We start from the raw sequence: 71,307 nt of genomic DNA, 5'->3' as shown, positions 1-71,307 counted from the left end.
CTGGGTGGCGCAGTCGGTTAAGCGTCTGACTTCAGCCAGGTCACGATCTCGCGGTCCGTGAGTTCGAGCCCCGCGTTGGGCTCTGTGCTGACAGCTCAGAGCCTGGAGCCTGTTTCAGATTCTGTGTCTCCCTCTCTCTCTGCCCCTCCCCTGTTCATGCTCTGTCTCTCTCTGTCTCAAAAATAAACGATAAAAAAAAATTTTTTTTTAAATATTTGTTACTGAAAGGGACCTCTGGGTTTCATTTAGAACCTCTGTACATAGTAATTGGTGTAAGTGTCTATTAATAAAAACAATAGTTCATCAAACTTGACATTTATTGGGTGCTTACTATGTGCCAGGCACTGAACGTAAAGATCTGTCAGTGAACATAGTAACAAAGGCCCCTGCCCCCGTGGAGGTTACATTCTAGCCAGTGCCAGGGGGTTAGAGACTGTGGTCCCAGTTTTCAGTTTTCGGCCTGTATCTGCCCCCCAGGTGGCCCACCACCCAACCCACAACCCATGCCATTCAGTGGGTGCCTAGTTCATGGTGAAAGCCTCTCTTCTTGCTCCATCCAGGCTGCCTGCATGTAACAGATTCTTGTCCTTGGGCTTCATCTCTCAGTCAGGTTCTCATTACTAACCATAGAAACTGCCTATGGCTACTTTAAACAGAAAAGGCATGTGTTAGGGGCACCTGGGTGGCTCAGTCAGTTAAGTGTCCGACTTCTGCTCAGGTCATGATCTCGTGGGTTCGAGCCCTGCGTCGGGCCCTGTGCTGACAGCTCCGAGCCTGGAGCCTGCTTCGGATTCTGTGTCTCCCTCTCTCTCTGCCCCTCCCCTTCCCACGCTCTGTCTCTCTTTCTCTCAAAAACAAATAAGCATTTTTTAAAAATTAATAAAATTTTAAAAAGAAAAGGTATGTATTACAGGATACTGAGTAGCTCACAGATCCTCTAGGACAGCAAGAGGGCCACCTAGTAATGTGCAACAGTGCTGACCCAGCCCCTGATTGATTGCACCCTAGATACCGAACAAAGTAGGAACATTTCTTCATGAAAGATGCCATCTGAAGCCTCTTAGTCTTCCCTACACACTGTTCAGCATAAAGTAATCATCAGGCATAGAGAGAGTGCCTCCCCCACAAAGTGACTGACATGGGGGAAAAGTAGACAAATAGAAGTAGACCCACAGATGATCCCAACATCATTCAAGGACTTTAGAACAACTGTGATCACTATGTGGAGGAAAATATGGAAAAAGTAGATGAGAAGGCCCTTTTCAACAGCAGAAAGAATGTATCACCAGCCAGGTTGCACCACAAGAAATATTAAAAGAAGTTCTCATACTACAGGACAATGACTGCGGATGGAAGCACAGAGCTGCAGGGAGCAAATGAGATCATTAGATAGAATAAACATGGAAACCACCAAAATGAAAATGAGTAACTAAAAAAAAGCTGGTAAAGGAGAAATAAGTGGGATAATAAATCTGTCCAAGTTTTAAAAGGCTCAGAGAAGAGAAATCAGTTAAAACTGTTGAGGAGATTCTCCAGAAAGCCAGGACTGTGGCCCGCAACGTGACTGGTCAGAACGTGTAGGTTGTTTCATTGGGGGAGGGGAGGATGGACCTGGTGGCCTGTGAGAGATTTTCTTATCCGCCAAGTGTTCTCTGCCCTCCCTACGGCGTCAACCCCATGGAGCCCCAGGTTGCCAAGCTCGGCCAGGCCAGGCCAGGCCATGGACGTGTTTCTTGTCACTGGGGTGGAAATGGAGTGTATGCATTCTGAGGTAAAAATCTCCAGGATTTTTACCTTTGTCCTGTTTCCCGCCCCCCTCCTCTGCAATGAATCTGGTACATCCAAGACAGGGGAGGCTTCTTCAGCCTGGGGCCCAGAATGAAGGACAGAAAATAAACTTTGTTTCTGTAACGCTAAGGCCGGTGGCTCAAGGAGAGGGTGTGTCAACCTCAGCTCCCATGGAAAACTTCTCCCAGGGTTCTGCTCTGACGCTGGAGAGTTTTCATTATTTCTTGCCCAACCTTTCATTCACTCATTCATTTATTTGTTAAATTCTTACTAAGTGCCGGAACCGAAAGGTGTGAAAAACAAAAATGACTAATTCAGTCCCTGCCCCTTTGTACTAGCTGTCCCCACAAGAGGTAAACAGCTCTGAGAGAGGTCCCTACTCACAGCTGGGGGAGGGGTTGTTGAGTCAACGCAAACAATTTGACAAGAAAACAATAGTAATAAGATAAAAACCATTAAATCGCCCCAAATCTCTTCCTCTTCTGTCAGTGTCCTGACAGACATGTTATTTAGCTGTCCCCAGCATTCTAGAACCATCTGGGGACATCTCTCACTGCTTTGGCAAAGTGTAGACACAGGTCAGGATGCATTCAGGCTGCAGTTTGAGCCCTGTGTTTACTGAAATGCTTGAGGGGCTGGGCCAGGAAAGGGGGGTGCTCAGACCCTCACAGTGGTTGTCAAGTGCTAGTGGGGGGTCACATCGGGCAATGGGGCACGACTGCGGGGCAGGATGACTGTCATGTCAATGATTTTGGGAGGATAGAGGATAGTGAAACTGGGGTACCTGTTGCTCAGTGAGTCATAGGCCACCTTGTGGGGGTCTCCAAACCCACTCTAGGCCTCTTTCCCTCTGCAGCTTTCCCTCCACTAGATCCACCCAGACCCTCACTGACTGATTTCTGGGAGAGACATGCCCAGACTGGAGCCCAGGCAAGGAGCTAAAGGGAGGGTCTAGAGCCAGAGGCCTTTCCACAGCAACCCTTGCTACTGCTGGCCTCTCCTTGGGGCAATCCCTAATTTTTCCCTGAGTCCGGGTCCTCAAGTCTTAGTCTCAGTCCCCAAGCACCCCAAGGACAACCAGATAAGGGCCCAGATGGGAGAACAGAGCAGTCATCTGTGCAAATGAACGTGCACACGCCTTCCTGCATTTTTCTGAGCGTCTAGGAATTTGGGTTTCCACCCGGGCTCCTCCATAGACCATTTGGATTGTCAGGAACCATCAACCTCAGGTAACTTTTAACTCACTAATAAACACAATTATTACGATGGGTCTGTTTCTATAGTGTTTGATTTCCTTTGAATACAAAATTGTGCACACACATGTACGCACACACACACATGATTTAGAGTGCTGGTAAGCTGGATCGCCTGGGTGGCTCAGTCGGTTGAGCATCTGATTCTTGATTTCGGCTCAGGTCATGATCTCAGGGTCATGGGAGCAAGCCCCACATTGGGCTCTGCACTGAGCATAGAACCTACTTGGAATTCTCTCTCTCTCTCTCTCTCTCTCTCTCTCTCCCCCACTCATGCTCTCTCTCTATCTCTCTCAAAATAAATAAATAAACTTAAAAAAAAGAAAGTTGAAAAACTAAAAATATACATATTTTAAGAAGAACTAAAGGTTACCCACAATGTCGCCACCCACAGTCGGGCATTGCTAACTCAGGATGAATCACTTGCTGGGTTCTTTCTCTGCGGTTACAATGGAGCTACCATCAACAGCTATTACAGTCACGACTGCAGTCTTATTAAGACCCTAGTGTTTGTTCAGGGAACCTGTGTTTAAGCAACATTACTGCTCACTAATTAGGGCTCCACTGCAGCAGTGACCCCCCTCCCAAGATCCTCTTCTGCCTCCTTATTCTCCAGCTTCTCTAACCTGAAGTTTGTGCCAAGTGTTTTACATTCTTTATTTCATCGAATCCTTACAACCACCACAAAATATGTCTTCTTATGTCCATTTTATGGATGAAGATACTAAGACTCAAGGAAACCAAACAGTTTAGCCAGAGGCAGCAAGTGGAGAGCCTAGGTCTGGGCTCATGCCCTTTCCATAACAGTTTGCAGCCTGCCGGAAGCCCTCTGGGGATTGCCCAGGCTGGAGAAGAAGAGGCTGAGGGAAGATTCAGGAAACACCTTCTGGTTCATGCAGAGGTTTAACTGGAGGGGCTAGTGCCTATTCTTTCCTGAGAACAAGGCTGAGCATATGGCCAGAAGCACGGCTAAGCGTCCCCCAATGGTAGGGCAACTCTGTTATAACCTATGGTCTATACTGGGATGCTTTTGAGAGTGAAAAGGGTTGCTATTAGCAATACTTAGGAGCAATGGACATAAATGGGAATGTGCCAGAGAAACTGGTATGGATGGTCACCCTGATCAGTAGGGGCAGAGGGCAACAAAAGGACTCTCTTAAGGGATTGCCCAGGCCAGAATGCACCATCTCATCCCCTCAGGTGTGCTCTGGGCACTAGGAGAGGTTCCAAGAAGTCACGTGGTTTCTTCAGCTGTCCTCTGACACTTCATGACTGGCTTCCCAGGATCCACTTTGGTGGCCATGCTGGGTGCTTATGCAGCAGGCAGCTATGTGGGTGCTAGTGTAACCCAGATCTGAATTTAGATTCTAATACCATCTCTTTCCGTGGCTTTGGAAAAAGTCACCTAACCTTTCTGAGTCTCAGTTTTCTTGTCTGTAAAATGGGACCAATAAAATCTAATTTTTGAGAAAATCTAATTTTTGAGACTATTGTATTATATGAGATAAGGCAAGTGCCTCCTGTTTAGTAAATGCTCCGTAAAGATAGTGTTAGCCTCTGAGATGCAGTTTGTGGCTGGGTAGGACTGGGGTCATCAGGTTGATGTTAATTAAGTGACAGGGCCAATGTAAGTTTTCTAGACCAGGATCAATCCTTGATTGGCCTGTGGCTTTCTCCTACTTGTACACCCTCAGGAGTGCTAACCTGGAGGAAGATCCCTGGTCTGGTCTGAGGCCTGCTACTTGAGACTCGCAAAAGTAAAGGATGGCAGGTGGGCTGGGGAAGGAAAGCACCAGCAGCGGCAGCAACAGCTGAATAGGCAACTAAAGCTCCAAGGGAGGGGACTCTTCTCTCTGACCAGACGCTCGGTCCCAGAAGGATGGGAGAAATCCCCATCGCTTTCCCCTCTCTCTCCATTCTCTCTTTGCTTGGTCAGAGGCAGCCGCAGTCATGGGAAGTGCATGGTAGAGCAGGCAAACTCAAGTGTTGGCTGTCACGCCAGAGAACCGGAAAGGGGGGTCCGTGAGAACCAAAAAGTGCCAAGTGGATTGTGAAGAGGAGGAGGCTCAAGAAATCAACCCCATAAAGGTGTAGTTGAATTCCTGGGCCCATCCCCAAGCTGCCCAGGCATGGATCCAACCCTAACCAACACTCCAAAGGCATTGGGCACTGAACTATGGGATAGACGGCCACCCAGGTCCCAAACTGGCCACCAGGTGATGTGTACGTGGGATGATCAGGATAGCGCTACGAAGCACTAGCAAAGACTTGAAAATCAGATGACACTGGAACCACACAGCTTACAGAAGGCGAGGAAACTTGTGGCCTGAACCTACCTAAATCAAGGACATGCTAAAACAAACAAAACAACATTCTCCACAGATTTTAAACAAGACTGGAGTCTTAGAACATAATTTTCACAATGTCTACACATGATCAAAAACTACTCAATATACAAAGAACCAAAAAAATTTAACATCTCCCAGAGAAAAAGGTAATGAGATGCCAATCCCAAGATGAGGCAGATGTTGGAATTATCTAGGAGGCTTTAAAGCAGCTATTATAACCATGCTCCAAGAAATAACAACAAACAGAGGCGCCTGGGTGGCTCAGTTGGTTAAGCATCTGACTTTAGCTCAGGTCATGATCTCACAGATCATGAATTCAAGCTCTACATCGGGCTCTGTGCTGACAGCTCAGAGCCTGGAGCCTGCTTCGGATTCTGTGTCTCCTTCTCTCTCTGCACCTCCCCAACTCTCTCTCTCTCAAACATGAATAAACATTTTTTAAAAATTTGTTTTAAGAAATAACAACAAACACTCTTGACCTGAATAAAAAGATAATTTCAGGAGAGAAATAAAAAAGGAAAAGAGCCAAATGGAAATTATAGAAGTGAAAAATACAATAACCTAAATAAAAAATTCACTGGAGGGGCGTAACATCAGAATGGGCCACAAACCGTGGAGTTCCACAGGCAGCGCCTCATGCTCCTCAGATTTGGCAGACTAGGGTAGAGGCACTAAGGCCAGCACCGTACCAAGTGGCTTTGATCCCGGAACCGTTAGTGCGACTGCATATGTGTGCATATGTGCATATCGTGTGGCCTACATATGTGTGAGTCTTCCCAGAACTTCCTGGCCTATCCACACCAGCTCCTGTCTCAGAACTCGGCTGTGCCTTCCAGCCTAGCGTTACGTGTTTGCTTACCCACCTCCTCTGTGAGTCGGCCTCCCCACCCACGTGTAAGCTCCCTACCAGGAAAGGACTGTGGTTCTTCTTTCTCTTCATAATGCCCTGCACACAGCGGGAGGCACAAAAGGGGATCTGGGAAGCTAAGGACTCACCTCCAGCTTGGGCTGTGGGGGAGAAGCAAAAGGTAACGGGTAATAAAACCTCACTGCCACGCCAGAAGCCCTGACACATGTACAGCTTCAAAACTGCTCACTCCCATTTCAAGATGAGGAAACCGATGCTCCCGAGAGATTAAAAGATCGGAATGAGGTTGCACAGGAATGGCAGCCTGAGGCCTCACCAGGGCTTCCGTCTGTGACCCCGGCCCCTTAGGGAAGACGAGAGAGACAAGGGTGAGGAGTGCAGTGGGCAGAGCGAAAGCATCAGCTTCTCCTCCCTGGGACAGAACACTGGATCTTGGGCCTGGCAGGCTGGTGAGGGCCCTCCTCCAACCCGCTCCCTTATGGCCCATGAATTTCGGACCCAGGGAAGGACAGGGACTTGGCTAAGATCATACAACCAGGGGCAGAAATACCCACTTTGCTGAGGTGTCTATATCTAAGGGGAATTAAGTACAATAAGGCTTCCTGAAGTTTCAGTAAGGGTTTCATTTTTGCCAAAATGTGTACCATTCAAGGAAAAAAAGTTCTTAGGTGTAGATGTGCTTAATAAATACTTAGCTAGAATAGCATGATGAGGGGTGCCTGGTGGCTCAGTCTGTTAAGCGTCTGACTCTTGATTTCGGCTCAGGTCATGACAGGTAATTATTTTGTAAGTGTATTTTGGAATACACCAGATGAAATGCTAAGCACCGAGTGAAGTGGATTAAATAGTAATAGATTTAACAGTTAGCTTTGGCAATAAGAACTATAGAGGGAAAATGGGAAGTACTTGTATGCCCAAAGGGGAATGACTAAGAAGGACATTCTGGCACATGTACTCAGTGGATTGTGCTTATGAATGTGCCACGACGTGAACGCAGTGGGGGGAGAAAATGACAAAACCAAGATGTTACATGGTGGTTGTATATTCAAGTGTCAGACTACACTTGAGCTAAAGACTTTATTTATTTTTTTATTATTTTTTATTCTGGTGTTCCAGAAATTCTAAAATGAGAATGTCCTTTTGGCAAAGAAGGAAATGTTTTATTGGGGAAGAAAAAAAGAAAACCACTCCTTTTCTTTGGTAGGGGACGTAGCTGGAACAATAGCTTGTCTGGCGTTAAGCGAATGCCGAGCCCGGGAGCCTATCCCCGTTTTGCTTCTGACTGTACCTCCGGCAGGAATGCAAGCAAATGTTGTTTGAATAAGTCGGTTGGATGACATATGTGGAAATAGCTGATCCTTGAAATTTCCAAATACCTAGTAGAGACATAAAGGAGTTGAAAATGAGAATTGTTCCAAACGGGAGCTGTGCAACTGAGACAAAAATAAGTGAGGATTGGAGAAAACTGTCAGCCTTCTCACCTGTGGGTTGGGCTATAGGGAAAACAGGGTGACCATCAGACATGACATAGCGCTCAGAACGCCAGGGCTTTCGGCAGCCAAACCGTTCCTCCAAAACATGGGCCAGATGTGGATTTTCTGCAGCTCGGCCATCCTTCTCTGACCAGCTCTCCCTTACCTCCATGGCCAGAACCTTCCTGAGGTTCTAAGGGGAAGCAGGTAAGTGAGAGAGGTGGGCAGCCAACAGGCCAACAAGGCCTGCCCTTGACAGGACACAGGGGTGCTCACTGCCCCACGTGGCCACCTAGTAGTGCTGGCAGGGGAGAAAGGGACCGGGAGCCAGCAATTTGCCACCATCAGACCTCATGTCATACAATTAATGTATCCTAGGTACACAAAGGAAGCCACTCACTCAGTTCCAACGGGGAGTGAGGAAGGAGGGAGGGAAGAAAGGAAGAGAGGAAGGGAAGAAGGAGTGAGGCAGGGAAATGAAATAGAAATGCTAACCTGGAAAACAATGAAAGCAAGTAATTGACACACTTTCCTAGAGCACATAAGGAGGAACAAGATACAAGTCTGCTCTCTGGAGCTTAAAACCTAATCATAGAGACAAAACCATCCTCTGAGGCCACCTTTCCAACTCTTCTCTGGGCTCTCCCCTGCCTCCCTGAACCCAGGTCCAGGCACCATTTTCTACCACACGAGTGCTTCTGTGATTTTTGATCTTTGCTCCTTCTAACTTGGCCCTGCCCCTCGCTCACTGTGAGCCCACAGAACCTAGTTACTGCTCCAGAGGGCAGCTCGCAGCTAGGCAGGACCGCCGTGAACAACCACTGGGCAGCTGCTGGCCACGCACGCGTGCACAAGAGCAGCCGACCTTGGAGGGGCTGGGACAGACAGCCGTGAGGACGGTGGGGCAGCCGTGGGGGCGGTGGCATTTCACAAGGGCTGGAGACCATCAGCAGGACTGCGAGCTGTCTCTGGACAGGTGTAGATCCAGGCTAGATATGGGGACTCCGAGAGACACATGCATGGTGCTGCTCCTCCAAGAACAGGCTAATTTCCTCAAAAAAAGGAACAGCCACGACAGAAGGTGCTTGTGCGTATGGAGGGAGAACCAAGCCCACGTCACGTGCTTGCAGAGAGGAGAAAGGCAGAAAGCAGTATTCCCAAGGCCAGTGAGACCAGATGGTGAGAGATGGGGCACAGGTCATGGCGTCTGGCAAAAGGGCAATTAGGACAAAATCCAAACAACCCAATTAAAAAATGGAAGAGAGACAAATAAGCAACAAGCACAGGAAAAGATGTCCACATCACTAATCATTAGGGAAATACAAATCAAAACCACGAGATACCACTTCATGCTCATTAGGATGAGCTAGTTAAAAAAAAAAAAAAAGTGTAAGTTTTATGGTATGTGTATTTTACCACCAAAATAACTGAAAAAAAAAAAAAACTGTAATAGGAAGCCATTTTGCAGAACATAATGTAGAAGTTAAAAAAAAGCCACAATCTCATATCTCAAAATAATTGATTTTAATATTATTAATCAAATGGTCTTTTTAAGGATTCTTTGATTTGTGGTGCTATTTCCCATTCTGTGGATGAAACAGTTATATTTAACCAATCCCCTATGATGGTACATTTTGATGGTTTCCAATTATTTACGATAATACTTGGCAACTAAATTCCTTGCATATAGTTTTAAGTGAATTATTTATTCAAAAAAGGGCTGGTAGGCTGGGTGATGGGTCATGGGAGGGGGCACAGGTAGCACAGCCCTGCCTACGGGGACCAGGGGCTCCTGGCAGCCAGGCGGGGCCTCCCAAGGCCCACCAGCTCTTTGGGATTAGAGCAGGGCTGCCTTAGTTGAAGGCTTCACACACTTGACCGTTTCTGTGCCCCTCCTGGGAATCTTGGTAGAACAAAGATTCTAGTTCAGTAGGTCCAGGATAGGGCTCAGGTTCTGCATTTCCAACAGGTTCCCAGGTGATGCTGATGTGGATGGACCTCGTGCAGCCCTTTTAGTAGCAAGGCCTCAGGATAAAGGGTGAACACACGGGATGGGGTCTGTGACAAGGCTGGTGACAGGACTGGAGATATTTCCCTCAGGATTTGGCTCTGTGGTTTGTAAAACTCCACCTTGTCTCTACCTTGCAAAAGCTGGCAAGAGAAGGAGGTTCTGAACACTCTGTGCCAGAGCCACAAAGGTGGAAGTTACGCATCCCTGAGGTCTGCCTTGTGTCAACGGAAACAAAGAAACCTCCAAGGGGCGACTTCGGAGAAGACGGCTGGACCAGTGGGAATGTCCCTAGCTGGAGAACGCGTGCATTTTTGCTGAGCTTTTTATTGTGGAAAGGAACATCCTTCATCTTGAGGACTACAATAAGCCCTCCTACTCCATCATCAGCTTCAACAATTATCAACCCGTGTCCCATTTCCTCCAACCATCCATTTCCTCAACAGATGACTTCATTCAGAAATATTTTAAAACGTTATCTCCAGGGGCGCCTGGGTGGCTCAGTCGGTTAAGCGTCCGACTTCAGCCAGGTCACGATCTCACGGTCCGTGAGTTCGAGCCCCGCGTCAGGCTCTGGGCTGATGGCTCAGAGCCTGGAGCCTGTTTCCGATTCTGTGTCTCCCTCTCTCTCTCTGCCCCTCCCCCGTTCATGCTCTGTCTCTCTCTGTCCCAAAAATAAATAAATGTTGAAAAAAAAAAAAAATTTAAAACGTTATCTCCAAAATACAAGTCCTCTCTTTAATAACACATATACTTTGTTTTAATAAAAGAGACAAATCTTTCTGAAAAGTCATTTAGCAGTATTTGTTAAAATAATTTGTTGCAAAATAAAAATGTTAACAAGGTGTTAAATAACAATGTCTGCATTTCTATAGAATGAAAACTATGCTGTGTTTTAATGTCCCTTGAGAAAATGAGTTTCAAGATATAGAAAACTGCCTGTGGTATAAAATATTAAGTAAAAAGGGGTTACAAAACAGTATAAGCAGGATGGCCTTTATGAAACTGTAATACACACAACATACACGCACAGGAAAGAAACTCGAAGAAAATATAACAAAATTCCAAGTGCCTTTCTGGGTAATTTTAATTTTCTCACAGTGCTTTTCTGAATGTTCCATGAACAATGAGCATGTGTGGCAATCATAAAAACATTAAAAAAAAAAAAAAAATATATATATATATATATATATATATATATAGTAGTGGCTGGGGCTTCCCAAAGGCACTTGTGTCATCCCAGGACTTTTCATTGGTGAATGACTGCATGCACTTCCTCAGCCCACAGCATCCCCTCAGGGAGCCCCTCGGTTTCTTTCCCAGGCTTCTTCCTAGGAAGAACCTAGGTTTCTTTCCTAGGTTTAGGGGCGGTCTTCAGAGCCAGTCCCTTTTCCCGCCATTAAATCCTAGCTGGCCTCCATTTGGCTCCAGATGGTGGGAGAACCAGTTACCTCCCCTCCCAGCTTCCCTGGGACGAGTCCCTTTTAGCACCCATGGACCTGGGCCAGCAGCTTTTGGATTTAATGTATTTATTGGGCAATGACTTTCACACAATCTTCTCTCTCTGTCATCTGAAATTTAGCCTGACTGCAATGTCTTCTCTGGCCAATAGGTGGTGCTGAGTAACACAAAAGCACTTTCGTCCCGCGGTTCTGAGGCTAGATTTCAGGGATCCTTACAATAATTGCTGGAGAGTGTGTGCTGATATAGCATCACCACATAAGGGCAGGGGGACAAATCTGTCACCTGCCAGTATCACTATCATCACCAGACAAAAATAGCCATTTCAATACCAAAAATGCAGGAAGACAAAAATCTCAGAACAAAGGCAGACTTTGAACTTGAATACCTTTTAAGAAAAACTGTTATATGGTTCATATTCTTACCATTTCAACTCAGACCAAAACTTGACCCGAGACCACCACTGGCTCTGGCTTGGCCTTTGGGAACCCCTGCTCTAGTCAAGGATTCCAGAGTTGGAGGTCGTTCCATTCCCCAAGGTCAAATTTCTGTAAAATTTATTTGCTTCAAATTAAGAACACATTTGTGTTCCCAGTGTGCAGTGAGACACATCTACTAGATCTTTCCTCCACCCATGGTTAAAGTGGAGCAGTGAGCCACTTTTAAGCAGAGCTCTCTTCTTAAAAACATAGACTTACATTGCTCTGCTTATTCTCTACTGTCTCCCCTCATCTACATGGTCAAAAGGCTTCCAGGTATCACACCAGCGGCTGCATGATCCAGGACTGCCTCCACCAGAATCAGGATCACATAAAAGCTACCTCCAACTCATCCCAAATACACAACCAAAGGATGGCCTCCAGCCTTACCAAACTTGAGCATTTACACAAGTCCCTCCATCTGCAATATTTGCACGCCCCCTCACCTTCCTGACATATGCCTATTCTTCCCCATCAAGTCAGCACAAGGTCACCTACTCCAGGGAGCCACCTCCTTTGCTCCCAAGGCATGGGGCACATTATGATCTTAGAGCACTTATCACCTTGCTATAATGTCACAGTCCTGTGGATAGACTGTTCAGCTTGTATTCCCTCTTCAGGGCTTGACTCAGTAAGATACCCAGGGAATTTGTGCTGATTTATTGATTCTCCTTGTTGGCAAACGAACCTGGGCCAGCTTTTTCAACATCCTCCTTTAAGATCTTTTCAACAAACCCAGGAGATGCTCGTAAGAACTGGCAGGCTGGTTAGAAGTGAGAAAAACAGGAAGCCCCTAGGATTTAGGGGCTATGTATCTGGCAAGAAAAGTACATGGGGTTTCCCAATCCTCTGAGGAGCCCCCAGATCCTTTGGTGTCACCCTTGCAAAATATCTAAAATGTACTAGCTCTGCCATCATTTACCAAAAAACAGCATTTAAAAAAAATGGGAGTTGAAAATGTCCATGATCAGGGCATCTGGGTGGCTTGGTCGGTTAAGCGTCCGACTTCGGCTCAGGTCATGATCTCACGGTCCATGAGTTCGAGCCCTGCGTCGGGCACTGTGCTGACAGCTCAGAGCCTGGAGCCTGTTTCAGATTCTGTGTCTCCCTCTCTCTCTGCCCCTCCTCTGTTCATTCTCTGTCTCTCTCTGTCTCAAAAATAAATAAACGTTAAAAAAAAAATTAAAAAAAAATGTCCATGATCTATAAAAAAGGAATGACTTTATAGCAAAAGAAAATTATTTCAAAAAAATAAAGTGAAATTAAGGGGAAATGGGAAGAGAAAACAATTGCACGCAAAGAGATGTGGTCAGTGTGTAATGTAAGCTATTGATTGATAGTAGCAACATGAAGAAATAAAACGTAGAATGATTATAGTTTATTGGGTACGTATCATGGCCCATGCACTAGGCAAAATACTTTACCTGTGCAATCTCATTTAATCCACACCACCATTCTAAAAAGCAAGGATTACTGTCCCCCAGATTATAGGCTGAGAAAGGTTAAGTAACTTCTCCAAGATCAAACAGAACTGAGAATGGAATCCAGGTCTAACAGCAAAGTCCAAAGTTAACCATACTAATGTTTTCTTTTGGGTGATATATTTTAAATATTTTTATTTTTAAAAAAATGCTTATTTTGAGACAGAGTGCATGCTGAGGAGGGGCAGAGAGAGAGGGAGAGAGAGAGAATCCCAAGCAGGTTCCATGCTGTCAGCTGTCCGTGCAGAGCCCAATATGGGGCTCAATCTCACGAACTGTGTGATCATGACCTGAACTGAAATCAAGAGTCAGAAGCTTAACTGACTGAGCCACCCAGGCACCTCTTGACTAAATATTTTTAAATTGCAGTAAAATATAATTGAATTTTTTTTTTTTAATTTTTTTTTTCAACATTTATTTTTGCGACAGAGAGAGACAGAGCATGAACGGGGGAGGGGCAGAGAGAGAGGGAGACACAGAATCGGAAAACAGGCTCCAGGCTCTGAGCCATCAGCCCAGAGCCTGACGCGGGGCTCGAACTCCCAGACCGCGAGATCGTGACCTGGCTGAAGTCGGACGCTTAACCGACTGCGCCACCCAGGCGCCCCTGAATTCTTAGTACACAGGGTATTCAGAACATGTCTGGATCTGAAGGCCCAGACCTCCCAGGCCTGAGGGCCCACCAAGCAGTCCAGCCTGGAACAGCAAACACATAGCACCCAGGCCCATCCTAAATGGCCTTTGTGTTGTTTTTAATAAACTAAACCATCAGCTTCCCCTCTCATGATTTAGCTGTCTTCCTAAAGTTCAGATCACATGGTAAAGCTCAAAGAGCTAATTCTCTTCATCCAGTCATTTCCTAAGAACCAGTAACAGACTAATCACTTACTTTGTAGAATGGGCCAGGGGTGCCTGGGTGGCTCAGTTAAGCATCTGACTTCTGCTCAGGTCATGATCTCGCGGTTTGTGAGTTTGAGCCCCGCATCAGGCTCTGTGCTGACAGCTCAGAGCCTGGAGCCTCCTTCGGATTCTGTGTCTCCCTCTCCTTCTGCCCCTCCCCTGCTCATGCTCTCTCTCTCTCTCTCAAAAATAAGCAAACATTAAAAAAAAAAAAAAATTTAAATGGGCCAAGGGTATTAATAGGCAGCTGACAGAAAAGGAAATATAAATGGCCCAAATCACTTTTTATAATGTTTATTCACCCATTGGGGAAATGCAAAAACTACAGAAACCCATTTCACTGGCCAAAATCAGAAAGCTCTGGGACACATGGAGACAGCTCTCACACGCTGGTGGCTGTGGCTGCTGGAATGAGCTCCTCCGTGGAGAGCAATTCAGCAACACCCATCACTACTGCACATTACTCTTGGACTCAGGAGTTCCACTCCTGGGAACTCATCCTTCAGACTGACCTGCAGGTGCAAAATAATCCATATACACCATTTATTGCATCAACGGTTATAATTGCAAAGGACTGGAAACAGCCCAAGGGGCCTGGTTAAGCAGACTATGGTACATCCACACACCCAGGCACCCCTGAACAAGAATGGGGACACTCTTTCAGTATGGCCATGGAACCCTTCAGAATGTACTGTGAAAAAAACCAGACAAGAAGGCAGCCTCTGGGGAGGGGAGGTGGCGGCTGGGGCAGTAGACTTCACTGAGGACTCTTCAACACCTTTTGAATTTTGAACCATATGAAATATTCAGAAAAACAAAATACATATTGAAGCTTTCCTCCATTACTAAAGGTTCTGGCTTAGCTCTAACTAGGTGAGTTATTGTACACGCTCTCTCCTGCAGTATATATGGCCTTATAGAACTCTCGAGCAAAACCATGGAGAGTCAGTGACTACATCAGCAGGGGCTCTGCCCCTCTGCCAGGGTCACCCGGGGCCCGCACTTCCTCCCTCTGTCCACAGGTGGCACCAGGATGACTGCCACCCTGGACAGATGGTGGTGGCCTGGGAAGCCCCACGGCCTCAGGCTGCTGACCAAGAGTCAAAGAAACAGGCAGTCACAAGTAAGTAACATAAAATAGAAACTAACTTTATTTCTCTGGAAGAAGCAGGTATCCATAGCTGGGGCAGCAACTTTGGCGACACAGGCTGGTAGGAAAACACAGAACAGCACAGGGGAGGAGCTGGGTCAAAGAGGAAGCACTGGTATCCCTCCAGGGCAGCTGCCCCCTTGGTCTCCTTCCAACCCTGGGGCCTTGGGCCCTGGTCCCTGCCAGAGAACAATCTGGCACCCTCGCTCTGCTTCCTGAGCCACTCAGGGCTATTTCCAGGCACAAGATCCTAAGACCAGCCTAGTCCCATAACATATCCATGGTGAGGCCACAAGTCACATTCTCTCCGACACCCTAACTGCCCTCCAGGGGATCCCTGGAGAAGGGCCCTACCCTGGGAGGGCTTGCTGGGTGCTGGTCCACCTTTCTGTGTGGCCAACACATCCTCCCTGCATGAGTCAAGCCCTGCTTCCCCACTGTCAGAGCGTGGAAACACACTCCGGCCACAGGCCCAACCAGCGGCTGGAGCCAGAAGCAGGTCAGCTGCAGGGCCTGCTGAGGCGGCCACCAGGCCTGCCTTCATGGGGTTCCTTCCCACCCCTTGGCTAAGGGCACCAAGAGCTGATCCAAAGTTGCAGGGACAGCACTGGGTGAGGGAGGGACAGCAAGGCGGGGCTCCCAGTCTCCTGCTGCCTTGGCTTTGCTCTGCCACGGCAAGTGGCAGCAGGTCCTCCAGGCCTGGGCAGGTCTTCTCCCCACCCTTGTCAGATGGACAGGCTCAAGTGATTCCTTCAGGGCAGACCCTCTGGCTCTTCAGACATCTCAGCGCCTAAAGGACGGAAAACGACGAGAAAGCCCCTCTATCAACACAGGGGCTGATTCAACAGAGTGTCTAGAGTGCGTGGGCACAAGAGGGCCTCTTGATGGTGGGCTAACGGTTGAAAAGTCAGCAATGATTTTGGAACTTATCATCTTGGGATGCCTTTTTCTCTTTAATTAAAAAAAAAGAGAGAACAGCACTACTGAGTATTAGACTATCAGAGGGCAATAGGCACGGTAAAGCCTAAGTTTCTTTGGATGCAAATTAGTAAGAATCACCACAAGTTAACAGCTGACACTCGGTGATGGTGTCCCATGTGCCAGACACTTGCTGTGTGGTTTGACAGATGCATCCCTCGTTTCTTCTAGTCATTTCTATGAGGTAGATACTGTCATTTGTACAGATTTTTTTTCCCCCCTAAGTTATCTCTACTCCCAATGTGGAGCTAAAACTCACGACCCCGAGATCGTACTCTCTACTGAGCCAGCCAGGCCCTCATTAGTACACGTTTTACAGATGAGGATGGAGAGGTCAGGAAACATGCCCAAGCTGACTCCGTCCCTGAGCAGAAGGCTGGGCTCCAATTCCAGCTATCTGCTGCCAGGGCCCACCAGCTCCAAAACCCCCCACCCACCAGCGTCCCTCCGAGGACAATGCTGGGATCTACCCATATCTCTACCTCCGACTTGATACAATTCTCATTTATGATGTATATATTTACATTTATACTACAGATCATTTGTATCATTTATTACATGTCCACATATACATTTTTAACAGGAAAGTAATGGGATTACTTTTGGTTAAGCGTTCCATTAAAATGGCATTAAAACTTTAAACTGAAATACGAAATGGAGAGGTGAGAAATATATTGAAATCACTGAGCCCTAAACTGCTGCTCCCTGACGCAGGTTCAAGGGTGCTGTGTGGGGTTAGGAAGCAAGCCTCCACAAGGGGAGAGGCTCCAGTGCCCTCTCTTTACTTATTAGTTCTTTTGCACCAAGTGGCTACAAAGTCTAAATGCACTGAGGAGAAACTGTTTTCACCCAGAACTGCCTGCATCCCAGGGTGGGGGCTGCCTTCCCTCCTCCCAGCTGGGCAGCCCTGTGTCTCCTGGCCCTGCGAGGCCCTCGAGGCGTGGGGCTCTCTTCTAGCGGGGTATGCTCCCCGAGGGGCTCACTCACTTGTGGTGGGCGGGGCCGCAGGAGCCCAGGAGGTGGCAGCCTGCCTGCTCCAGGTTCCAGTCACACATCTCCAGCACCTTGTGGCACTCGCTTCGCGGCCGCAGACCCAACCCAAAGAGCTGCTCCACCTGAGGAGCAGAGGGTGGTGCCATGGGACACACTGGGGCTGAAGGGTAGGGGTAGGGGCAGAGGAGAGCCAGAGGCAGGACGGTAGGGAGGGGCAAAAGGAGGTGAGAGCGGCAGAACCAGTCTTCAGGGTCCCTGAAAGCCAGAGTGGGCAGGAGGTGGTGGTACCTTCAGATACTGGGCAGCCCTCTGCACGCTCCAGCTGTGACTCTGCAGGGCCGCCTGGCACTCCTCTGTGGTCACCCCATGCACCATGGCCTGCAGCTGGGCACACCCACCCACCTACCCATCAGCACCACTTGGGCCCATTCCTCCCGGGCCCTTGGGCCCCTGCCCCTCCAACCAGCGGCCAGGCCCGGTACTCACCATCTGGATCTTGTCTGTCGGTCGTCCAGCCTCTGGCCCGTCCCCAGGGCAGCCCCTCTGTGGCAGCCGTGCAGTGGCCCTCAGGGCTGGTGGCCGGACCCCTGGGTTACTGTTGTTGGTGGAGAAGTTGGCCTTGGGGTCTGGGGCAGCCTGGGGCATTGGTCGAACAGTGGCAGTGGGGGCGGCAGGGGCTGGGGTGCTGGGTGGGGGCAGCAGCAGGGGCACAGGCAAGGGGGCCGGCTCTTCAGGGCTTTGGGCCTCACGCAGGAAGCGCTGGTAGCGTTCCAGGTAGGGTGGGCGCTCGGGCAGCAGGTAATAGTGGGTGTTGCTGACCTTCTTGCCATCACGGACGATGGGTAGGATGCAGGGACCAGCCCGTGGGCCGGGTGCCTGGATCACTTGTGGTGTAGCATACTTGGGGTCTGAGGCAAAGCTCTGGGTGGTGGGCATGGTCTTCCCAGGTGAGCTTGAGAGCCGGGGTGGCAGTGGGGAGCTTCCAGGTGGTACCAGGGGGCTAGGGGTCCTCGAGCCTTGAGGGGACAGGGGCTCCCGGGGAGGCACCCGGGGAGGGGAGGCAGGTCCAGGCCACCGCCCTATCTCCTCCTCACCTGAGGGGGCTGGAGACAGCTCACCACGTGGGCGAGTGGGCCTCGGGGGGATGGGCACCCGGGGGGGCACCTGGGGCTTGTCCTCACCCGCTGGGGCTGGGCCAGGTGAAGGGACCAGGGAGCCAGCCGGGACCCGCAGCTGCCGCATGCACTCCTGCTGCAGCGCCTGGAAGATCTGTGCGGTCTGGGCCGAGCTGGGCGGCTTGCTCCCACCCTGGGGTGGGAGGAACAGATTGTCCTCCAGGGGAGGGAGGAGCTGCGCCTGCTCAGGCACAAAGGCATAATTGGTTTCACCCTGGCTGGGCCCAGCACAGACCCCTGCAGCCACCAGGGTGCTGTTGATGGAGCAGACTTCAAAGTCGTCCTCATCCTGGGCCACATCGTCGTAGGCAGGAGGCGGGGGCAGCGGGCGGGCATCCCAGTCCACCACAGGTGTGGGATGCAGGGGCCGGGGCAGTGCCCGAGTGGGGCTCTGCGGTGGAGTCTTGTCCAGCAAGGAGCAGGCATCCATGGCCAGCTGTGCCAGTGAGGGTGCACAGGGCCGGGGGGTGGGGACGACAGGCTCCTCGCCGAAGTCAATGAGTGTGACCTCGCTCCCGCCGCCACGCCCTGCCTTGGTGCCCGGCACCCGAGCTGAGGGCTTCGCCAGCCACAGCCCACGGGTCAGGCCTGGTTTCCGGAGGCCCAGCCTCTTGAAGTCGCTGGACAGAGGGTCCTGGTCCTCACTCACTGGGTCGTAGGTTGGCTCTAGGATAGAGAGGGAGATCCTAACGAGAAGGCAGTGTCAGGGGGATGGGAAGAAAGACAAGTGTCTTCCACCAACTCCCCACTCCTAATGCCCCCAGAGGTTAGCCCTCAGCTGCCAAAATTCTCAAGGCACACCAACCCTATTCACACGGGAGGACAGGACCTGCTCTGGACGCCATGAGCTCTCCACACAGGCTAATGAGCCCCTGCCTCCAACTCAGCTAGAGCAAGCAACACCCCACACCTGCCTGCCTAATACCCCAACACACAAGACCCCAGGTATCCCGGGCTCCTGGGCCTGGTTGGTAATCCCTTGTCCCCACTCCGTTATGGCACACAGCACACCACTAGTGCAGGCAGCGGGCTATGGGCAATCCTCCACCATTAAAGGCAACAGGAGCTGTCCTTGGAAGAGCACAGAGCTCCTGACTAGCCACCACGAAAGCCCAGACACAGCCTCTGCAGGCCCCAAAGGGAGTGGAGCAGGGCCAGGTGACGGTGGAGTGGGGGGACCAGGACCACACAATTGCTCCAGGAGCCCAGGTGTTTGCAAGGCGGGGGAGAGGCAGGCATGCTGGGCCAGGTCAGCGGCACGAGCTCACAGCACACATCCCACCTCCCCTCCCGCCCGGCCAGCCCACCAGGGCTCTGTACCTTTCAGAAGGAGAGGAGGAATGAGAGGAGAGAGGGGGCAGGGGCAGGGGCCAAGGCATCGAGAGCAGCCCCACTTACTCTGAGCGAAGATGGCAGGCTGAGGTGGGCGAGGTGGAGGCTCCCCTGCAAGAAAGGCCATGCGGAGAGTAGAAGGGACAGAGCGGGAGAGACAGAGGATGGGGGAGGGACGACAGCCAGACAAGAGGGCAGAGTGTGGAGAGAGACAGAGAGAGGGCAGTGAATAGGAGTGAGTGGACATACACACCCAAGAGCAATGGGAAGCAATGGGGTGGCAGGATGGGGAAAAACGGGTTCCGGAACAACAGGCACAGGATCCGGGAGATGGATGAGGCTCCTGGCCAACATGAAGCTCGTGGGGTGGTTTTGGCTTGGGAGAGGACAGCAGGATTAGGCGGGGGGTGAGGAAAGCCAGGATCTGAGCACAGTGGGAAGGAGGGAGGAGGGAAGCTGAGGTGGGCAGGCCAACACAGGACAGCCGAGGATGCCCACCTCGGCGGATACAGCTGCTTCTCATCTTCCACCCCACACCCAGCCAGAGCCGGGTCACAGCTGTCCCCCGGCAGCCCTGGCCCAACTGTCCCAGAGCCAGAACAGCCAGCTCAGAGTGCCTGCACAAGACAGTGCCTTTTCCTGGGCAGCTGATGAACTAGGGGGCACTGGGGAGCCAGGCTCTTACTTTTCACCCTTCCTAGATGTTGGGTGGGTCGGGAGGTGCTCAGTTCCACACTCAGCAGGTCAGGAGGGTCCATGGGGTTTCCCAGGTACAGTCTGTGGGGAGAGAACCGGGTCAGACGGTGGGGGCTGGGGGAAGGGTGTGGAGTGGTGACGGTCGTGGGGAACCTCAGGAGGAGATGCCCGGGGTCAGGCAGAGAACAAAACCCTGAGTGCATGCAGGGGACCATCTTGTCCAAGCCCTGCACAGACTTGGGTCTGGAGCACAGGACGTGGGATTCCCCGAAGACCGTACTCAGGGAGGGTGTCATGGAGAGAGGGCAAAGACAGAACTGACTGCAGGGTGAAAGGCTTGGACTGAAGGGGCTCCAACAATACCCTACAAAAGCAGAGCTGGCCCTCCATGACTGCCATGGCACCCCAACCCACGTCTAGCAGCCACCTGCTGGCACACTCTCTTCTGTCCTGCCGGGCCCGCTCCCCTGTCGGGGTCCGTAGGAGGCACCCTTCTGCCCCGCTGCCAGGTGGGAGAGGGGCTGGGCCACTTGCCTTGCTCCCGATTCACCCTCTCAAACCCTGTGCTGACTGTCAGGCCTTGGGACTTAGTCACTGAGCTGATGAAAGCCTGGAGGAATGGGGCTGGGCTGGCCGCAGCACGCCAGGAGCAGGGCAGAGGGTGCCGGGCCACCTTCTGGAGGGCGTCTACACACCTCGCCCCAATTCCCACAGGCCCGTGCTGGCTCACACCAGCTGCTCTCCCAGGGCTTCGGGTTCTGGTGTGTGGGGGCAAGAGGGCAGGCCTGCTTCACTGTGCCTCTCAGGGCAGAACCGAATGTCAGGAGAAGTCAGAGGAGAAAGGGCTGCCTCGAAGCCTCCCGGGGCCAGCAGAGAGGCATGAAGCCTGGGCTGAGGAGCTGCCAGGTGGCTCGCTGGGGTAGGGCACCAAGGAAGTGACTAATTCTTCTCCTCTGTGTCCTCCACAGAGGACAGGTCCCCAGTGACCTCATCCTTTCACTTAAAGGAGACTGAACCCCCTGCCAGGTAGAGAGTGAGCACGCAGGGGTGGGGGGTGTTGCCTAACCTTCCTCCTGGGCTTTCCCCACAGGGAGCTCTTTCTCTGGGCCCCCAGCTCACCCCCTGGCACCTGTGCACACCCCAGGGCTTGACCCAGCAGGCTCCATCTCCCAGACTCTACACAAACACTAGGGGGCATGACAGAAACCCTCCTGCTGAACTCATTCCAGAGGCTGTTCTCAAGTCCATGTTCCTAAGGTTGGTGTTCTGGAGGGGGGGGTTCCACCAAACAGAAGTGTGCCTCTATCCTCTGAAGCTCCTAACCTCAGTTCTGCCTACAGGGAACAGCTTTCAGGCAATAAGAGACCCTCTGCCCTATTGTTGTGACAAGGACCTTGGCAGTGAGAGCCTGCATGCCCAGGGAGGAGCTGCTGACTCTGGAGCCACAGGTGACCCCCACCCCCACAAATGCACTCACTCATCAATCTTGTCAGGGAAGCCCCAGCAGTGGCGGGGGTCACTGTCGCCATGTCCCGTGTGGATGAAGCTATTCTGCAGGGGTTGGCTGATGTCCTGGGCTGAAAGGCCAGCCACGGAGGTCACCACGTTGCGAGGAAAGGGTCCCACACACAGTGTCCGGGTGTTCTGTCCACGCCACCAGTAATTCTCAGCCCTGCTCAACAGAGATGACATGGTGAACACCAGGGTGTGTGAGGTGGCCCCAGGAAGTGGGACCCTTTTCATTCCAAGCTCTCTCCAGCCAGAATATATCTGACTATCTTGGCAGGAGGGGAACCAAGGGCTATGGCTCTGAGACCAGGCTGGTCTGTCATCAGCCTGCCTGCCCCACGACCTGTCACTCTCCCAGTACAGGGCCTGTTTATACACACCTTACCCTAAGACACTTAGGTGGGTCAGACAACCTTTTCCGACAGTTTACAAATAAGCAGATAGGTTACAAATAAGTGACAGGACTTGCCTACAGTTCCCAGACAGATCATAGCAGACTCAGGATTCAAATTTGGCTGTTAGTCTCCAGCTACCACCCTTCCTATAAATCTGCCTTGCCTCCCTCCTCCCTGGCAAGGCCTGTACCCCTACCCTCTGGCCACCTGACCTTGCTATTCAGCCCAGTTCCCGGGCATCCTGAGCTTCAGGGGCCAAGGGAACACCATGGCCTTAGCACTGGGCTTGGAGCCAAGCCCCCCAACCACACTCTGTCTCCTGCATGCAGCCCCTTGTGAATTTGGAAGCACTGCAAGCAACCCACGCCTTCCCATCACCAGTTTTTGTATCTCCAGTGTCTTCCACCACCTCTAGGCAGGGCTGTGGGACCTGTGCCCTTAACTCCGGTCATCTCCTGGGGAGTTCTACTCTTGTCTTAAATAAGGGGTCTATAAGGGGACCCAGCCTCCCAGTGCGGCTGGACTGTGGGACCACCCCCCCCCCACTCTGATCTCAGACACAGAACCTCTACTGACGTAGCCTAAGCCTGAGCCTGGGGTGGGGGTTGGGGTAGGATGGTGCCCTCCTGCACACTTCAAGTGGCAGGATGCAGCTCCTTTGTCTGCCACTAGGATCGCTCACACCAGATGACATGGGCAGAATCTGAGCTAAGGCAGAGGTAGTGCAGCCTCATGCCGCTGTGGTGGACACATGCACACACCCAGTCAACACCCACCTGGGCAGCCAGGAGCATCAAGGTCTCCTCCAAACTGGAGCCAGACCACAGGGACCAAGGGCAGATGGAGGCTGAGCTCCTGGACCCTCCTCCATGAGGTGACATGGCCCGTTGGGGCAGCACGACCTCAATCAGCCTGCTCTGGAGATCACAAGTCAAACCCCATGAGCACAGCAGTGCTTGGGAAGCCAAGAGGTGGGGCGGCAGAGGGCTGGGAGCCCAGCCTCCCCATAAACAGGGCCGCTGACCAGCCTACCACCAGACACAGCAGCCCTGTGATTACACCCTGCCCTAGGGTGGGAAGGGCAGGAAAGGAAGCAAGAAGAGAGGACAACACCCAGGAAGGGACAAAGCCCATCGGAAAACAGCAGGGCTGTTCCGAGAAGAGAACGTCCCCTAGCACCCCAGTCCCAAGGACTGGCTGAGGTCGAGAGCCTCCCATGAAGCAGGGCGAAGAGGGATGCCTGACACCAGGGGACCCCCTGCTGCTCTCTGCCCACCCCCACCCCTGCACCCAACGGCTCCCTGGGTTCTGCGTACCCCTTTACAGACCTTCTAAACACCAACCCCAGGCTGGACATTGGACTCTGCTCTCCACACCTCTTCAGAGGTGCTCATTAACCTGGGTGAGAGAGGTAACCGAGGCAGAGAGATAGTTCAAAGTAGGATGGAAGCATGTCCAAGGCCAGTTCCACCCTGTGACCCTGTCTTCCCTGTGTCGACCCTGAGCAAGGCCAGACTGGCAGGTCACTCCCTCCACCCCCTTCTTTTCGCCAGCACAGCCGAACACACAGGGGCTCCTTTGGACCCACTTCTGAGAGTGAGAGATGCCAACCCACCTCCCTTTATTATAGGTATGGCCGAGGCAAGAGCCTCCAGGACTGCTGGGAGTCCTGACATCACTTCCCAAAAGATCTGTGCTACTAGGGGAGGGGAGCTGGAGGGCAGGGCAAGTGTAAGACAGACACCCTCAGAAGCAGCATCCTCTCGACAAGGCTCAAATGTAAGTCTTGAGATGGCCAATGCTATATCGTGCTGCCTACCTGTGCCCCTCTGAGAATCAGTAGGGCCGAAGTACCAGCAGCTCAGAGAGGACTGAGGCCGCCCTCCCCACCCTCCTGCACTGGCCACACCCGCTCCCCCTCCTTGAACAGGCCAGAGTCTCCATAGCAATGGGAGGGCTAGGCCTACCATGGGCAGACACTGCAGTGAGGACAGAAGTCCCTGGGGGAACAGGAGAAGGGGCCAGCACCTCCAGCACGAACTCTCTATTTCCTGATACCTGTCAGTATCCTGGGACAAGTACAAAGTGGAGTGGCACCTGGGAAGCCAAGGCCTGAGCTGAGAACAAGCCCTGCTCTATTTGGGACCAGCTTCTGGAAATCTCAGACCTCTGTCCCACTCCTGGTCTAAAGTAGTCCAGAAATGGCTGATAAATGTTGCTTGAATATTCTGCTCAAAACCCCACCCCACTCACTTCTCTCTGAGAGACCCAGGCAGCCCCTGGTTTTGAGAGACAGCCTAGGCCCTTGCATCCCCCTCCCCTACCTACCACTGGGAGCAGAGGCTCCAGGGACCAGGCCAGACCAGGCCAAGGCCCAGAAGATGGACTTCAAAACCTCTGTCTCCCTTCTCTAGATCTATAAAAATGGAACATGAAACAGCTGCCAGCCATCCTAATTTCCAAGTAAGAACCCATGGAAAAGACCCAAGTCATCATTTGTCCTTCCATCTAGACAGTACCTCACAGGCTCAGCAAAACATCTAGGTGTCCTGTCTCTGCCCACCGCCTGCTACCCCGAGAAACACTGAGCCTACAGAACCAATCAGAGCCAGGGACAAGGGGGCTCTCAGACTCCACTTGGAAACAAACACTGGCACAGCTTCCGCAAGAGGAGTCCAAGGCTGACAGATGAGCAGAAACAGAGCAGAGAGCCAGGCTAAGAGGAGACACAGAAACAGAGACCCACACGTACAAGCCCAGACCCAAAAAGACACACACGAACAGAGAGCCCCTCCACTAGGAGACATGGAGACAGAGTCAGCCAAACAAACATAGAGACATCTGGGCACTGAAAAAACAAGGGGGCAGAGTTAAAGCTCTGGTACCATCCGCATACAGGCCTACCCCCAAAGCCTCACCAGCTGTTGTGGCCTCCTGCCCCTCACCTCCCACCTCCTGAGCAGCTCCAGGAACCAAGAGCAGGCGCTGTGGTCCAAGTCGGCCGTGGCCCTGGAGGAGGAGCCCAGCAAGCCCACACTGGCAGGCAGCTGCGGAGCCAGCAGCCCAGGCCAACCGGAGGCTGTGACGCAAGGGCAGGGCAGGGCACGACCACAGTGCCTCCCAAGAGGAGCGGCTCCCCTGGGGCCCCACCTGTTGCCCGCCTAGCTCTGGTGGTAACCCAGGGTGCCAGCTCCAGAGACACACACCCCAGGAACATGAGAAGCAACTGAGTCACCCGCTGGGGACCACTGGGTCCCCACTGAGAGCAAGGGATGGGGGAGGTAAAGACCTGAGGGCTACGGTGCACAAGATGGGTCAGGTTCAAGGTCCTCCAGCTCTTGTAGGTAGGAATGGATATAGGTCCAGACTTCTGAATTAACACCCTGCCATGCCCCTCTAGACAGGCCCTCACCCTAATCTTCCTATTTCTGGAATGCTCCCCAGTCCCTTGTCTGGCTCCTCAGCCCCAAACCCACAGACTGTCTTCCTTCCTGTCCCCTGAGCCTCTCTCCATCTAAAAGCTTTCTGCTTTCGTTTACCACCAACTCCCCAAACTTCACCCCCACAACTTGTTGGTTTGTCATTCATATTCTCAGACTGGGCCCAAAGGCTAGGCAAGCCCTGGCCTGGGGAAGAGGTGCTGGGGCCACAGTGAGGGTAGGTCATGTTCCTCCACAACCAGCTTGGGCTCCAGGGCCTACCCTATCACTCTGACCAAACGCAGAAGCTCTCCCCTCTCACCAACACCCCATGAGGCACAGACTGAATGAACTAAAGGCCCCAGACCCCCAGACCTGAAGCCCAGGTAGAAAGGGCTCTGTAGGAAGCGAACCCTGTCCTCATCCCTGCCTGGCTCTGAGTCAGAGGAGCTGGGAGCACAGGGGATTTCCTCTGCCTTGCTCCTCTTCCTGGTCCTCCATGCTCACCCCCTACCCCAAAGGCACCTCAACCCCGCCCTGCCCCAACCAGTTCCTCGGCAGCCCTGGGGATCAGATAACAGAGGGTGGGGTGAGTGGTGGGTAGGGCCTCCTTAGCAGAAGGGCTTGAATGGGGGCTACAGGTAGGAGACATGACTCAGGAGATGCTGCCTGGAGGCAGAGACGTGTGTCCCAGGTGTCTGGGCAGGGGCGGGTAAGGAATGGGGACTGGGGACAAAGGAGCCCAGGTGGGCAGCCCAGCAGAAAATGGAGGGGAGCCCCAGGAGGCAACAGTGGGGCTCAGTGGGAGGGCAGAGGCTGCCAGGAAGAGGGTGGGGCTGCTTTGGGGTTCTGACAGGTACCCAGCCGGGTAGTCTAGAGTCCCTGTCCTGGGAGGAGGTGGGAAGGGAAGAAAGACAGGATGAGAGGAATGTTCAGGAGTTCCAGAGTCCCTAGTTGTGGCCCCAGGGCCAAGGCTGAGCCACTTCCTTCGCCTCACCATATCGGCAGTTTGTCTCTGACCCACACAGCCAGGGCTGGAGCCGAGTGGGAAAAGGTTTCGTGAAAGGGTGGTGCTAGGCAGGGAAAATCCCTCTTAGCAGCAGCATCTGGTACTTAACCCCAGGCACTCAAGACTGGACCCGGGCCTGTCCTCCCCTTACTGCACAGCTCAGGCTCCCCACAGCCTGTGTTGCCATGGGAACCTTGGAGGCAGAAGAGCTCTCAGCCAGCAGGCCCCTCCACCCTGCACCCTTCAAGGCAGTGTAGGCGCAGCCTCACGCTCCCTACCTTCCCTCGATGACGGTGATGACGTCATTCATCTGGATGTGCAGCTTGTCTGGCTCCTCAAAGTCCTGAAGCGCCCTCATGTCAGTGGGCTGGGCCTGGGGGCGGAGACCCGTCACTGCCCACCCTGGGACTGACCCCTGCTGGGATACCTCAGCCCCCATGGGCGGACCAGCCCTCACCTCCAGCAGGAAGTCCCGCAGGGCCACAAAGGTGGGTCTGTCCTCTGGCTTGTGAGCCCAGCACTGAACCATGACATTGTAGATATCCTGTGGGCAGTCCTCAGGCCGCGGCAGACGTTCCCCCTCCTTGTCAATCTTATGCAGAATCTGGCGGTGGGGTGGTGCAGTTTGAGCACAAGCAGAGCACCCAGCTCTTCACTTCCCACCTTCCCTCCAGCCCATGGAACAACTGGAGCTGTGGGCTGCCATGCCTGCACCCCAAAGAAAAGGTCTGTCTCCAGGAGCCTATCCCTGGGCCTCTGACCCTTATCCCCTGGCTGGGGCCTCTGGATAGGTGGCTATTACAAGGGAAAAGAATGTGAGCAAGCCCCAGTCTGCCCCTCTCCTGACCACTGGAGGCTCTTCTCTTTGCTCAACTATTTGAGAGGTCATGCAGACACCGGGCAAGGGGGACAGGAACTCCAGCAAATAAGAGCTAGTTCCAACAGGGCCAGGTTGGGAACCAGGAATCAAATCAACCCCCACCCATCCTGTAGGGAGCACATCTCCAGCCACTCACCTGACTGCCATTGAGGCCAATCCAGGGCTCCTGGCCATAGGTGAACATCTCCCACAATGTTACCCCAAACATCCAGGTGTCACTGGCATGGGAGAAGGTACGTGTCTTCAGGCTCTCGGGAGCACACCTGGCAGAGGCAGGGGTCAAAAAGAAGGCCCCTCAGAGCACACCCACCCACATCAGCCCAATGGACAGAACATATTCATTCAACAAACGTGTTGTTACCCTGTGTGCCAGGCTCAACAGCAGGTACTGGGACATGTGCAAAGTGAACAGGGACAGGACATGTTGACTATGGGGTGCACAGATGGAGAAAATCATCTATGTTCATGTCTTTATTCACATGAAGCCTGGGGTAGGAAGAGGGTGAAATTCCCAGGTCAGGGAAGCCAGGAGGTCAGAGGCTACAGGAGTTGGTGAGGGGATAAGATCTCAGGCTGTTTTCTAATTGTGGTGGGAGGATGACAATTTCCGGATTTGGGGCAGGATCCTGGGATTTGGGTCATTTCAGCAGGAAGGTGTGGGTGGGAAATTTGGATAGGGTCTGGGGAAGAACCAAAACGGGTGGAAATAGTTACACTCACTTCACCCAAACATCACACACTCCCTCTGGGACTCCCTTTTAGGTGAGGAAGAGAAATGTCACTGCAGTGAGGCCAGCAAAGGGGTATTCCGGGGTGGGGTGAGGTACAGAGCGACGGGGAAGCTGACCGAATGGAGTATCAAAGACTCTCTCCCGGGACTGGAGAGCTGGCCCTGCCACTCAAAGGGGGTGGGACCCAGGGACAGTCACTCAAGATCTCTAAAGCCTCACGGTCCTCATCTGTGAAATGCGAGTAACAATAATCTGCTTATTTCACAGTGCTATGATAAGGGGACCTTATAATTTACTATCCAAACCAGGATGCTTGGGTGTGAAGGGGGTGCTACTAATTACTCCAGAACAACAGGCATAACGTAATCTGAAATGTATGGTCACTCTACATATAAAATCAGTTATTAGTTAGGGTGACCATGCATCCTGAGTGAGAAGGGTGCTCTGGCAAGAACTAGATCTACTCCTCCTGCCCCAAAACAAGGAGACTACACTCCTCTGGGTGCCTCCAAAGCCAGTGGACCACGATGGTGTCAGCACAGGATGAGTTCACACAGGAGCTAGGGTAGGGCCAGGTAGCACCTCAGTGTGCAGGTAAACATCCCTGGTCAGTCTACAAGGCCCAGTATGGTCTGGCCCTGCCTGCAGCTAGCTCTACCTGAAACATACTTGCCAACCAGTCTGCCTGGCGAACTTCTGGTATTTCAGAAGCTTAATACGGAGTCCTATAGGATGCCTTTTTGAACTCCCGCAGCACTTATCCCCGTGCACCACAGTACCTGGTACATGGGCCCAGAGAATTCCTGGATGAATGAGTGAATGGACTGCGGACAAGAAGGGCATCCCAGACCCAGAGAAGACAAAGGCTGTTGTGGTTACAGAAGGCCTGGACACTCTGAGGCCCAAGAGGGGTAGGACGGGGTCCAGGCCCTGTGAGCTGGCAGCACCTGTCCCTCACCAGGCAAAGGGCACCTTGCGATGCTCTTGCATGACATAGTGGTCGTCATTCTGGGGTAGTGCACGCATCAACCCGAAGTCCCCAATCTTGACCAGGTCACGGGTGGCCAACAGCAGATTTCGGGCAGCCAGGTCACGGTGAATAAAGCGCTTGGACTCTAGGTAGCCCATGCCCTCAGCCACCTGCACGGCGTAGCGGCTCAGAGTTCCCAGGAGGAAGTGGCCCTGGTGCTTGCGCAGCCGGTCCAACAACGATCCCAGCGGCGCCAGCTCTGTCACCTGAGGCCACGGAGGAGGCAGGAGGAATAAGCGTGGCTGAGCCCTGCCCCTCCCTCAGTGCCCCAAGCTGGATGCTCCTTCCTGGCCTGCCCTCGGGGGACCTCTGAGAGTTCTACAGCTTCCCAAGCCTCTCCCTCCAGGTAACGTGGGAACCTGAGGCCCGAGAGAAGCAACCCACAGAGGCTCAGATTAGAATTTCTAAAAACGAAACTCTAAAAAAAATAATAATAATAAAAATAAAAAATAAAAAATAAACCCTAGGGCCAGTCCCTCCTGTGAGTGCGACTCTCTGTCAATGAGCACAAACAAAATCCAAAGACAGACATGGGCTCCAGCGGACACAGTACCAGGCTGGGCCCCCTAGGAGCCAGTCTGCCATATCAGGTGGGGGACCAAAGCATCTTTGTCAGGATGGAGGGAGTAACCACCACACAGGCAGGAGGAGGGGCAGATCTGGGGGGCCCAGAGACCCTGCTTGAGCACCTTGCCCTCTGCCCACAGCACTCACCATCTTCATGGGCGGCGTGAGCACCACACCATAAAGACGAATGAGGTTTCGATGGTCCAGGGAATGCATGGCATTAACCTCCCGGATAAAGTCATCCATGGCCTCTGGCTGGCTTAGCACATCAGGCTTCAGGCACTTCACAGCCACACTCACCTGCCCAGAGTGGGGAGCAGAAGTCAGGACAGGTCCCAGGCCCCAACACTCTGAGCCAAACTGTCCCTCCCTCCAACTCAGCCCAAATATCCCTGCCTCAGATCTGCTCATCTGGATGAATGAGCATGTATGTCACAGGTGTCTGTGGGTTGGCTGGGAGAGGGCAGCCCTTCCTTGGGCCTCTCCTTCCTGGGGGAACGTCCAGATTAAACAGCAACCATAAAATAAGAGATGATCAGTATGATGACAGAATATTAAAATCTTGTAATAAGATGGAATATTAAAATATTTTTGGTGTGGAAGGAAAATGCTGTAAATATAATGACAAGAAACTAATCTATAGTGACAGAAATCAGAATAGTGCTTCCCTTGGATAAAGAGGATACTCAGTAGAAGAGGCAGGAGGGAGCCTTCTGGGTGCTGGAACTGCTCTTAATCATGATCTGGGCAGTGGTCACATAGGTCCGTGCATATGCAAAAATTCACTAAGCTGTCCACTCAAGAACTATGTGCTTTATTGTATACATGCTACCTATCTTTCTGGGGAAAATGTTTAGAATACCAAGATGAAAAGGCAAGGTTTTAAAAGTTGCATTCAAAATTTGTATCTTCACCAAATTCACCAAAATACCTGGGGTGAAAAAAAGCAGAAATGCTAACTCTGCTTCCCCTGAGTGAGGGGATTACAAACAATTGTTTTTTCTTATTTTTTAAAAAGTTTTCAAACTTTTACAGTAAGTAAATTATTTTCATAATTGAAAAAAGAAACAGAGGTGTCTAATTAAACCTGAGCATGTAGTCCAGAGGAAGCCCCTTTCTGATCTGTGCCCAGCCACACACACCACCATCCCAGCAGAGGGGAAAGATCTGCCTCAGAGGGTAGAGTCGGGGAAGGCCAGGGTGGAGGGAGAGTGGGGATGGACTCTGCCAGAGTCTCTTAGAGGCCTGTCCCTCTGGCACGCCCCACATGACCCAGAAAGCTTACCGTCTTCCCCGAGGGGGCGTCCCACTCGCCCCTGCGCACCACGCCAAAGGAGCCATCTCCTAGCTTCTCGAAGAGATGCAGGTCCTTCTCCCCAATGAGGCACGTGAGGCTCTGCAAGGGCCCCTCCCCTGCTGGGCCCCCTGGAGTGGGCGAGGTCTTCCGGAAGGTGCTCTGAGAGTGATGAGGAGGGAACTCAGCCTCCAGTCGCTTTCCACTGAACACCTGTTTGAAGGCAGCCAGGGGCCAGATGGAACTCTGAGGTCCCAGAGCCAGTCACTCAGTCCGGCCCACAGGATCCTCGGCTAGGCCTCGAGAGAGGTCCTGGCTTTGCCAAACTGCCAGGGGGCAGCCTGGCTGGAGGCCCACCCACCCCCACCTCCAGATCACACCCTCAAACAGGAACCCACAGTTTCAGTGTGGCCTCAGAGTATGTGCCAGAAATGGACTGACAGGCATGTAGCTCATGACTGCCATAGCCCCACACCCAGCTGTAGGGTCAGGGACAGCCTAAAGCCACTCCAGACCCATCTTGTGCACCACCTGTCCCTCCCTATCCCCCTACCCAGCACAGACTCGGGCCCCTAACCAGAGCAGATGGGCAGGAGCCTGAGGGGCCCTCCACAAACACCTCCCTGTCCATTTTTAGCCTTGGCCCCTTCTCTGGGTTGCCCATTTGGCGCTGTCTGTCTCCACCCTCCCTGGGGAGCTGACTGCCCTTCATCCTGCCAGGGGAGAGGATAATTTGAGCCTGAGGTTGGACCGTGAATGTGTGCGGGGTGGGGGTGGGGGGGTATGTGCAGATGAAGCAAGGTCTTGCTGGGGAAAGGCCTGGGAAGACAGCTGGGCTTCTGGAGGAGCTAGAGCTGAGAGCTGGGAAACGAAGACTGGAGGTGACTCTGTGACCTGGGATGTGGAGGGAAGGGGTCAAAGGTCAAGGGACAGGAGGAAGGAGACCCTGAGTAGCACAGTTGGCCCCATTAGTCTGACTGGGGCTTCCAAAGCCTTGGCCTCAGGCTGCAGACTCTGTCCAGTTGGGCCCCTGCCCCTCAAAGGCTGGCAGAACCTTGTCCGTATGGGGTAGGCGCGTTTCCAATCTGAGAGCCTCTTCTAGCCACTGCTCCGTCCTTCATCCTAGTAACTGAAATCTCTTATGTTTGTAAGCAGTGTTCAGCTAACAAGGCCCTTCACAGCCTTTATCTCCAGGGACCTTTTCCGCCGCCCCGTGAGGGGAGCTGGGCACAAGTGCCACCACCACGGTTTTACTGAAGACATGCCTCAAGTCTGGAGAGGTTCGCTGACTGACCTGAAGACCTCCTGCATGGTAGTCCAAGATCCCCAAACCCTGGCACACCGCACAGCTCCTCCCTCCTACCTTCACCCGCCCGACAAACTCATCCTTCCCTAAAACCTGGGCAAGGGACCAGGACAGTGTCCCCAGAAAAGGCCACAGGCTCCCAAGAGACAGCCCCTTTGCCAGATCGCAGCCAGGAAATCTCTGCTGCCCAATCCTAGTCCAGCTGTTCTGCCCTGCCCACCCCCCATCCCAGCCCTGAGGCCACAAGTGGGGAGGGAAGGCCCCTGGCTGGTTCACTTCCTCTCGCATTGTCTTCCAGACAATGGGCAAAGTTCCACTGAGTCAGACCAGGGACTCACTACTCCACAGACCCAAATTAGGGCAAAGGGAAAGGGGGGCAGATTGTGGGGAAGGAAGTGGTCAGCAGGGCCAGATGACCAGAGAAACCCTCTGCAGACTAGGGAGGGCAGGGGGCGGGGGAGGGAAGCAAGGCAAAGATGTGCTAGGTCCAGACAGTCCCCACCACTCTGTCCCCACACTCAGACTGAGCAAGGGCTCAAGTTACGGCGCACTTGTCAACGGGTGCCTGCTCCACACCCAGCGCCACTGCACAGCGGGAGGGGAGGTAAAGCCATCGCCGCACACAGGCTACTCACGTGCCATCTCTGGTGGAGACAGACACTTAGCTGAGTGGTCCTACAAGTACCCTGCCCGGTAAGACCTTGGAGGAGGGAGGTCTGTACAAAATACAAGATCATACCTGCCTGGGAATGGGGGAGTTTCCTAGGACTAACATCAGAGCTGGGCCTGCAAGGCTACCCACCCCATCTTGTTCCTCATTCACGCACCTTGCTCATCCAAGACTTGCGTTTGCACATGGCCTTTCTCCTCTTCACAGCCTCCCACAATCGCCGCTGTCCTGCAGAGAAAAAAGGGGAATCAAATGCTGTTAAGGTAGTTCACAGCCCCCAGGGCCCCCACTTGCATGCTTCCTTGGTCCCCCTGGGGTGGGCCCACCACTAGATAGTGCCCAGCACAATGACACCAAGGAAACAGACCATTCTAACCAACCAGGGGCCATAGTTAGCCAGATGGTCACAGCATTCCACTTCTAGGCAGTGGTTCTCAAACTAGATGGAGGTGTTTAACCACCAAAATTGAACAGCAGTGGTCTTTTTCCAACCCTCAAGGGGGAAAAAAAGGCAATGTGTAGGATTTACCCAATTTTGTGTTTTTCTCCCATAAAATTTTATTGTTACTAGCATCAGATACCAACTATCCAATCCCAAAGTAGTCTATGTCAGTGTCTAATTTAGCACATTATTACTTATTCAGCTATTTTAAGTTGAATATACTAATAAGTTTCTAATGCTCTACAAGGAATACCATGGCTTCTAGATGCTATGATCACTACTTTTAGGATAAAAACTTATAGAGCATATTTTTGTGCATGGGAAAGAGACAGAATGAGTTCAATTTAAAGCAGATCTTTGCGAGGGAGAGAGAAAAAGAGACAGATTAAGAGAAAATTTGCAAATCATCTGAGGGTTTTTAATCTTCTCTTCTCCATACAGATCTCTGGACATTGACCCCTCTGATGTTCAGAATGGTGAACAGAGCAGACTCAATGCCATGTTTATAAAGGAGGAGGAGATGGAGGAAATACATCCTACAAACGTCTGAACAAACCAAAAGCAGTATTTTTTCAATCCTGAGAATCCAGAGCTTTAAGTATGACTTCATTCTCCTCACACTCCAGTTTACCTTTACAACTGCTAACTGTTCTCATGCACTCACTGCGTGCAGCATCTACTGATGCAGCGAGAGTTCTCAGCTATGCCACCCCATGGAATAAGGAGGAGGGCTCTTCCAACTGGCAATCCTGAGGATAGAGGAGGTAAACGGTCAGTGGGGAAGCAACAAGCAAGGCCAATATCCCCACCTACCAGGCCGGCCCATGCCAATCTTCTCCAGGTCCTCATTCTTGACATACTCAAAATGGGACAGGCGGGTAACATTGAGGTCATCGCGGAGCCGCAGGAAGTACTGTTGTAGCTGCACCTCGGACAGCAGCTCCAGCAGCCAGCCCGTGCCCTCCTCGGGCTGCATGCTGCTGCTCCCCAGCCTCTGTGGGGAGGGAAGAATGGCTCAGGGACCAAGGGGTACAGGGAGGTGGCAGGGGACCCTGTCCTGAGTGTCCTAGGCTCACCCACATTCTACTAAACTGCTTCAAGGGAAGGACTCAAACCATGTTCTTGCTCCCCAAAACAAGTGTACAGAATGGCCTATACTCCTGTGCCCCTCTTCCTGCCAGCAACAAGGGTAGAATTAGGGCAACTGGAATACAGCCCAGGCCCTGGAGTCAGGGTCTTAAGCCCAAACTCTGTGATCTGTGGCTGAGTGATATGAGATCAACCTCTCTGCTTTCAGAGAGTCACAAGCCCTTTGAGAACAATGAAAACTATCGATTATGTTTCCAAGAAAACATACGCATTCTTACTCATGAAGTTTCCATTAAGAAATTGGGGGGTGGGGCACCTGACTAGCTCAATCAGTCGAACATGCAACTCTTGATCTCAGGGTTTTGTATTGTAGAGATTACTTAAAAAATATTTTTAAAATATTTTAAAAAACAATTGGTGGGGGAGGGGTGCCTCCCCTCAGTCGATTAAGCATCCGACTTCAGCTAGGTCATGATCTCGCGGTTCATGAGTTCAAGCCCTATGTCTGGCTCTGTGCAGACAGCTCAGAGCCTGGAGCCTGCTTCGGATTTTGTGTCTCCCTCTCTCTGCCCCTCCCCCATCACACATTGTCTCTCTCTCTCTCAAAAATAAATAAACATTAAAAAAATAGAAAAAAAAAAAACAATTGGAGGGGGGGCGCAGGGTCCCTTGAGACCTATCCATAGGCTCCTTGGACCTGGTGGACCCCAGGGAAAGAAAGCACTGTGGACTAGATGAGCTCTAGCTAAGTTTCACCCAATGCCTGACACCACCAGAGGCTGTCCCCTCACCATCCCACAGACCACTCAAGTGCCCTTAGAACCACAGTGAGTGGAAGACAAGAGGCAGGCAAAGGCTGGCTGGGGTCAGCTTTCAGATGCCAGCTCAAAGAGGCAGCCCTGCTTAGCTCCATCAACAGTTGTCACCATAGACTACTGCCCAATGTCATCAAAGCTTTTAATTTTTTCAAGAAATACTGGAAATCTGAATCTATATGTGAAATCTGACCACTAAAATTCTTTTTGAAAAGGTAATATATGCACATGGTAAGATATTCAAAAAGCACACAGGAGCCATAAAGTCTCATGCCCTGCCATACTGCACAGCCACCTAGCCCCCTGTCCCCAAAACCAGCTGCCATAAATGACTTTTACACATCCTTCCAGACTTTGTTTCGCCCCCCCACACACACATTTACCCATTACCCACACCATTCTGTTCCTTGTTTTCACTTAACATTACATCTTTCTCTTGACTTATTAATTATATCGACTAATTCAAGTTTGAAATACACACACACACACACACACACACACACACACACACATGCTGTGCAAGCCAAGCAAAACATATGTGCAGGCTATAATCAGCCAATAGGCCACCAGTGAGTGACCTCTGACCTACACTCTGTGCGGTCCAGAGAAAGAGGACAGGGCACCCATAACACAAAGCAGCCTGGCCCACCGGACACCAAGCCCATCCTTGTCCAAGTAAGACCCAACAGAGCTGAGAGCTTGTCCAGGCCGGCCCCTGACTTGTGTTCAATCCCCACGGAGGAAAACCCACAAGAAGGAAAAGGCCAGCTGCCCCTCGACACCCCACAAGTCAGAGGTGGCCTTGGCCTCCAGCTCTCAACACAGGCTCACCAAGAGAAGCCGGCGCTTGCAGCCCAGGCGGAGCATGAGCCTCCTGCCCCCACAGTTCCCAGCGGTGTTGCCAGCCTAGCAGCAGGACATCAGAGCTTCCCAGGCAGCTCAGGGCAACGCAAAGAGTGACAAAGGGGAATGAGAAGCCCTCAGTTCAAACCCTGGCTCTTCCACCAAGGCAGCTGGGCCAGAGGGGGGGTTTTTAAACTTCAAGCTGTGACCCTTTACCTAGATGGTTCCCATGAGGTCTGTGCAGCCTCCTAGGGGACATTCTTGGATGTTGGGGGGCCACTAGTGGCATTTAGTGGGTGACTGGGGGACAAGAATGTAAGTTATCCTGTAATGTGCAGGGGAGTCTCACACATTGTCCCAAATCCCACACAACTTAATTCGTGCGGGTGAAAAACTGGTTTATAAACATCTGAACCTAGAATCGAATTCCATCTTAACATGAGCAAAAATGTATTTTTTGGTTTTTAATACACACTGAATCTTCCTAGAACAGAACTATGGTGTAAAATGAGGGAACACTGACCTTTGCTTTGTTCAGAACTTAGCAAAAGTTTTTCACTAATCAGAAAAATGTCACTGAAGGCAACCCGCCCTTATTATTTCCAAACCCCACTCTCGGTCAGCACTTGTAGACGCTGCCTCCACGGTGGTCCTCCTAGAGGTGTTAGCACTGACTACCTCATCACGTCAGAGTGTACAGACATACCAGAATACATGAAATGCTATCATCACTTTCCTTTTATTTCTCCTTTATACTACAGGTGACATCGTGTTGACTGACTACACACACACAGTAAAAAAGTTATATTTTTATTATTTTTATTTAAGAAGAACTATAAAAATAACTCTAACATTTCAACTACACTTATTATATGCCAGGCACGGTTCTAAGCGTTTAGCTGTATTAACTCACTTATCCTCAACAAAACCATTTGTTACACACAAGGGAGTGCATGGACGTTAAGAGGGCAGGGCACTGCTGCTTTCCAGAAGAAGGCCCCAAAGGTGCACTGTGAAAATCACTGACCTAGGCCGTGTCTCTCCGCAGCCTGGCCAGGCAGGGCCAGCCAGCACTTCCACCATCACTACCCTGTCCCTGGAGCAAAGCAATTGCACCCACTACATGCCCCACGATGTGGCCTGCCAGCAGGGCAAGCAGTTTGAAGTCTCCCTCCTCTTCTTGCCCAGTCTCCAAGTCTCAGGGTTCTAGACTCCCCACTCCCACCCTCCTCTGGGGGCAACTGCTCAAAGCCATGCCCTGGGTGGTCAGGACTTGGGGAGACACACAGCCCTTCCCCTGAAGCTGTGCAGAAAGCACAGTCTGGCATGTTCCTTTTCCCTGAGACACCAGCTAACAGATCTCCCTGCTCAGCTGGACACTCCCCTCCCTGCTCACCAGCCCCAGGGACAGGGTTGCTCTGAGTAGGGGTGTGTGGGGGACAGGGAAGAACACTGGGATCCCAGTGAGAAGAAAGCCATCAGGGTCTTAGTTCTGTCTCTACCACCAGGGTGACCCTGGATAAGCCCCTTCCCCTTCGCTAAGTGCCCCTTCCCTGCCAAGTTTCTTTGTCTCTGAAGCTTTCCCCCCCACCCTGCTCACAGTCTTCAGCTGTGCGTGTGCCTGGCCCCCAGCACACCCACAGTCCCACACCTGTGTCTGACGTGTGGCGTGGCACTCTCCAGACACGCACATTTCCCACATACACTTTGCTAACATGCTCACCAACCAGAATGCAGCAGCTGAGGGGAGAGGCCCTGGTCTCAGAACCCCTATCAAGCCCTCAGCCATTCCTGGTCCTGTCCTCTGCTCCTCAGTGAAGTGCTGGCTCTGAGGGGCTGACCCAGTCCCCAGTCAGTCCTACCCACATCCCCAGCCCCCACTCACTGTGTACAGGCGTCGCCGTAGTCTGGCCAGGAGAGGGAAAGAAAGCTCCAGGCCAGGGAACCGACGGGCTGCTGGCATCTCCACGGAGCTGGACCCCCTGACTGGGACCCTGGCCCAAGATATGAGGGAGCAGAGCCTTTAGCTCCTGAATTTAAGGTTCTGCCCAGAAGGGAAGTTGGCCAAAGACCTGCTCCAGGAGTCCCCCAAATCCCACAACAGGAGTGGGAAATGGGACAGAAGAAGAGGGTGGGCTCCTTTTCTTTGCTGCACAGCTGTTTCCACAGCTGGCTAGTCTGGCAGGAGGTGAGCTCTTCTCTGGGCTGGCTGCAGCCTGGGTCCTCTGTCCTGTTTCTCTGACTTCTCTTCAGTGCAGTGGTCACAGCTCAGCCCTACTCCCTGGCTCCCCCGCCTGACTGCCCTCCCTCCCTTGTCCCTCCCTCCCCGGCTGAGCAGCTCTGACACTGGCTGAAAAAGGACCTTTCTGAATCACTGCCAAAAGGGTGGCGGGAATGAGGGGACTCTTCCTCCCAGCCACCCGCGCTGGCCCCCCTGCCTCCCCATACACAAGGCCCCCTGTCTTTGGCTTCCACCCCAGCCCCCATAGCTGCAGACAACTCTTGGGATTTTAGGGTGGGGGCTATGTGAATCAAGCAGCAACGTACAAAGAGGGGCTACAGGCTCCTACATGGGCTTGTCTGGGGCTGTGGGGGCTAGAACACAGCCTGAGTTGAGGTCCTGGACCCCAGACAGACATTCCTGGGCCCTGCAGGCAGACCCTTCAGAGACCCTCCCCCATCTCCCAGTCCCAGTCTTGGCTGGGCGTCTCCTGGCTCAGGCCCTAATGTGGCCCTGTTACCCTGGTGCCCGACGGAAATAGGAGGCCGGCAGCCTGCCAGAGTGGGGCAGTCCAGCCAAGAGCGAGGGGGGTTGTGGGGGTGAGGAATCTCCACCCCCTCCCCTGGGGTTGCCTTGCACTGCCCACAACATCCAGGGTGCCTCCTCCCCCAGACCAGCTAGCTAAGGTCCAAAGCCCCTCTAAACAAACAAATATGCCCCTAGACCCTGCTGGGATGTCCTCACTCCAAAGCAATAGGATTCTAGGCTATAGGATGTTTCTTGTATAGCACCCCCAAACACAGGCAACAGCCTCAGCTAAAAAGAACTGGAGAAACTCCACCAAGCCCCCATTGGCCCCCCATGTTCCTACAGCTGACAAATGATCCCTCTGCCCCTCCTCAAGAGTACCAGCTGCTCCTACACCCCCCTCACTACAGCCCCCAGACACACCTGACAGCTGCAGGAAGTCCTCGCAGGCTCCCTCAGCAACCCCTCCCCCCAACAGCAGCCATGTCCAGAGAGCCCGTTTCTTGTACACTGTTCTCTTGTCCCTATCCAGCTGGCTACTAGCTCTGGGAACCCCAGCTGGATGGTGGGGCAGACAGCTGGGTGAGAGTTTTGGGGAGTTAGCATCTTAGGCTCTCTTTCCAGGGCCTCGCTTAGTGCCCAGCCTTCTTAGCAGGGAGGTTACCTGTAAGGTCAGCCATTTCCTGGTCCAACCCCGTGGAGGGGTAGGGGGCGTGGCTGTTGGGGGACATGCCAGCTCTCAAGCTCTCAGTCCCTCCTCCTCATCCCTGTGTCATCTACCACACAAAGCTCGTGGATCCAGCCAGGTATAGCCTCCCCTTGGTCCAGTGAATCACCAGTCTGAGGCTGGGGTCAGAGCTAATAGACAAGATAAGGCCGGGCTGAGATCACACTGGAAATGACTTTTCCCAAAACCCTGGCAGACAATGCCCTTGGCTCAGAGAAGCCTACTGCCTACTTCCCACCAGGCACCACCCTGAAGGAGCCCCAGGGACCTGACTTTAGGGGACAATTTAAGCAAAATTACTCCCTCTACTGCAAAAGGGGGGCTGCTGGATCAGAATGGCCAGATTAAAGAGTCTAGCCACCCCCAAAAGATGTGTCCCAAATCATTCAGAACCCCATGCCTGACTCTTCCCTTAGACCTTGGGTAAGAACAAGCCTCAGCAACTTGGTCAGCAATCCAGCTGCAAAAGGCTGTGAGGAAAAGCAAAGCCTGGTCAGAGCTCAGGCCACTTCTTGGACCCTTCTCTCAGACCCGGAAAACCACCTCCACCTTTTCTGTCCCCCTTAGTCCTGTCAGCTATCGCCCTCTGCCGACCAAGAGAGAAAGTGCTTGATCTCCAAGCAGAAGGGAAGCAGCCCCACGAATAACGATCATATTTCCTAAAGCAAATAAGGGCATTTCGCTTGATATGCATATTCAAAAGTAAGCAGGAATGTCCAGGGAACAAGGACTCGGTGCCCATAAAAGACTACACCCAAAGCCTGGCACTGCTTCTGGTGCTCCCACCGGGTGTTGAAGAAAGCCCAAAAGGCAGTTTAACTGGGTCTCAGAGAAACCGGAGACACTGAGGCAGGTGGCAGCATCAGTAATTTCCCACCACTGACTTGCCCCTCACCCACCACATACACACACAAACACCTCATTACCCAGCCTCTCAGCCCCCAGGATCTGTCCTGGGGCCCTGAAGCACAGACACCCCTCACTCCTGAGAGGCTGCTGCGGAGCAGGGCTGGGCCCTCAGCTCATTGGCAGATGATGGGGTCTAGGACCCAGCTACCTGGCTATCCCCCAGGCCTCTCCCATTACCTGCTGTCCCTCCTCACCCCCAGCCAGGCGCTGATATGCAGATCTCTCCCCCATGGCACCCAAACTCCCGGGCGTTAGAGCCAGGGAGGAGAGCAGAGCCCTCCCGCAGCCCCCGCCCCTCCAGCGGCACCGGCAGCGGCAGCGTCACTGCCCTGCGTCCCGAGGGGCCGGGCCTCCAGCATCCTCCAGAAGGAGGGCAGGGGCTGCTTGAGCGCCTCAACCGAGAAGGCCGGTCCGTACCCCACAGCATACCCACCCACAGCCTCATATCCACCGCTGGTTGGCCAGTGCCGGAGCCGAGCCCGGATGGTTGGATGGTCGCCGTCACCTATGCCGGGCCTGTGACCGGCCCCTCCCCCAATCGCTTCCCCAGCCTCCATTCCAAGGAGCCGCCGCCTCTCGCCTCTCCGCAGCACCACCTGCTGACCCCCGGAGACATCCAGGTGCCTCGACCCCACCTCCACTGACCGCAGGGCCACAGCTCCCCTCAGCTCCTTGGCTACCTCCAGATCCCTGAGCTCCACTGCCACCAATTAGGTCCTGGGGAATCAAGACCTCCCACATAAGGAGGTCCACCCAAGAGGCTCACAGGAAAGGAGCCCCATCCTGACTCGGCCTGAGACCCCCCCTCCGTTCACTGGGGCCTGAAGCCTATCCCCCCAATCCGCCCGGCTTCCACCAAGCTCCAAGCATGCGCCCACCTGCCGGACTCCCTGCCGCTCCACTCCGCACTCCACTGCACTCCACTCGCTCAGCGCCCCGAGAACCTGCCCAGTCGTAGAAGCCACGCCTCCGGCACCAGGAGGGAGACCACAGCCCGCCCCTGCCCCACGCCTCTTCCCAGCCCGGCCTTGACATCTCCCTAGCCTCCCCCAAGACTGCACAGGCTGTGCGCAGGGGAGCTCAGGGCAGGGCACAGTGCTGGGGCTGACCTCTGGCCTCAGTAGAGTGCCTCGAGTGCCCACACTCCCCGCCGTAGGAGCTGCTCCAACACGTGCCCACGCCGGGCTCTGCCACCCAGCACTGGGGCGAGGCCATTGCCTAGTGATCAGGAAGTCCTACTGCAGAGGCTCCTCCTCTCCCTCCCGCCCGCCCTGAGGGCCTCAAGGCGCCCCACGCACACCCTTTCATTGTGCTGGCATCTGAAGCATCCACTGACTCCTTAGTACCAGGTATTTAGGGCTGAGCTCAGGGCACCCTCCACTTCCGGGAGGGTTGGGGCAGAGGAGGAGGGAGATGCTGAGACACCTGCCCTCCCATCAACCAACTCAACCTTGAGGCTAAGGAAAGGGACCCCAGGAGGATACTGGGTGAGTTCCTATAAGGCTCAATCTCCTCACAAGTTCCTTCACCTTGAAGCATGCTGAGGTAGGGGATGACCCTGCCAGGCAGGAGATCTAATCCAGGCAGAAGTCCCTGGGTATCTTACAGCAGCTATAGCAGTTTTGTGGGAAGCTGCAAGAACCCAGCCAAAGTCAGGAAGCTGTCCTGACCCAAAGTCAGAGAAAAAGAGCATGAAAATGCCAGGCCCATCCATTCTTCCCTTCACTGGATGAATGGTATGATCCAAATTATTCCTCCTTCCTGCTTTCTCCCTATCTCCTCCCCACCCCCCCCCCCACCCCCATTACCCTCCCTTCCTAATGCCATCCTGCCAAGATTCCCACAGGATCCAAACTACCTTTAGGACTTGGGGGATCTACCCTACATGTATACCCCTGTAGTCTACAACTTGCCCCCATATCTCTAAAGAGAGATGGGAGTGGCCAGGAACCAGCTTGCCTCTGCTGTCCACTCCCCTCCCCCAGCCTCTCCAGCAGCATCAGTGAAGTGACAAATCCACACTGAGGAGCAGACATGACATGTAATTTCCGGCCAAGAGATTTTTCCAAAACAATCTACCGTATTCTTGGGAATATATGCCAACCTCACCTCCAAGCCAGCCCTCTCCACCCCTGCCCTCCCTCTTCTCTAAGCTCTAGAGGGAAAACAACATATTGGGAGGAAGGGGCGGGGGGGCTTATAGTTCCTCTCCCAGCCAGAGGATTATCTTGCCTCCACATGCCAGCCCCACAAAGCCCAGTCAACTTCAACTCACCCCTCCATACACAGGCCCCAAACTTCTGGACCAAGGCCAGGCTGGCTCCCCTTGGGACCTCATCCCAGAGGGAACTGCACCAAGCAACCCCACACCTTCAGGTCAGCCCAGTTCTGACATCACACAGATCTGGGGAGGAGGCTGGTCTGGGGCCAATGGAGAGAGGGGGTGATTCAGACACACACCATGGCTGTCCACACCCTCTCCATCTCCAGGACACAGGGGCCCCCTCCCTCCCAGGAGAGCTTGGCAGCTGTGGTTCTGAGGAGAGGCAAAGCTGAGGCATATTTGCTAGTGGTGCTGGGCCCATAGGCCCCAAGTCTAGCCCTGGAGCCTCTTTCCCATCCTCCTTAACTATTGATATTTCCCCACGACTTCTGAACTCACCCTTCCTTCTCTTCTCAGTGGACGCTCTGCTCCCTGGGGGGTCACTTCCTCTCCCTCCCCTGCCCCAGGGCTCCAATTACCATGTGCTGTCTGTCTTTATTTCTGACCACCTGAAGCTCTAGGCCCACATTTACAGACATTTACAGGACAGCTCCACCAGGAGGATGCACAAGTACCACAAATTCTGTATAACCATACTGAGCTCATCATCACCCCCTTCAACTTAGCTAAGGCATGCTCCTATATCCCAACTGAAAATATCACAAGCCAATGCCAGCCACTCAGGCTAGAAACCTCACCCCTGGCCCCCCTGCAACTATAACTTCCTACCTTCCCCACTGGGCAGGACACAAAATCTTGTTTCTGCCTCCTCATTAGTCCTCCCAATCAATACCATTAGGATCAAGAGTCAGACAGACCAGATCTGAAATCTTGGCTCTGTCACTTTGTACTTGAGCAACTTTGGGGCAAATACCTTAACCTCTAAGACTCAATTTCCTCTCCTGTAAAATGGGAAGAAATAGCAGCACCTCCTTCACAGAGTGCAGATTCAATGAGATAATGAACAGCACACTTAGCACAGCACCTGGCACACAGCTGCCTATTGCTATTATTGTCATCTGAAGTCCCTCCCCTGCTTATATCCTTCTGTAACTCCTCATTGAGCCAAATACAAGGCCCTTCAAGATCCTCCCCTTGCCTATTTGTCCACCTCCATACCTCATCATTTTCTTCAAATGTCCATATTCCAGCCAAATTAAATACTTGCCCTTCCCTACACACACTCCCTTCTTTAATTTTTTTTTTTAATGTTTTTGAGAGAGACAGAGAGAGACACAGAGACAGTGGGGGAGGGGGCAGAGAGAAAGGGAGACACAGAATCCCAAACAGGCTCCAGGCTCTGAGCTGTCAGCACAGAGCCCAATGCAGGGCTTGAACCCACAGACCCTGAGATCATGACCCTGAGCCGAAGCTGGACGCTTAACCGATGAGCCATCCAGGCGCCCCACTCCCTTCTTGAATCTTAATGTTTCAGGGTGCCTGGGTGGCTCAGTCAATTAAGTATCTGACTCTTGATTTCAGCTCAAGTCATGATCTCAGTTCGTGAGTTAGAGCCTCATATTGGGCTCTGTGCTGACAGTGTGGACCCTGCTTGGGATTCTCTCTTTCTCCCTCTCTCTGCCCCTTTCCCACTTGCTCTTTCTTTCTTTCTCTCTCTCTCAAAAATCAAGAAAGAAAACTTTAGAAAAAAAAAAACATTTCTCATTAAAAAATTTTTAATGTCTCTGAGCTATTCTCTTTGTGACAGTCCTTCTCTTTGTCTACATGATGAATTCCAACACATCCCCCAAGACCCATGTCATCTCCTCTGTAAATTGCCATTTCCTACCTCTAAATGGTTATTTTTGCCATGCTTCCCATGTTATTCCGTTAAAATAATATTTGAAAACAGGAATGGTATAAACACACAATACAGTTAACTCTTGAACAACATGGGTTTGAATCGTGCAGGTCCACTAATGTGTGAATTTTTTCAATACGGTACAGTACAATGTATTTTCGCTTATGATTTTCTTAATAACAACATTTTCTTTTCTCCAGTTTACTTTGTTCTAAGAATATAGTACGTAATACATATAAAATGTAAAATATGTGCTGTTTATGTTATTGGTTAAGTTTTCCACTCAACCGTGGGCTGTCAGTAGTTCAGTTTTTGGGGAGTCAAAAGTTATATGCAGATTTTAGACTGTGTGAGAGGTCAGCACTCCTAGCCCCCACGTGTTCAACAGTCAACTATAGTGTAGTACATGTGGAAAATAGCCAACATCAATGTATAATTTTCAAATTATCCATCACACTCTGATCCTTAAAGGCTCACTGTTCTTATAGCATTCTGTATCAATATATAATTCTACTGAGAGATTCTATGTACACACCTCTACTGTAGTTTGTACCCTGTAAAGTAACCAGCTGTTTTTCTCTATCAACTTGAAGGCAGAAGCTGGCAAGGTATCTGGTCAAGAAGAGTTTCCTGAAAGAGACTTCAAACCCATAAGATGGACACTGGAGAAAGGGGGCCTGCTTTACTTCCAGAGGGTATTAGAAATAAGCCTCATTCCCCCACCCCACCCCCACCCAGGCTTTGCTCCCTCCCAGTATTTCTAATCCAGAAAAGCAAGCACCTTCATAGAAAGAGGGGCTGCCAATCTCATTATAGCCACTCCAGTCCCAGTAAGCTACTTTGCTCCCACAAAGCCATTTCAGCACCAGGGATGACAAGGCCAGTCAGTTGCTTATGCAGAGGGAGGGCCAGGAATCGGCCTTCTGCAGAAGGCTGCATTCTCACTAGACTGCAGGGACAGCTGGGGTAGGCGATACAACAATGTTGATGGGAAGGAAGCTCAGTTTGTCAGGCATCCCAGCCTCACCACGGGGGTCAAGGGAGTAACAGGGTGGGAAGGCAGGGCACAGAAGCAGGGAATCAGATCAGATACAGGGACCCACTACGCCTCATCTTCGACTCCAAGAGAAAAGGAGGTGTGACTTTCAGAGAAGAAAGGAAAGAATCTACCTTTACACAGAACCTATCCACTATCCAGACCCACATTGAACTCAACACCTCCCCACATGTACCAACTTGATCTTGAAAGTATTTAGTTGCTGTTTCATGCTCCAGCGGCTCAAGATTGGCATGCCAACCCTGACACTCAGAGACAGGACACTGAGAGCCCTAACACATTCCTGGAGCACTCCTCCCACCAACAAAACCCTACTCATGTGTGACAGAGGATAAATTCCGGCAGCTGTCTGGGTCTTGTGCACATGCACCATGCACGCCCTGGTGCCAGGGCTCGGATGCAGGGCACTGCAGAGAGCTGCCTCTTGCCAATCCTCTGGCCCAGGCATCATCACAACACCAAGCGATGCAGTGACTCCCGGGAAGGGAGGAAGGATGCAGCACAGCTCCCAGCAGCCAGCCACTCCCAGAGCTCTTCTAGGGCTGGGGCTGCGCAGAGGCTGCCTGGCTGGTCCTCTGCCTGCTGGCTCAGGCCTCACCCCACCCCCACCCCTTCAGCAAGAGCCTTGAGCTGAAGGGGCCTATTGTTGAGCCCCGGAGGTGGGGTGGGGAAAGAAGCCAGAGCTGTGAATGGTAGAGCATTTATTCTGCAAGAGGGACTGCTCATCCCCTCTGGACCATGTCCATACCAGAACCCCAGGAGCTAGCAACACCCAGTGAAGGACAGGCTGCAGGGCCCAGGAGACAAAGGGACTGAACCTAGGAGTAAAAGAAATGTTGGACTACCTTCCCACTATATCCTGCCTATCCATTTTAGCAATAAAGAAACTGAGATCCTAAAAGGGGAAGGGACTTGTGAAACAAGGCACTTACGGAGCTATCTTTGGAAACAGATCCCTAGGAACTAGGGGAGATCAATAGTTCAGAGCGGAGGTGACTGTAGACACAGAGGAACAGCCATACCAAGGTCAGGGATTAGTAAACGTAAGGACCCAGGAAGAGGAGGCCTTGCCTTATTAGAAGACACAGCATACAGGAGACAGGCAGAGACAGGAAGAGCCCACTGTTCTTACACCCAGCTAAGGCCCTTGGCTCCAGGGCTCCCAGGAGATACAGCTGCTGAAGGAAGAGACCAAGCCAAAACTCTCACTCCAAACCCCGCCTCAGTCACTCACCATGCACCTTCTATGTGCTCACCTTGTGTTAGGGTTTTGGGGAAATAGGAAAGGGAAGTTATGTTTTGGGTCCTCAAGAAGACACTATGTGCAGGTTCTTTTATTTTTTTTAATAGAAAGCAATGTTTTTTTATCTATTTACTTTTATTTTTTTTAGTGAGTTCTAAGCCCAATGTGGGACTTGAGCTCACAACACCAAGATCAAAGAGTTGCACACAACTGAGCCAGCCAGGGATCCCTACATGCAGTCCTTTAAAAGCTTTATCTTCACTAACTGATTAAAAACTTCCCCTTATTACTCTACGTCATCCCCGTTTTACAGATGAAGAAATTGACGTTTTGAAGAAGTGACCAAGGTCATGCAGAGAGTAAGAGCTGCAGCCAGGATTCAGTCCATATACAAATGCACACTAAATTTCTTGGCTCAATGATGCGAGCCCACGGAGGGCAGAGTTATAGTCCTATTCATTAAATATATACTGGATATTGAATGAATTCATGGATTCTATGAGGAAGTTTAAAGAGGGGACAGAGGTTCCAGGAAAAAAACCAGTAAATTGCACACATGCACATAATTCCATTCCTTCTCAAAACCCCTCCAAAACTACATTTTTAAAGAGAATTTATTTTTCTAAAGAGAATTTTTTAAAAAATATTTATTTATTTTTGAGAGAGACAGCACAAAAATGAGCAGGGGAGGGGCAGAGAGGATCTGAGCAGAGGAGAGAGGATCTGAAGCAGTCTCTGAATTATCAGCACAGAGCCTGACATGGGGCTCAAACCCACAAACCACAAGAGCATGACCCGAGCCGAAGTTGGATGTTTAACCAACTGAGCCACCCAGGTGCCCCTCAAGAGAAATTTTTTGAACGGCAGAGGAAACAACCACAACAAGCTGGAAAGCAGATGATGGGCCAGTGACAACTGGGAGCAGAACCTAAAAAAAAAAAGTCACAACTCCCAAGGTGAGAAGCACCTGACTGATCCCACAGAATCCTCAAATGGCCTGGGAATTTGAAGCCCCAGAAACCCCTACAAGAAGAAGAGGTGAGAGAGGGAAGTGCTAAAAAATAGAGGATTATTTAAAAGCTATTTAAGAAGCAGTAAGACCCCACCACCAGCACCACCATACTCCTTCCCCAATACAGAGCCACTGAGTGACTGTCCCTTTACCACCCTGCAAAAAACAGGGATTTCCCTACAGTGGATAAATGGAACTTCTTGAGACTGGCACAGTGGGCTTCATGGAAGATGGCAGGGGGGTGGGAGGGAGCAGCAGGCAGGTTCTACATCCCAAACAAGGGAAGCATGCATGGATGTTGAGATCCCAATCCCCTTCTCGACTTGCTCCTGGAACATGGAGCCAGGCTTCCACATCTTGGCAGGAGACACAAGTGTCTTTTCTGGCAACTCTGACCTGGCCAAGAAAGATATAAAGATACCACCAACACTAGGAGTTCCCAACAAATGGCCCATCTAGGTCACCACACAAAGAAACTCCATCAACAAGACCATTCAGTGCTGTAGTTCCCCATCCTCCGTTGAGAGCAGACAACACAAAATTACCAGACACCCAAGACAAGCCTCTAACATGGAAGAGAGCAAAACACACAGAAAAAAGCAACCAAGGGGAAACAGACTATGCAGAAGAAAATTTCAGACCAAAAAATGCTCATTAATATACCCTCAGAGACAAGATAGTGTATCTTCAAAATAAGAACAGGATATTATTGGGAAACAAAAAATTACAAACACAATAGGTGACATACAAAATTCATCAGACCCATCCCCAACCCACCCAGCAGAGTCTGGCCCATGGCAGGTGCTCGCTCATAAATACCTGTTGAATGGATAAATGAGGTAGTGATTCTCAAATTTTAATGCACATACAGATCACCTGGGGATATTGTTAAACTGCAGATACAGATTCCATGGATATGAGGTAGGGCCTAAGATTCTCCATTTCTAACAAGCTGCCAAGTGACACATGTTTTGGTCCAGTAGACCACACTCTGAGAAGCAAGGGTCTTCAATAAACTCTGGAGGTGCTCTTTGCCCTGGCTATGCATTAAAATCACCTTGGAGCTAGGAAAGTGTCAATGTGTAGACCCCACCCACTGAGATTCTAATCAACTTGACCTAGGTGAGACTGAGGTGTCATTTTTTTTTTTTTTTTGAGAGAGAGAGAGAGAGAGAGAGACAGCGCACAAGTGCACACGCAAGCAGGGGAGAGGCAGGAGAGGGAGGGAGAGAATCTTAAGCAGGCTCCACACTCAGCATGTGGAGCCTAATCCAGGGCTCAATTTCACAACAGTCAGATCATGACCTGAGCTGAAATCAAGAGTCATATACTTAAATGACTGACTGCGCCACCCAGGCACCCCTGAGGCGTATCTTTTTTTTTTTTTTTTTTTAGTTTATTTTAAGTTTATTTATTTTGAGAGACAGAGAGAACAGAGGAGGGGCAGAGAGAGAGGAAGAGAGAGAATCCCAGGCAGGCTCTGTGCTGTCAACGTGGAGCCTGATGTGGGGCTTGAACTCATGAACAGTGAGATCATGACCTGAGCTGAAACCAAGAGGTGGACGCTTAACCAAATGAGCCACCCAGGCGCCCCCTGAGACATCGTAGTTTGAAGCCTCTTCAGATGAATCCAGACTGGGGTTGAATACCATTGCTCTGTAGAAAGCTTGTAATTGTGCCAATTCATTTGACCTGGCCAGAACAGTCCTGTTCTCAGATGTTCTCTCCCATTACTGACACTGACCACTCTCTCAAAGGCCCTTCTCATCATAGCCATGAGCATCAGTTTATGGGACTACTTATTATACTGATAGTGATTCTCAATTCTGAGTCCCATTAATACGGATGAAAAAAATCATTCTACTGAATTCTCAATAAATTCAGTCTGAGAATGTTTTCCTTATCAAATTCTCACACTTATCTTAATCTAATTTTTTGTTACCCTTAACCTTGAAACTTTATCAGGTTAATAAGCCCTTTTGGGAAGGAGGTTTTGTTTTTGTTTTTGGTTTTTTTTTTTTTAATTTTTTTTTAAACGTTTATTTATTTTTGAGAGAGAGAGAGACAGAGCATGAACAGGGGAGGGGCAGAGAGAGAGGGAGACACAGAATCTGAAACAGGCTCCAGGCTCTGAGCTGTCAGCACAGAGCCCGACGCGGGGCTCGAACTCACAGACCGCGAGATCGTGACCTGAGCCGAAGTCGGATGCTTAACCGACCGAGCCACCCAGGCGCCCCTTTGTTTTTGTTTTTTAGTGAAATGTGGATAATTCCCTAATCAAAAATCCTAACCCATTCTCCCAAGGTTTCTATTACTAAAGTTGAATTTAGTAGTTTTGTGTCTACCTCATCCATGTCACACATGGGAGAAAATGGTATCAACAGACATTTACTGCTATCATAATTGCTAAAACTACAATAGAAGGGATGGAGGATAAAGTTCAGATCTTCTGCAACAGAGAACAAAAGACACAAAGATGGCAAACAGGAGAGGGAAAAAAAAAAAAAAGAAAACCAGATGATCAGTATAAGAAGGTCCAATATCTAAACAAAAGGAGCTCAGAGAGACAGAGAGAGAGAGAGAGATGACCAAAATAATACAAGAAAACTTCCCAGACCTGAAGTACAAGTTTCCAAACTAAAAGGGTTCACTGAGCATACAGCACAAGTTGAAAACAGACCCATACTAAGCTACTTAATTAGGAAATCATTACAAAACACAATACTGGAGATAAAGAGAAGATCCTACACACTTTGGGGCAAGGGAGAGGGTCCCATACAGGATTTGGAGTGACCTTAGACTTCAGTGTTAATTCTAGAACCTAAAAGCAATATCCTCAAGATGTAAAGGAAAGCAATTTCCAACCTAGATCTTTATATTCAGCTGAGTGAATAGCAGGCTGGCAAGGTCTCCAAATAATCTCCCACCCATACACCCTCCTCCCTCAGGAAGCTACTAAAGGACAGACTCTACCAAAACTAGAGAGTAAACCAACAAAGGAGAAGACATGGGATGCAGGAGATCCAACAGAGAAGAGCAGTGAAGGAGATGCCCAGATGCTGAAAGGAGGTTCCAAGAGGATGGCTAAGCACCTGTGATAGACACCAACCAGACCATGTTGCTTCAGGGCACAAGGCTCTGAAAGAGACTTCTTCAGAAAGATAAATTTGATAGAATATCTGATGGAACTGACATCTTGAGAAACTTAGACAGCTACTGGAATTTGGCTAATTGAAAGGTGCACAGAAAACTAAGCAAACAAACAAAAGCAACTCCAGGAAGAACAAAAAGTTGTGCAGGAAAGGAAAAGTCATCACAATTTACTACACCGTAACAATAAACACAGACAGTAGAGTGAAGAGACTGAAGGATGGGAAGTGTAGAAGGGTAGCAATGGGGGAATTAAATTCAAATTCTCATCTTTGGCCAAGATGGAATAATAAGGATCAGATTTGTTCTCCTGACTGCAACAACAAAAAATTGGACGAAATATACAAAATGGTTTTGAAAATACCAGATATCAGGAACTAAAGACAGTGATACCTGTGAGTCAGGAAATAAAAGAGGTCAGCCCTATGGCTGAGTTTCCAGGCTACAGCACAGAGAAGGGAAACTGTCAGACCCCAAAAGACTCCAGGAGTTGAGGAGATGGAGCTTAGAGTTTGGGGAGTCTTAGGGGGCCAGAGTTCACAGAACAGAGCAGCAAAGAAGAGAGAGTACCACAGAAGTCTATAAAGGGTTCCCCTCAAGTATTTAGCTGAGCACTAATCATCTATGTGAATGTGTAGAAATTACCCAAGGGTAGGGAAAATAACCACCCAAAAGGATTAGAAGTAACAATGCCTGGTGCTCCCAAGGCTGGGAAAAGTGCCTGTTCCCACCAGCCAAACTGGAAAAGGTAGGCACTGGGTACAATTCACAGATGGGTCTTGCCTCAGCAGGAAAATTAGTAGCCTTAGATTGAACATGGCTCTGGTCCTAACAAGTCTTAAAAACAAGACCCAAGATAATCAAACTGTTTCCAAGTCACTGCATCCTAGGATAAAGCTCAAGAATAGTTATAAGAATACAAAAGTATCCAGCAACCAACCAGGTAAAATTAACATTGTCTGGCATCCAATAAAAAATTATCAGGCATGCCAAAAGCCAGGAACTAGGACCTATAATAAGGAGATAAAGCAATTAATCAAAACCAACTCAGAACTAACACAAATGGTAGAATTAGCAAGGACATTAAAATAATTAAACATTAAAACAATTATTAAAACTATTAGTACTATAAAACTATATAGCTATTAAAAATATTTTTTTAAGGGGCACCTGGATGGCTCAGTCAGTTGGGCATCCAACTTCAGCTCAAGTCATGATCTCACAGCTTGTGAGTTTGAGCCCTGCATCAGGCTCTGTGCTGACAGCTCAGAGCCTGGAGGCTGCTTCAGATTCTGTGCCTCTCTCTCTCTCTGCCCCTCCCCACTTGCTCGCTCTCTCTCTCTCTCTCTCTCTCAAAAATAAAGATTTTGGGGCGCCTGGGTGGCTCAGTCGGTTAAGCGTCCGACTTCGGCTCAGGTCATGATCTCGCGGTTCGTGGGTTCTAGCCCCGCGTCGGGCTCTGTGCTGACAGCTCAGAGCCTGGAACCTGCTTTGGATTCTGTGTCTCCCTCACTCTCTGACCCTCCCCCACTCAAGCTCTGCCTCTCTGTCTCAAAAATAAATAAACATTTAAAAAATAAATAAAGATTTTTAAAAATTTAAACATGTATTTTGAAAAAGAATATAAATTGAACTTCTAGAATAAAAACTACATTGCATGAGATAAAAAAAATAAGCTGAATGCAATTAAAGGTGATTACATACTGCAGAAGAAAAACCTGGTGAACCTGAAGACACAGTAATAGAAATGATCTGAAATTAACTCCAGAGAAGAAAAAAAAAATCTTTTTTAAATAAACAAAGCATCTGCTCCTGAAACAATATTGCACTGTATGTTAACTAAATAGAATTTAAATAAAAATTTAAAAAGAGAAAAAAAATTTTTTTAAAATAGGGGGACACCTGGGTGGCTCAATCAGTTAAACATCTGACTTCAGCTCAGGTCATGAATTCACGGATCATAGGTTCAAGCCCCATGTCAGGCTCTGTGCTGACAGCTCAGAGCCTAGAGCTAACTTCGGATTCTGTGTCTACCTCTCTGCCCCTTCCCTGCTCATTCTCTCTCTCTCAAAATAAATATTAAATTTTAAAAAATTTAAAAGAAAAAAAATAAATGAACAAAGCGTCTGTGAGCAATGGGACAATTTCAAGTGGCCTAACATTTGTATTGTTGGAGTTCCCTGAGGAAAGGAGAGAGAGCTGGAAACAGAAAAAAATATTTGAAGAAATAATGGCCTAAATATTTCCACATTTGATTAAGATTATAAGCCCACCGACTCAAAAAGTTCAATGAACTCCAAGCACAAGACACATGAAGAAAACTGTACCAACATACCTCATAATCAAATTGCTCAAAATCAGTGATAAAGAGAAAATCTTAAAATGTAGCTGGGGAGGGTGAGGAAGACATGTTACAGACAGGGAGCAAAGATAAAGATGACAGCAGAGAGGGCGCCTGGCTGGCTCAGCTGGGAAAGCATGCAACTTTTGATCTCGGGTGGTGAGTTTGAGCCCCATGAAGGGCACACAGAGCTTACTTAAAAAAAAAAAAAAAAAATGACAACAGATTTCCTGCAGAAATGAAAATGAGAAGACAGTGGCACAATATCATTAAAGTACTGAAAAATAAACTAATGAAATGGAATTCTAGTCCAATGAAAATATCTTTTTAAAATAAAAGCTAAATAAACTTAAGCATACAAAAGCTGAAAGAATTCATCACCAACCTGCACCACCATAAATGTCAAAAGAAGTCCTTCAGACAAAAGGAAAATAATACCATATAGAAATATAGATCTATGCAAAGAATGAAGCACCGGAAATAGCAACTACAGGGGTAGACATCTAAGACATTTTTATTATGTACATTATTTTAAAAAATAAATTGTTTAAACACAAATAATACCAAATAGTGTGGTTTACAACGTGTGTAAGAATAATTTCTGAATAATAGCATAAAAGGAGGAGAGAAATAAAAATGTAAATTTTTATACTATTATCACTTGAAGGCAGACTGTGATTAAAGATGTGTATTATGAATCCTGGGGCACCCGGGTGGCTCAGTCAGTTAGGCTTCTGACTTCAGGTTACGTCATGATCTCACAGTTTGTGACTTCAAGCCCCACATCGGGCTGTCTGCTGTCAGCACAGAGGCTGCTTTGGATCATCTGTACCCCCCTTTCTCTGCCCCTCCCCTGCTCACTCTGTCAAAAATAAACATTTAAAAAATTATTTAAAATAAAGATGTATATTATGAATCCCATAGCCAGTACAAGGAAAGAAAACTATCCTCATAAACACAGATGCAAAATTCTTAACAAATTCTCTAGCAAACAGAATTCAACAATACATATAAAAAATAACACACCATGACCAAATGGAGTTTGTCTAAGGAATGCAAGGTTGGTTTAACATTTGAAAATCAGGGGTGCCTGGTGGCTCAGTTGGTTAAGTGACTGACTTCAGCTCAGGTCATGATCTCAGGGTGCGTGAATTCGAACCCAACATCAAGCTCACTGCTGCCAGTGCAGAGCCTGCTTCAAATCCTCTACCCTGCCCCCTCTCTGCCCCTCCCCTGCTCATTCTCTCTTTCTCTCTCTCAAATATAAGCATTTAAAAAACAAACAAAAATTTGAAAATCAATGTAATTCAACATATTAACAAACTAAAAGAAAAAAATCCCATAGTCACAGAAAAAACATTTTTTGTTAATTAATTAATTATTTATTTATTTTTAACGTTTACTTATTTGTGAGACAGAGAGAGACAGAGCATGAACGGGGTAGGGTCAGAGACAGGGAGACACAGAATCTGAAACAGGCTCCAGGCTCTGAGCTGTCAGCACAGAGCCCGACGCGGGGCTGGAACTCACGGACCGCGAGATCATGACCTAGGCCGAAGTCGGCCGCTTAACCGACTGAGCCACCCAGGCGACCCCGGAAAAAACATTTGACAAAGTCCGACATCCATTCCTATTAAAAATCTCAAGACCTTCTGGGTGGCTCAGTGGGTTAAGCATCCGACTTCGGCTCAGGTCATGATCTCGTGGTCCATGAGTTCCAGCCCCGTGTCAGGCCTATGCTGACAGCTCAAAGCCTGGAGCCTTCTTCTGATTTTGTGTCTCCCTCTCTCTGCCCCTCCCCTGCTCGTGCTCTCAACTCTCTCTCTCAAATAAACGTTAAAAAAAAATTTTTTTAATAACAAATTTAAAAATCTCAGTAAAATAGGAACAGAGGGAGTTTCTTCAACTTAATAAAGATCATATATGAAAAACCCACAGCTAATATCATGCATAATGGTGAAAAGACTGAAGGAACAAGTAACCCCTCTTCTACTCAACTTTATACCAGAAGATATAGCCAGTGCAATTAGACAAGAAAAACAGTAATTATCAGGCATAAAGATCAGAAAGAAAGAAGTAAAACTGTCTTTATTAACAAATGACATGACAGTCTATGTATAAAATCCAATGGAAGCTACAAAAAGCTACTAGAATACATTTATCAAGGTGGTACGATTCAAGATTAATATACAAAAATCAATTGGGTTTATATATATATATATATATATATATACACATACACATATATATATACACACACACACTCACAATAGGAAATAGAAATTTAAAAACAATACCATTTTATAGCAGCATTATTTTTTTTTTCAACGTTTATTTATTTTTGGGACAGAGAGAGACAGAGCATGAACAGGGGAGGGGCAGAGAGAGAGGGAGACACAGAATCGGAAACAGGCTCCAGGCTCCGAGCCATCAGCCCAGAGCCCGACGCAGGGCTCGAACTCACGGACCGCGAGATCGTGACCTGGCTGAAGTCGGACGCTTAACCGACTGCGCCACCCAGGCGCCCCTATAGCAGCATTATTGACGACAGCCAAAAGGTGGGAAACAACCACCAGATGAATAAACAAAATGTAGCATATTCATACAATGGGTTATTACTTAGCCTTAAAAAAGAAGTAAATTCTTAACACATGCCACAACATGGATGAACTCCAAATACATTATGTATGGTAAGTGAAAAAAGCCATTCACCAAGGGACAAATACTGCATGATTCTACTCCTATGAGGTATTTAGAATAGCCAAATTCATATAAAGTAGAATGCGGTTCCAAGGACTAGGGTGGAGAGGGTATGGAGAGCTATTGTTTAATAGGTACAGAGTTTTAATTTTGCAAGATTAAAAAGTTCTGGAGATGAATGGTGGTGATAGTTGCAATGTAAATGTACCTAACACTACTGAACCATACCCTGAAAGATGGTTAAGATGGTAAATTTTATGTTATATATATTTTACCAAAATTAAGATAAAAAAGTAAGAAAGCCAAATACCATTTACATAGCATCAAAAAAAATACATAATACTTAAGTATATATCTGACAAAACACATGAAAAATCTGTATACTTAAACTAGAAAACACTGGTGAAATTCTTAAAAGTCCATATACAGACATATATATTGTTTATGGGTCAGAAGGTTTAATATTGCTAAGATAATGGACATTTCCCCCAAAATGATCTACAGATTCAATGCAATCCCAATCAAAATCCCAGGAGGCTTCCTTATAGAAATTATCCCCAAATTGATTCTAAAATGCATGTGGAAGTGCAAAGAAGCTGGAAAAACTAAAGCAATTTTGAAAAGAACAACGTTCAAGGTTTTACCCTGATTTCAAGACTTACTATAAATCTACAATAATCAAGACAGTGTGGTATTAGGATAAAGATAGACAAAATGACCAATGAAGCAAGAGAGCCCAGATTGTATCTACACATATACAGACAATTGATTTTTTTACAAAGGTGCAAAGGCAATTCCATGGAAGGACATGTTTTTTTCAACAAATGGTGCTGGAATAGTTGGATCTCCACAAGCAAAAAAGCTGAACTTCAATTCATTGCTTGCACCATACACAAGAATTAACCCAAAATGGATCATTAAACCTAAATGTAAAACCTAAATGTAAAACCTAGAAATCATTTCTAGAAGGGGGAAGGCGGTAGAGCATGAGACTCTTGATCTCAGGATTGTGAGTTCGCACCCCACATTGCACACAGAGATTACTTAAAAATAAAATTGTTTTAAGAATTAATAAATAAAATGTCTAGAAGAAAAATAGGAGAAAACCATTGTGCTTTGGGTTAGGCAAAGATTTCTTAGACGTGACACCAAAAGCATAAACCACACAAAAAAAAAGTTGTTAAACTGGAGTTCATTAAAATTTTAAATTTCTGCTCATCAAAAAAGGCACCGTAAGGAAAATTAAAATGTAAGCCAAAGATGGAAGGAAATATTTGCAAATCAAACATATCCAATCCCAACATATTCAATAAAGGATCTGTATGCAGAATATATAAAGAACTCATAAAACTCAATACAAAAAAAAAAAAACCTCACAATTAAAAAATGGGTAAACAATTTGAACAGACATATCACCAGATATACAAATGGCAAATAAGTACATGAAAAGATGCTCAGTAACATTAGTCATTAGGGAAATGTAAATTAAAATCAAGGAGATAACCACTGCAGACCTATTCGAAGGTCTAAAATTAAAGAAACTGGGGCACATGGGTGCCTCGGTCGGTTGAGCATCTGACTTCAGCTCAGGTCACAGTCTCAAGGTTCATGAGTTCGAACCCAGCATCAGGCTTGCTACTTTCAGGGCAGAGCCCACTTTGAATCCTCTGTCCGCCTCTCTTTCTCTGCTCCTCCCTGGCTCGCTCTCTGTGTCTGTCTCTCTCTCTCTCAAAAATGAATAAACATTAAAAAAAAATAAAAGCTAAATTAAATTAAAAAGACTGACCATACCAAGTGCTGACAAAGAGGTGGAAGAATTTGAACTTTCATATACAACTAGTAGGTATGTAAAAAAGTTTTTTTAATGTTTATTTTTGAGAGAGAGAGAGACAGAGTGTGAGCAGGGTTGGGGCAGAGAGAGAGGGAGACACGTAATCTGAAGCAGGCTCCAAGGTCTGAGCTGTCAGCACAGAGCCCAATGTGGGGCTCCAACTCACTAACTGCGAGATCATGACCTGAGCTGAAGTCAGAAGCTTAACTGACTGAGCCACCCAGGCGCCCTACAACTAGTAGGTATGTAATATAAGACAACCACTTTGGAAAAAAGTCTGGCAATTTTCTTAAAAGTTAAATGTATACCAACCATATGATTCACAATTCCAGTCCTAAGGATTTATCCAAGAGAAATAAAATAGTATGTCCATAGAAAAACTTACACAAATGTTCACAGTAGTTTTATTTGTAATAACCAAAAACTAAAAACAACCCATCATCAGGTGAATGGATAAACTGTGGCATATATGTGTAATGGAATGCTACTCAGCAATAAAAAATGAGCTACTGAAGCTTACACAACATGCATGAATCTCAAAATAATTATGCTGGAAAAAAAAAAAAAAAGCCAGGCAAAAAAGGACACATGCTGTCTGATTTCATTTCCATAAAATTCCAGGTAATGTGAACTAATGTATGGTGACAGAAAGCAGACCAGTCTGTTGCCTGGGGAAACGGCATGGCAAAGGAGGGGCGGGAAGAAGGAATTAGGAAGGGGCACAAAGAACTATGGGGGTTGGTTGGGAATAATAGGTATGTTCATTATCTTTATTGTGATGGTGGTTTTACAGATATATTCATACATTAAAACCTACTGTTTTAAATATGTTCCATTCATTGTATATCATTACACCTCAAGAAAGCCACTATTAAAAACAAAAAGAATAACCACTTCCTTCTCCAGAATAAAGCACAGGACAGGGGATAATCGTGAATTTAGGGACCAGAGGAAAAGGTCTGGGAGCACAGACACCTCCTCCCCAACATCTGCCAGCAGGTGTCCCGGGAAAGTGGGCACCAAACTGCCAAAAAGGGGACTGAGCCCTCTGCTCTCAGGACAGTGTAAGGAAAACCATGGCCCACTGCACAGAAACTGAAGCCCAGAGACGTTATCTTGCCCCAGGAGGTTACACAGGTAGTAGATGGTCTAAACCCAGAACTGTCAAAGTGCTTCTCTTCATCTACCACAAATTCAAAAAAGTTGACCTGAAACAGGATAAAGGTATATGCTTATGTCTATGTGTTTAGAACAGACAAATCTCTCCATTGGCTCCAGAGAGCCAGAACCAGTTTGGACACCCCAGAAGAGCCAGGCACCGTGGACACAGCAGCTGAACTTCCGGTGCATGAGTGTTTGGGGTAGCAGTGTGACAGGCAGGTGTGGGACGAAGCTGACAGTCGGTTTGGGGTTTGCATGAGGAGCAGACTAACCGGCTCCTCCAGCATAGTCCCAGGAGCTGCCTGCCTATGGCTCTGCTGCCCCAGCCACCACCACCACTCCCCCTGTCCAGACTAGAGAGGACTATCTCCACCCACTCTGGTTTAGACAAGCGGCTGGGGCCACCTGACTCAGACATAGGACCCAGCTAAGGCAAGCAGCAACTCTGCACCCACCCCAACCTGAGGGCCATAGGAGCAGGAACTTATAAGTGCCAAGTAAGAGGTGAACAACCCTAGGAGGATGAGGCCCATAAACTGGCCAACCAACCCCCTATGGGCCAGGAATGAGTAGGCCTGGCACTTGGGCCACCGGGGAGTCAACAGGAAGCCAAATCTAGTCCCCACCCTGTAAGCCCCACCTCTAGGCTGCGACAGGAGCTGGCCTTGGCTGGTACAGAACCTATGATGCCACAGCTGTCCACCTCCATGGGGTGGGGCTGAGCTCTGGGCCACAGAGAATGCCCAGAGTCCAGTAGTACAAACACCCTCTCCTCAAAGTGTCCCTTTCAAATTAGAGGCCTAGAGCCCACACCCAGACAGAAGGCCTCACCAGTAGTTCTCTGCCCTGCTACCCCTATTCATCCTTGGCTCTGAGCCCTCGATTATTAATCAGCTGTGACAAGAAGGTGTGGCGGGAGCAGGTCAGGCTCGTGCTCAAGTCACTGGCAGCCACACTCACATCACATGGCTAACAGGGTTACTAGATAAAGTCCAGTTAATGCAATGCTGCCCCTTCCCTTTTTTGGAATCTGTTTTGAGGACCTGAGAAAACCTGTGCTGATTGCACCATCCCAGCCCTGGCACGGAGGCACTCCTATCTCCAGGGGCAGACTGATGGAGGGGTGACTACCTCCTCCGCAACCTTGGCCTAGGGCTACCCCTCTCTGCCTTCTGCCCAGGCCTGGTAGCCTCGCAGTCTCACCTCCAGTCTAGACTCTAAGGAAATGCCCCATCACTCTAGTTGGCATTTTTAGTACTGGGGGGAGGGGTCCTGCCTCGCTGTTGAAATTGCACTGCTTCCTTCCTCCCGAGGTTTAAACACAGCAAAGTGAACAAGAGCAGTTTGGAGACCACCCTCTCCTGAAATAACTGCAGCCCCCTGCTTCAAAACACACCAACTCCCGCTGGGAAGGGAATTGGGTTTCCTTACCTGCTGCCTTCGGCTGCCTCCCTGCAGACACAGTTTCGATGATGTCCAGGCTGAGGTGGCAGAAGAGGATCCAGCAGGACACACTGCCCGCTCTGGGGCAGTGGCTTCCAATGCTCCAATCCCCAAACCCCTACATCTTGCGCTCACCACGGCCCTTGAGCGATCCGGGCGCTGGGCAGCCGGCCTGTAGGTTACCACCTCCTCCTCCGCCGGCGCCTCCGGATCCTGTGCCCCTCGGGGGGCCCCTCTCCCTCCTGGGACCCCTTCCCGTCCAGGTATGTCTCCTGAACAGCCCGCACCACCTGTCCTTCCTGCACCCCGGGCAACCAATTTGCTTCTTGCACCCCCAGGCGCCCCTCCCCCTCAGGCCCCTGGGGCCCCACAGGCCTGGCCCTCCCCACCAGCTCGAGTCTCTCGCGGCGTGTCGGGGCCGCTCCCAGGACCACTGCCTCCCGCCTGAGGTGCCCGCAGCTCTCCCAGTGCTGAGCCCCCGGCTCCCCGGAACTTTCGAGCCCCTCCCCGCGCTCCCAGGAACGGTCCCCGAACTCGGAGAGCGGCTCGGGCTGCTGCAGCAGCCTGCGTGGGCTCCCCTCCCCCTGTTCCTGCACCCCGGCGCGGGCCTCCCCACGCTCCTGCACTGCGGGGCTGCCTCCCCCCTTCTCCTGGTACTGCTTGCGGGGCCCCAACCCCTCCTCCTGCACCACAGGCCAGCCCGCCGAGCCCGTCCACGGCGGCGGGCGCCTCCAGTCCGCGCCGTCCGGCGGACCCCACACCACCCCCAGGCTGGGCTCGTGGCCACGGCCGCCCCGCTCCTGCACCCCCGGGCCCACCCCGCCCTCCTCCTGCACGGCCGGACCCACGCCCCCCTGCTCCTCCACGCCGAGCTTCAGCCCGCGGAGCAGCTGCGGGCCCCAGCTGAGAACTCCGACCCGCTGCGGCTGCTGCTCCGGCAGCGCCGGACTGAGTCCGCCGCGCTCCTCCTGCGCTCCCCGCTCGGGGCCCCTCGCCGGCACTGCCCAGCGCACTCGCCTGCCCCCAAGAGGCCGCGCGGTCCCACCCCTCCAGATGGTGCTGCCCTCGGCGCCCGCTTACACCGCCCCCTGCCCCGCTCCCTCCGCCCCGTCCCCCTGGGGAGGGGGCTACAGGCTGGCCTTCCCGCGGGTTCCGCGGCCACCCCCACGTCCCAGGCCCGCCTCCCCGCCCTAGCCTCCCGGCGTCGACGTCCGCCCGCCGGGCGCCGCGCCCAGCGCCGGCCCCCGCAGGTGCTGCGGCCCCGCGCGCCGGCTCGGGAGCCAGGAGCGCCCGCCCTCCCGCCTGAGTTCCTGGAGCCCGCCTGCGCCTGCGCCGCCCCAGGGGGGCGGAGTCCAGCAGGGTTGGCCCGCCCTCTTAAGGAGCCAGGTCCCGCTAGCTCCTCCCCTCTCTCCACTCTTCAGTCCCACTACCCATCCTCCTGCTTTACTCTCCAGAATCTCCCCACCCCAGGCACAGCTTGCGCCTTCCTGTGTGTCTACCGGAGGAGAGACGAAGTCGAAGGTAGGGAGTTACACTGAGACTGTGTAGTTAACTGGGCCCAGTGGAGGAGCACTGAAACAGGAGTCTCGAATTCTCAGTAGCAGCAGTTCAGCAGCTGCTCACTTACCACGTGACAGTGTAAAAAGTCACTTCCATCTGGTCTCAGTTGCTTTGTTTCTAAAATGAGGAGGTTGGATTGGAAAGTTTCCAAGGCCACAATCCAGTGAGTGTTTGAGAAGTGGACTTGAGTCATAATCTCTCAGCAGCAGCCCAGAGGCCTGGGAACCTGGGCCACCCCCATCCTTTCTCTGGGGCCAAAGGAGGACATTTCAACAAGGGAGAGGTGGTTTCAGACCTATGACACTTTCTGCCGGGAACACAGGCATAAACAGTCCCAGGTAAAGGGGGCCTTCCTCCCTCCTGCACCGCTCTCCTTCTTGGGTGCTTTCCTCCCTGTACCCACAAAGAAGGAGAAAATTCAGAGCTCCTCCTCCCATTGATAGAGCAGCTATCACACCCAGATCCTAGCTAGTTGGAGGCAGCCTTGAGGCATGGTGCTTAGAACTCACAAGTTTAAGGCCAGTTGACACTGTTACTGACTACCTCATCTATGCAATGGGTACGATAATAAAACAAGTCCAGAGAGAATTGTCCCAAGGATCAGACATTAAAGAACTGTGTAGGATGACTCTGCACCCCTGTTTTCCAGCATTGAGCTCAAGGGCCCTGGCGGGAGGTGGGGGAAGCAGTAGGGCAGATCGGGATGGGTTAGAGACACCTAAAGGGGGGCTGGACTGGGTGGATTTGGGTCTTGGTGTCTTGCCTTGTGAGATAGGCTGGGCATCTTTCCACTAAATCATTTGATAACAGTGTGTGTAGCAGCTTACCTTAATCAGGAAGCCAGAGCATGGGGTGAATGCACCCTACCTGGTCCAAGGGAGGGTCTAGGGCAGGCAGGACTCCTGACGCCACCTCTGGGTTCAGCCAAGTTCCCCCTTGCTGCCTGATCTCAGAGGAAGAAGTCAGGGAGAAGGAATCTGAGGGGAGTCCTCTCCCAAGCTCCTTTACACTACATCGGTAATGACAATTGCTAAGGTTTATGGAGACTTCCTATGGGTAAGGCCCTGCATTTGGCATGTATTCTCATCTACCGGCCACCACAATCAAATGATGTTACATATTACCATCCTCATTTTAAAGATGGACTTTACATTGTTAAGTAACTTGCTCCAGGTCATACAGCTGGTGGCATTAAAACCAGGATTCAGATCCAGTTTTTGACTCCAAAGTCTGCCCTAGACCACTGATATCAGCACAACAAAGCAATGCCAAACCCAGGAGCCTCACTTTGGGATGTATAAGGTCTGACTAAATTTGGGAGTCAATAGATGCAAACAACTGATTTGGAGCAAGCTTTCTGCCTGTAAATCAAGCTCCACATCAAAGCAAAGAATCAAAGCACTTGTATCCTGGTCAGTCCTGCTAGGTGATTTTCTTAAGGGAGCCCAAGTCCCCCTTCTTCCACCTCCCCTCCACCTGCCCACAAGAGCCAGATCCATCCTTCTTACATGCTTAGTGCAAGGTTATCTGGAGCTTTAGTTTCACAGAAAAGCTTCCTCCATCCTTTTTAGTCCCAACTCTTGGACTCTCTCCACCACCACGCTGAGCACCAGGGGCTATGCTGAGAGAGGTCCCTGAGGCTGTCTGTCTCCCCTGCATTGTTCTGTGAGTCCAGTACCACCGCCTAGAGACACCTAGGAAGACGGCTCTGCCCTCAGGGAGCTGACAGCATATTAGAGGAAATGAGACACAGTCTAGAAGCATAAGGCTCAGGAGCTTAAAGGTGGCTGTGGGGATAAACCCCAACCCTTTAACGTGCCTGTACCAGTCTCTTCCCAGATCTGGAACTTGAGGAAGGTTGCCCACAGCAGAGTGACTGCAGGGAGAAGGGCTTGTCAGGTCTAGTTCTAAATGGAGGTGAACCAAGCTGCTTGAGGGAGGTTTGTGGGGTGCCCTTAAGAATCCCCACCTCGAGATGACTGCACTGCAGGGTATACAGGAGGACAAGGAAGGTGGTGACGGGGCAACCTGGCTCATACCAGCAAGCAAGTGCTCAGCGAAGAGTGGTGAATGTTGCTGAGTGATTGGGCTGAAGGGTTTTTGTTCTGTTTTTTTGGTTTTTTTTGTTTTTGTTTTTGTTTTTTTTATAGAGCAATGTTTTTTTAAACTACTGTTGCAACCTATGCATAGGAGGTGAACTGAATTCAGTAGGTTTTAACTGGCTTTTTTTTAGTGGAAGAGGGCAATAATGCAATAGAAAATATGAGAATGTAATTTTTTTGAACTTTTGATTAAAGTATGACATACATCCAGAGAAGTGCAAACACGTGCACATTTTACAAAGTGAAGGTACCTAGCACCCAGATCAGAAAACAGGACGTAACCAGCATCTAGAAGCACTTCCAAATTTAATTTTTATTTTATTTATTTTTTAAAAAAACAAAACAGACGATATTCTTTTATTAAAATACAGTAAAATTAGAAAATAGGAAAAAAGTCAGGAACCAAAGTTTCTTCTACCTAGAAATGTAAAGTTTATTAAACAGTTTTTGTGTCAAAGAGAAAATGCCAACAGAATTTTTTCAATATTTTATTAAAATTATTTTATTTTATTTTATTTTATTTTATTTTATTTTATTTTATTTTTCATCATGAGTGTACTCTTTAATCCCCATCCCCTATTTCTCCCATCTCCCTACATCCCCTCTGGTAACCATCTGTTTATTCTCTATAGTTAAGAGTCTGTTTCTTGGTTTGTCTCTCTCTTTTTTTTTTTTTTTCCTTTGCTTGTTTGTTTTGTTTCTTAAATTCCACATATGAGTGAGGTCATTTAGTATTCATCTTTCTCTGAATGACTTATTTTGCTTAGCATTATACTCTCTAGCCCTATCCATATTGGTTTTTATTTTATTTTATTTTTTATTTTTTTTAATTTACATTCAAATTAGTTAGCGTATAGTGAAACAATGATTTCAGGAGTAGATTCCTTAGTGCCCCTTACCCATTTAGCCCATCCCCCCTCCCACAACCCCTCCAGTAACCCTCAGTTTGTTCTCCATATTTAAGAGTCTCTTATGGTTTGTCCCCGTCCCTGTTTTTATATTGTTTTTGTTTCCCTTCCCTTATGTTCATCTGTTTTGTCTCTTAAAGTCCTCATATGAGTGAAGTCATATGATTTTTGTCTCTGACTAATTTGACTTAGCATAATACCCTCCAGTTCCATCCACGTAGTTGCAAATGGCAAGATTTCATTCTTTTTGATTACCGAGTATATATATATCTCCATCGTATATATATAGCACATCTTCTTTATCCATTCATCCATCGATGGACATTTGGGCTCTTTCCATACTTTGGCTATTGTTGATAGTGCTGCTATAAACATGGGGGTGCATGTGTCCCTTCAAAACAGCACACCTGTATCCCGTGGATAAATGCCTAGTAGTGCAATTGCTGGGTCGTAGGGTATTTCCATTTTTAGTTTTTTGAGGAACCTCCATACTGTTTTCCAGAGTGGCTGCACCAGCTTGCATTTCCACAAATTTAATTTTTAAATAACTGTTATATTAATATAGCATACCCTTCATATTCATGACTTCTTAACTTTCTGACAACCCTCCTCCCCGCTCTCAACACACAGAATGTAAACTCCACAAGGACAGAGGTTTTTGTCTGCGAGCAGATTGGCACAGACACCTACGACACTGCCTAGTAGGTGCCAGAAATGTATATTGAATGAATGAGAGTGCATCACAGCTAATAAAGGTATTGTGTTTGTGACATTTTTGTTTCATTATACGTGCATATGTGCTCTACTTCTTGATATACAACCTGTTTCTTTCTGTAGGTCACACACAAAACTTTCTGCTCCCAAAGCCCACTGCTCCAGCTTGAGAAAGTTGTGGAGGCTCCGATTCAGGCCAGGTAATGAGCATGGGTGAAGCAGAACAATATACTGATTATATCAGTGCTTCTCAAACTCCAGTGTGCAATTGAATGAGCTGGGGATCTTCTTGAAATGTAGATTCTGATTCAGCAGGTTTGGAAGGGGATGCTAAGACCCTACATTCCTATCAAGCTTCTACACTTTGAGCAGCAAGCCCTTGGACCCAGAGAGTCTCAATTACGCTGCACACAAGAATCACATGAGAAGCTTTTAAAAACAATGATGCCCAGGCCCCACCCCAGAATAATTAAATTGGAAACAAACCAATTTGCAAACAAACCAATTTGAAAAAGGGCAGAAGATTTCTTTTTTTTTTTCCAACGTTTATTTATTTTTAGGACAGAGAGAGACAGAGAGAGAGGGAGACACAGAATCGGAAACAGGCTCCAGGCTCTGAGCCATCAGCCCAGGGCCTGACGCGGGGCTCGAACTCCCTCCCGGAGGGCGAGATCGTGACCTGGCTGAAGTCGGACGGTTAACCGACTGCGCCACCCAGGCGCCCCAGGGCAGAAGATTTCTTAGTCGGGAAGAGACTAAGAGACCATTTGTCTCTTACTGGAGGAGGTTGAGGGGAGGGATTTCTGAAGGAATTCTTAGGCATGGGGCTATCTGCTAGCCCAGGCCATGCCCTCCCAGGACTGAGAACACACTGTGCCTTTACCCTAATCAAGCAAGCCAGAGCTCCCTGGAACTGCTCAGATGGGCCGGCTCATATGCCCCTAAGCAATTCAGACAGTTGCAAAACCTTACTAGGGCATTGGGAGGAGGTGCTGCCAGCTGCTCCCACGCACCTGCCCCTCTGCCCAGCTAGAGAAAGGGCTAAATGAGCCAAGAGATTACAAACCCTGGATCAACACGGGCTATTCAGAAAGGAACACCACAGACCTGGGTTCCGACGCCCCCTGGTGGACACCTAGAATTGAAGTTTAGTAACGAACAAGGACCGAGTGGTACAGGTTTTCAAGATTTTGAGCCAGTGTCTGGCACGGTCATGTAAGACATGGCCCAGTGTACATAATCCAGAAACTGCTAGTGACTAAACATATTGAAGCCTGGCTCCTTTTATGCTCTACCTACTCCTTTACATCCCTGAAATCCAGCTTCCCCTGGAATTCGCTGTACTAAGTTTGGAAATGAGCTGTCAGGGCTTATCCTTAAATGGAGAGGAGGTATTTTTTCACCTTTCCTCTCTCCTTTTGTTAAATCTCCCCATTGGTAGTGTAGACACAACACAGTCCTTTGTGGTCTGTTCCTTTCTCCTGCTGCTCCAACAATGACCATCCCAGAGAAGCCCCAGCAGCTGCTTTTTTGAGACACCCTCTCAGCTTGGTGAGCTCATGTCTACTAACCTCTCCCCCTACCACACACACACACACACACACACACACACATCCGAATTAGTGAGGCCTGCGTGGACAGAGCCTCCCACATCGGTGGCTGCCTCCAGAGTGATGATGTTGACTCCCAGACACTTGCATTTGGTCACAGCAATCTGAGGAAGGGGCAACCGAATCCAAACTCTCAAATCCAGCTCTGTCTCCCCTACTCCCCTAGCTCTCTCATTTGCCCAGAAACCAGCCTCAGGTCCTTTACAGCATCTTTATCCAGCTCCTCTTATAGCACTTTGTGCAGACCCCAAACACCGCAGGGCTCCACCCTCAGGCCTCATTTCCAGACTGGCTTCCTCTCAGCCACCACCTCGGAGCAGTTAGGGAGAATCCAGGCCCAGGACCCACCTTCACCACACCATTTATTCATTTAAATGGTAATCAAGGCAGTGCCTGGGTGGCTCAGTCGGTTAAGCATCTGACTCTTGATTTTGGCTCAGGTCATGATCTCACGGCTCGTGAAACTGAGCCCTGCATTGGGCTCCAGGCTGACAGTGCAGAGACCACTCAGGATTCTGTCTCTCCCTCTCTCTCTGCCTCTCCCCTGCTTGCTCTCTCTCTCTCTCTCTCTCTCAAAATAAGTAAGCATTTAAATAAATAAATAAATAAATAGTAATCAAGCACCTTTGAAATGCTACGTATCTAATTATGCATTTACTTCCCTGTGAAGTGGAACAAAGCCTTTCATCAGAAGGCCTGTTTCTCCCTTCACTGGAAACTTTAAGGATGTGACACGATGATACTGTGATATTTATACCCTTGAATGGTGTTTTACTGGAAATGTTCTTTCCTGACCTTACTGACTTCAGCCTCTCTGTCTCCATGTTAATTCTCCATTAATCTTTCTAAAACACTGGTTAACCTACTCCCTTACTCAAGAACTTATAATTGCTCTCCACTTCCCCCTAGGTAGTCTGCAAATCACGGCAAGTGATTGGTTATGGTAACAGAGTGGGAAATTGGGTCCAGATGGAGCACCAGCTGAAACGAGGTCAAGATAGATAGGTCTGTGGGTTAGAACTTAAGAAAATTCTGTTTCCAGAAGATAAGGTAGTCAGTATGTCAGAAACCAGGAAAGCATCCAGAACAGCAAATACAAGTCACCAACAGCAAGGATGCTAACCTACAACTCCTGCAATAGTGGGCTTGTCCATAGTAAAAAGGCAAGTTCTGGAATATCAGTTTTAGTCATCTAAGACACCTTAATATCAACAGCCCCAAAAGAGGTGATCAGATCATTAGACCAAGGGGAACACCCAGGACACCTGAACAAGTGCCTGAAGAATGTCTACAAGATAAATTCAGATTAACACAGTCTCATCAATAGTACATCTGTGCTCTTAGGAAAGAGAAGAAAGGATTATAATGGCACCCTTAAAGGAGAGAACTGAATCTGGGTTTGAAAGAGGAAACACACATTCTTAGTGAGAGAGGGGTTTTGTGTTAGAGCTACAAGGAATATCAGGGAACATCAGGCCTAACCCCCTCATATAGAAGTGAGGACACTGAGGTTCTGAGAGGTATAGCAGGTTACCCAAGGATACCCAACAATTTAAGAGTGGTGACTGAATTTGGATTAGCATTTCCATGACCCAGATACAAACTCTGATTCTCTTTTAACCCAACTCCCTAACCGCTCTAGCACATACATGTATATGCCATTCCAAAACCGTGCTGCAAAAACAAGTGGAAGAGTGAACATTATTTTAGTGGAGCTGAGGACTTACATACAAGGATTATATGTGGCCCAGTCTCTATGCACTTGGTTGGGGGTGATGAGATAGCACCTTAAGGGATTCATTGAGAGGACCAGCTGGATATCAACGAAGGCTGGGATTGGGTTCTAGCCCAGGGATAATGCCTACACTGGTACATTTGATGGTGTTCCATGGGTCCCTTAGGCTCTGTTCATTTTTCTTTATCCTTTTCCTTTCTGCTCCTTATACTGGATAATTTCAATGGCCTTATCTTTAAGTTCACAGATCTTTTCTTCTGACTGCTCAAATTTGCTATCAAATATCTCTAGTGTTTTTCATTTATTTTACTTTCCAGCTCCAGAATGTGTTTGGTTTCTTTTTATAATTTCTATCTCTTTACTGATACTCTCATTTGTTCTACATAGTTTTCCTAATTTCCTTTAGTTCTTTGTCCATGGTTTCCTTTAGCTCACTTAACGTATTTAAAGCAGTTGATTTAACATCTTTAGTGAGTAATTCCAGTATCTGGGCTTCCTCCGGAGTGATTTCTGTCAATTTTTTCCCCCACCGTGGGCTGTACTTTCTGTTTCCTGTTTTGTTTTGTTTTGTTCTTTTTACTGAGAATTGGACATACTGAGCATTATGTTGTGGTAATTCTGGAAATCTAATTCTCACTCCTCAGAGATTGTTAAATCTTGCTTGTTAAGGATTAAAGCCATGTGTTTGTGACATTTCCAAACTATTTTTGCAAAGTGTGTATTGCTTGTGTGTGGTCATTCAAGTTTCTGTTTTGTTATCTCTGCAGTCAGCCAGTGACCTGACAAAGATTTCCTTAAATGTCTGTTTCCCAAAGAGAAATCATGTCTCTTTAAAACCCTTGTAAGTCACTTCAGCCAACAGGGGCTCAAAAGCAGTGATCAAAAGCACTAAGTGTCAGTCAAAACGCACTACTCTTGATATTTAGAGGACAAGATCCTTATTGCCTACCCTGGCTCCAGGAAGCTGCACCAGGATCACGGGCCACCATCCCTCCTCTCAGCTTTCTGCTCTGAGGCTGGGAAGTGGGGGATAGTAGCCACTACATGAAAGGCTAAAATTGACTAGAATTTACTGAAATTTACTATCCTCTTCATCAAGCTCTACCCTGGACTTTGCAAGCATCCAACTAGACTCCCGAGCTCCAAAATAATTACTTCAGACAGGTCTTGCCAGCTCAATAGCTATTTACGTGAAGGAATGGCTTCCTACTCTGCCATCGTCCATGATATTACTTGATATTACTTCACTTCATTCCTTTTTATTGTCAAGTAATATTCCATTGTATGTGTATACCACATTTGGGTTTTTAGTTTTTGACTATTAGAAATAATGCTACTATGATCTCTCACGTGTAAGCTTTTATGTGGACATATGTTTTCATGTCACTGAGGTATATACATAGGTGGGATATTGCTGGGTACATTGATTTTTAAGCATTAAGCCTACATTCTTGGAAGAAATCTTACTTGATCGTGGCATATAATCCTTTTACACATTGTTGGTTTTCAATTTGCTAGTATTGTTTAGGATTTTTGAATCTATATTCATTATAATATCGGTCTGTAGTTTTTGTAACATCTTTGTTAGGCTTTGGTATGTTGTATTAGCCTCAACAGTTTCCTCTTCCTCTGTTTCCTGAACGAGTTTGTGTAAGATGGGTGGTATTCCTTCCCTAAATGTTTGGTAGAATTCACCAATGAAATTGAGTCTAGAGTTTCCTTTTTGGAAAGTTTTGATAAATTTTATTTCTTTGATACAGAGCCATTCAGATTTCCTGATTTTTCTTATGTTAATTTTGGTTAAGTTGAATTATAAATAAATAAATGTATCTACTTCGTGTAAGTGGTCTAATTTTGCTGGCATAAAGTTGCTCATGGCATACCGTTATTCTCCTTTAATGTCCAAAGGA

General features: G+C 49.5%; 1 protein-coding gene across 11 annotated transcripts; it reads right to left on the bottom strand.

The window, feature by feature from the left end:
- Positions 1 to 15,186: 15,186 nt before the first annotated feature.
- On the bottom strand, positions 15,187 to 61,085 carry TNK2 (tyrosine kinase non receptor 2). 11 transcript variants are annotated; one of them, XM_086675127.1, is made up of 16 exons: positions 60,757 to 61,085; positions 34,448 to 34,628; positions 33,350 to 33,420; positions 31,208 to 31,429; positions 30,070 to 30,222; positions 29,284 to 29,561; positions 27,731 to 27,857; positions 27,172 to 27,318; positions 26,993 to 27,087; positions 21,860 to 22,054; positions 20,372 to 20,463; positions 19,675 to 19,797; positions 17,666 to 19,020; positions 17,468 to 17,563; positions 17,174 to 17,301; positions 15,187 to 15,998 (listed from the first exon to the last, which is right to left on the bottom strand). In XM_086675127.1, exons 2-16 carry the CDS (start codon positions 34,608 to 34,610, stop codon positions 15,992 to 15,994), a joined length of 3,252 nt encoding a protein of 1,083 aa, XP_086531253.1. In that variant the 5' UTR covers positions 34,611 to 34,628; positions 60,757 to 61,085; the 3' UTR covers positions 15,187 to 15,991. The 11 variants fall into 11 exon arrangements, with proteins under 11 accessions (XP_086531253.1, XP_086531254.1, XP_086531250.1 ...); XM_086675128.1 differs by lacking the exon at positions 60,757 to 61,085 and adding an exon at positions 41,645 to 41,667; XM_086675124.1 differs by lacking the exon at positions 60,757 to 61,085 and adding an exon at positions 38,267 to 38,632.
- Between the last annotated feature and the right edge of the window lie 10,222 nt (positions 61,086 to 71,307).

This window comes from Puma concolor, chromosome C2 (genome assembly GCF_028749965.1).
Source record: "Puma concolor isolate L17-30 chromosome C2, mPumCon1.1.hap2, whole genome shotgun sequence".
In the NCBI taxonomy this organism is placed as follows: domain Eukaryota; kingdom Metazoa; phylum Chordata; class Mammalia; order Carnivora; family Felidae; genus Puma; species Puma concolor.
The sequence above is the reverse complement of the archived record's forward strand: the minus strand, read 5'-3'. Positions and strand labels throughout refer to the sequence as shown.

Coding starts and splice junctions, on each gene's coding strand:
- TNK2 (XM_086675124.1), bottom strand. CDS start 38,344: ATGCCAGCAGCCCGTCGGTTCCCTGGCCTGGAGCTTTCTTTCCCTCTC. Junction 31,430..33,349: donor GCAAGTCTTGGATGAGCAAG/GTGCGTGAATGA, acceptor GCCTTCAAACAG/GTGTTCAGTGGAAAGCGACT. Junction 30,223..31,207: donor ACGCCCCCTCGGGGAAGACG/GTAAGCTTTCTG, acceptor CACTCTGGGCAG/GTGAGTGTGGCTGTGAAGTG.